At 35.3% G+C, this 70,800-nt stretch overlaps 6 protein-coding genes, 2 long non-coding RNA genes and 1 pseudogene across 10 annotated transcripts; 2 read left to right on the top strand and 7 right to left on the bottom strand.

Moving 5' to 3' along the window:
• Positions 1–5,632: 5,632 nt before the first annotated feature.
• LOC116134532 lies at positions 5,633–9,813 on the bottom strand (annotated as a pseudogene).
• A 5,936-nt stretch (positions 9,814–15,749) lies between these two features.
• Positions 15,750–18,830, bottom strand: LOC116134530 (peptidyl-tRNA hydrolase 2, mitochondrial-like). Its single transcript, XM_031420221.1, has 7 exons — positions 18,691–18,830; positions 18,553–18,633; positions 17,615–17,674; positions 17,437–17,506; positions 17,186–17,255; positions 16,434–16,460; positions 15,750–16,201 (listed from the first exon to the last, which is right to left on the bottom strand). The coding sequence occupies exons 1-7, from the start codon at positions 18,828–18,830 to the stop codon at positions 16,152–16,154; spliced, it is 498 nt and encodes a 165-aa protein (XP_031276081.1). The 3' UTR covers positions 15,750–16,151.
• A 1,553-nt stretch (positions 18,831–20,383) lies between these two features.
• Positions 20,384–23,352, bottom strand: LOC116134529 (receptor-like protein Cf-9). Its single transcript, XM_031420220.1, has 4 exons — positions 22,655–23,352; positions 21,174–21,802; positions 20,552–21,008; positions 20,384–20,465 (listed from the first exon to the last, which is right to left on the bottom strand). Exons 1-4 carry the CDS (start codon positions 23,350–23,352, stop codon positions 20,384–20,386), a joined length of 1,866 nt encoding a protein of 621 aa, XP_031276080.1.
• A 14,851-nt stretch (positions 23,353–38,203) lies between these two features.
• LOC116134528 (receptor-like protein 7) lies at positions 38,204–43,375 on the bottom strand. The gene is made up of 5 exons (XM_031420219.1): positions 41,686–43,375; positions 41,253–41,540; positions 40,431–40,712; positions 38,843–39,207; positions 38,204–38,749 (listed from the first exon to the last, which is right to left on the bottom strand). Exons 1-5 carry the CDS (start codon positions 43,373–43,375, stop codon positions 38,204–38,206), a joined length of 3,171 nt encoding a protein of 1,056 aa, XP_031276079.1.
• A 12,951-nt stretch (positions 43,376–56,326) lies between these two features.
• On the top strand, positions 56,327–57,200 carry LOC116134457. Of its 2 annotated transcripts, none has more exons than XM_031420133.1 (2): positions 56,327–56,436; positions 56,732–57,200. In XM_031420133.1, exon 2 carries the CDS (start codon positions 56,737–56,739, stop codon positions 57,004–57,006), a length of 270 nt encoding a protein of 89 aa, XP_031275993.1. In that variant the 5' UTR covers positions 56,327–56,436; positions 56,732–56,736; the 3' UTR covers positions 57,007–57,200. The 2 variants fall into 2 exon arrangements, with proteins under 2 accessions (XP_031275993.1, XP_031275992.1); XM_031420132.1 differs by having other exon boundaries at positions 56,728–57,200.
• A 769-nt stretch (positions 57,201–57,969) lies between these two features.
• LOC116134527 (receptor-like protein 9DC3) lies at positions 57,970–58,893 on the bottom strand. Its single transcript, XM_031420218.1, has one exon. It carries the CDS (start codon positions 58,891–58,893, stop codon positions 57,970–57,972), a length of 924 nt encoding a protein of 307 aa, XP_031276078.1.
• Positions 58,894–58,971: 78 nt separating this feature from the next.
• LOC116134526 (receptor-like protein Cf-9) lies at positions 58,972–60,999 on the bottom strand. The gene is made up of 2 exons (XM_031420216.1): positions 60,111–60,999; positions 58,972–59,267 (listed from the first exon to the last, which is right to left on the bottom strand). The coding sequence occupies exons 1-2, from the start codon at positions 60,997–60,999 to the stop codon at positions 58,972–58,974; spliced, it is 1,185 nt and encodes a 394-aa protein (XP_031276076.1).
• Positions 61,000–61,844: 845 nt separating this feature from the next.
• On the bottom strand, positions 61,845–64,130 carry LOC116134469. 2 transcript variants are annotated; one of them, XR_004128741.1, is made up of 3 exons: positions 63,981–64,130; positions 63,049–63,179; positions 61,845–62,265 (listed from the first exon to the last, which is right to left on the bottom strand). It is a non-coding gene; the product is annotated as an uncharacterized LOC116134469 (long non-coding RNA). The 2 variants fall into 2 exon arrangements; XR_004128742.1 differs by lacking the exon at positions 63,049–63,179.
• A 4,223-nt stretch (positions 64,131–68,353) lies between these two features.
• LOC116134468 lies at positions 68,354–69,483 on the top strand. Its single transcript, XR_004128740.1, has 3 exons — positions 68,354–68,363; positions 68,508–68,554; positions 69,389–69,483. It is a non-coding gene; the product is annotated as an uncharacterized LOC116134468 (long non-coding RNA).
• The last annotated feature ends 1,317 nt before the right edge of the window (positions 69,484–70,800 follow it).

Below are 70,800 nucleotides of genomic sequence, written 5' to 3'. Positions count from 1 at the left end.
TTTAATATAATTATTAAACACTTAATTATCAATTAATTTTTTAATTCTAAATAATATTTTTAACAATTTTATATTCCTACACTTTAATTATATTTATACCGAAACAACTTTTATTTATCACCTACAATCACTTCTCAAATCTCATTACTTTCGTACATTTGCTTTGTATGTATGTGTATTCAAATTAGTTTTGAATTATGTTGCCTCTAAAAAAAATTGTTTTTATTTGATTGTATATTAAATATATATTAATACTTATTATAACATTTAAGTGCATAACTATAATTCTTTTTATTAATAATTTTCCTTTTATTAATATCGTTTAGTAACTATACCAAAAAAATATGATGTTCTCTTTTACAAACATTGACTAGAATCAATAAAATTGAAAATAAATTAGATAAATTTATTTAATTATTTCTAAATAATAAAAAGTAATTTTGAATATTAAGGAACAAATATTTTTCCGCCCTAATAACAGCTTCTTGATCCCCTGCTGCGCGGCTACAAATCTTTTTCCTTACAGCATCTATCAATGTTGACCCACGTTTCTAATATATCCCGTGGCAACTTTCATAGTCACCTATGACTTTACGAGAATAATACCTGATTATTTCTTTTTAACGGCATGACGGTTATAAAAACCGCGAAAGCCCCTAGCATTTGAACTCTCTCTGTTCTTGAAATTTTCTGTCACATCATTTTCTGAAATTTTCCCGGAGAAACTCTCATTTTAGTCCCAGAAAGAAACTTTTCCACAGGTATTCAAGTCCTTTCCGTACCCTTTTCATGGTGTCTTTATTATTTCTTTCTATGTTTCCTTCTGGTTTACAAGGTTCATATACTGTCCAATTCTTTCTTTTCTTTTTTCATTTGTGATCAATATGTTCTCATTGCTGGTGTTAAATCTTGTGTTGCATTGTATTGTATAAAAGATTGTGTTTTTTTTTTTTTTTTTTTTTTTTTGAGCACACCTTTAAATAATCATCAATTTTATATTTTAATAATGGATTTACACAAATTATGCAACAGAAAAGGGCTGCAGTTTAAGGTTTTTGGGGATGGTAATAGAAGAAAAAAAGCCTTGGCCTAAAGGGAGAAATCGTAGCAATGGACGAATCGCCAAAGAAAAAGAAAAGGCATATAACTTCTGCTTGGATCATGTAAAATGGACAAACGAAATTGTATACTGTCCTGAATACCGTCCAACAAAGGAGGAGTTAATGGATCCACTACTTTATCTGCAAAAGATTGCTCCTGATGCTTCAAAATATGGTATGTTCGAAGACATTAATATAATTTTTAAAGGTGTTTTTTATTTTTGTATAATTGATGACATATTATGATGAAGTTTTTTTGGTGATGATTCTTCAGGAATCTGCAAAATTATATCACCTTGGTAGGTTTCTGCTCCTGCTGCTCATGTACTGACTAAGAAGATCAAGGACATTAAATTCGAAGCTTTAGTTCAAAATCTTCAGGTTGATACGAAGGGGGCGGTCTACAAAGAGAAGGACAGGTAAATTAGGAGTCATTCTTCTTCTTTTTGCTTACTTTTCGGTAGTTTGACATCAATCATCATTATGGTTACTTTTCAGGAAATATACCTACGGTACCTTTGAGCGTAAGGCAAATGAGGAGTTTTGTTGACGCTTGATTTTGGACGCCAACGACTCGCACGTGAGAAGTGTTAAGCGGACTTAGGAATCACACGTAATGGATCCATGAGATTTGAAGATGGAGTTGAGATTATATATGTTGCAGAAAACATAAATAAAAGATTGGCAAGAGGGGTTTTTATAGTGGTTCGGATGCAACAAACGACTCCTACATCCACTGTTATTTTATTGATCTCTGACTATTTCTATGATTTTGCCCGTAAGGCATACAAAGATGAAGAAATACAGTGTTTACAGAGAGAGAATGAAATGAAGCTCAAATCTCAGCCCCCTTTCCTTCTTCGGGAAGAGGAGTGCCCATTTATACACCTAAACACTCAATGTAATGAGTGTTTTGCAAGTTGCCTTGACACATGGAAGACTCTCGTCTATTCATTTCTTGAAATGAGATAGAGTTGGTGTGAATATTTTTGAGGAGATATGGGTTTGGCAGCACATTTATTAGACTGACATAAGCGTGACTTTGGAGGCATAACAAGTTTGTTCGTCGATTTCCTCATGTAGGTGGCCGTCCCCTATCATACACGGAAAAGAGATTTTGGCTTCAAATGGCTCATGATAAAGAAACAGTTGAGTATGCAGTAAATGTTGAAGGCAGCTCCTTTTCCTCGAATCCTAACGATGAGCTTGCAACAAGCAACTGCAATTTGAAGGTTTTAGTAATCCTGATGCTGTTTGTATTTACTTAAGCTGAATCATCATTCATTTTCCATCCTTAATTTTTTTATTTTTTTATTTATTTATTTATCACAGAATCTGAAGAAGCTCCCAAGCCCCTTGAGGGTAGGCCCAGACCTACCCGATACTTTTAAAAAAAATTTGAAAAGTTTTTTTAAAAGGTAAAAATTAAAAAGTTAGGTTCTGTCTTTTTTATATTCAAGTTTTTCTTCCCCAATCCCCAACTTCCCATTTACATGCGCTTTGGATTTGGAGTGATTGCAATCCATATTTTTGTAAACCTTTGTGTATTTTACTTTTTTTAGAGTTGTGATTGAGCTTTAAATTTGTGTAGAATATTTTTGGTAGATTTGTGGTTGTTGTAAATGATAATCCTATTTTTTCCTATGATTTTGCATTAAATTTCAATAGGATTTAGGATACTTCTTATACAATTTGGGCCATAATTACTATCTAATTCTATTAATTTGTCTTTGCAGGCCTAAACGATGATTTTGAGCATAAATAACAGTTTTGAGCGTAAATTGCATAACTTGAGCTTGGAAACTCAGAATGACCTGATTTTAGAAGCTTCGGAAAGCTAAGAAGCATAGCTACAACTTTTATGTTTTAGGTTTTTCTTAATTCTAACTGGACAAGGGTGAAAACTTGGCTTGAAATCGTGAACAGTATGTTGGAAACTGAAGAAAAACGTCTTTGGACGTGCTTCAGTATTTTTATCATAACTTGAGCTATAGATCTTGGATTGTGCTGATTCTTGAACAAGTAGAAAGATAATTTAAAGGGATACAATTCATATGTTTAAGACTTTTCCATATTTAGAGACTCTCATGCTCAAATTTGGCCCAAAATATTCTCACTGCGGCGAAACTGCGTCAGATGTGAAAAATAAAACGACGCGTTTTGGTTTGCTAGGGCTTGGTCCTTAACTGAAAGAGGTATAAATTAGCACAAAAATGAAAGAAAAATGGTCTTGGTTCGTTATTTGGAAGGCAGCTCTTGGAAGGAGAAGATTATTGAAGATTTGGGCTTCAAATTATAAAAGATTTCTCCATCTTTTGCTTGTTTTTCAATGATGAATCTTGATTCAGTTTGTTTTTGTTATTTTACTTTGTTTTTTAGTATGAACTGAGTTATTTAGCTAGGGTTTGATGTAACCTTAATACAATGATTCAAATTTATATGAATTGATTTACTTGAGTTTTAATTTCATGATTGAGTGTTTATCTCTTTGCTTAATAACTTTTGGATGCTTGATCATCATTTAAATGTGTTGTTCACAATGAGACTGATAAGTGATTTGTGATTGTGCCTCTTAGGATAAATGCTGTAGATTAAGCAAACGTTAAAGATAGGTTTAGCGATTTATGAAATCTAAATAGAATTCCATAAAGCTTAAAAGACTTTGAACTATTAATCTTAATTTTGTTGGGTGCGAAAGCTTAATAGGGATAAGTAGGAAAATGTAGCTGGAGAATGTATGTTTTACAACTTAGGGAATTCCATTTTCAATCAAGGAATTAGAACTTATCGTAACAAAATCTATGATTTGTGTTAGCGTATCTAGGTGAAATCAATACCCTAGCATTTTTTTTTAGCATTTTGTTTAATTAGTTAAGTTGTTGGGTTTTGCTTTAATTTCATTATCATTCATTTATATTTTCTTAAATTGTATTTAGTTCGTTAATTTTCCATCAATCCAATTTATTGTTGCTTCAATTACGACTTAAACTAGAGAAATCAGTGCTTAGTAACACTATCCTCGTGGGAACGATACTCTACTTATCACTTTATTACTTTTTACAACTAGTACACTTGCAACATTTGTATGTTTGTCAAAAATACACATCAGTAAACTTTTTTGATTATATTGGATTTAAGTGAATCGTTAGATTCTCGTGGTTTTTTTATCTCTTCACATTGAAAAGGTTTTTCCACGTAACAATTTTCTTGGCTGCGTTTGTTTCAGTTTTGGGAATACTACTTTTAGTATTCCCAAAAAAGTTAAACAGTAAAATACTCAAAAACTCAGATTTTTTGGAATACTACTCCCAATATTATTCAACTTTTTTTAAACCCCTTAAATTTGATAATTTAATTAAATACCCCTAAATATTTTTTTTAAAATTACAAAAACACCCCAATAATCCACATTTACCAGATTCCGGCCACCACCGACGAAATGGCCGGAATCTGTAGGATGGCGCACTACCGGCGGAATCTGGCCGGTAGTGCGCCGATCTAGCCTTTTCCGGCCAGATCCACGGTGACTGGCCGGAAAAGGCCAAATCTAAGGCCAAGATCTGGCCGTTGACGGCCAGATCTTGGCGGTAACAATCGGTCACGACGGCCCACAACGGTCGTCGTTGACCATCAACGACGACCATTGTTGGCCGTCGTTGGAGCAAATATGGCCAGATCTGGCGGTTGACGGCCAGATCTGACCGTAGATCGGGCCTTGCCGGTCAGATCCACCGTGGATCTGGCCGGAAAGGCCATATCGGCTCATGACCGGCAAGATCCAGCCGGTCATGCGCCCATAAGGTGACTTTGGCCACCTCCGTGGTGGTGGCCGACTGGGGGTGTTGAGGGTGGGTTAGGGGTATTTTTGTTAACTTTTAATGTTTATTATAAGGGGTATTTTGTAAAAATAAATATATTGGGTATTTTTATATTTATAAATCTTACATCGTAATACCCGCCCAATTCAACTTTTTTTAACTTTTTTCAAAAAACTTTTCCAAAACCCCCAAATTTTGAACCAAACAAAGCGCTTATGTTTCCTTGTTAATTGGATGTTATTTTCTTATGTTTTCATCAGTTGATTGGCAAATAGTGACGGAGCAAGGGGGCCTCCCTTGGACAAAATCTTGGGTCCGCCACTAGTTACAGCAATAGAAATAGATTCTTGTACAAGCCTGATTTTAGTGTTGGCGCTATCAGATTGTTTCCGTATAGCAATAAATGAATTGTGGTATATACATTGATCGGAAGATTTTGAAGTTTGTGCGGCAGTTTTTTAAAAACAAAATTTCTGTCGCACATTGTGGGGTAAAACAGCCCACTGCTTCTGCAATTGTCGTTGGTCAAGGCACAGTGGTGGTGTCACGGGCTGTTTTGAGCTGAAATTTGATACTTAAATTTGATCTAATTTTTTGCATGATAGTAAAGAAAAATGCAAAGATCTTAACTAAAAAAAAAAAAAAAAACCTGATTTGCCATTCTTATAGTTTAACTTTCATTTTGGATACATTTATTATCGTACATTTCATCAGTCAAAATTATACCCTCAAGGGTGAGATGTCTACAATAGTTTTAACTATTTTTTCTGAATAGAGTTGAACAATTCTAGTTTACTGTCAAAGTGCTGAAAAAGATACCTGCTTTTGGTGGTTATGAACTGTGTTTTCCTTATCAATTAATGCAATAAACTCAACTGCAACAATCAAAGCATTGACAGAAGCTAGTGACTGAGGCTGGATGACAACAGCTTTTCTCCCCCGCCTGCCAAATCCGAAACTCCACGAAACACAATAAGGGCACCCCATTTGACAGACTGTCTGCAAAACAACAATCAACCAAACATCAATCATTTGTAACAAATTTTCGGCTGAATTAGTAAGAACTATTTGATATGAATTTTTTATTTATTTACTCACCATGACAATGGCAGCACTCTCTTCATCAACAGTTGAGACATTCAACTCTTGAAAAGAAATTCTCTATATGCTGCATTGTCAAGGAATATATCAGCGGTGGAGCCCCGAGTCCAAAAACAATTTCTGCTCTGTTCGGTAGGCAATATGTGTGTCATTTATACATTGTTGAACTCTAAATCCACAACAGATCAAAAAGTTATATCAGATACAACAACAAAGAACAACATCAAGAAATCGATTCTCTTTCATTTCTATTGATGAAAATAGATCACATTAAGCATACAATGAAATAAAATAGATCAACATTAAGCTTAGAAATGAAGAGATGGCAAACCTGAAGCGGCCTGTAGAAACATTAAACCACTTTGAATCTACTTGAAGCCAAAAGATCTCTTCCATTGGTTTACCAGGGGAGTATAACTGGCTCGGCGTATACTCAACCTTTGCCAACAAATTCTCTCCCCTTTCAGGAAAATTGAAAGCTCCAAATATTAGTTCTGGCAATTTCCCTTTCTTCGATTCAAATTCCTGCACCAAATCAAATGCAGAAAAGCAACAATATGCCACAAACCAACCATAAATGTACTATAACTGGATAATTTTGTCCACTACAAGGGCAATTCAAAGGTAAGTTCAACTGCATACCTTCCAGTTCCAAGAACTGGTGAAGGCAACATATTTCATTACACTAACATCACCAAGAGACAAAGAATCATTAGAGCTTCCAGCTGTCCCATAATGAACCACCCCTTCAATATCAAATACATCCAGTAGAATTTACACAGTTATACCTGCATTTAGCTGATAAAATCCGCGATTAAAGCTCAATGAATGAGAAATAACTAATTAAAGGGTGCAGAAATTTAGAACAAATAAGCACTTAATTACTTTACTCTGTTGGAAAAATTTGATAAATAATGTGTTAATATCTAAAGCGCAAAGCCTCCGTTTTTTTACAGTTTCTGCAGAATTCACTTATCAAAACACTGCCGTTTCACTACAGATGAGAAAAGATCTTAGCCACTGAAATAAAGAAGATCCAACGGCCAGGATTAGCTCTTGAAGTCAAACTATATAAAGGTAGAGTCTTGTGCGCAAAAACTGAAAAAAATTTCTACTCCTCTTTGTGTTCACGACAGATCAGTTTTTTGCTCTCAGCTTTGTTGGTTTGTTGTCAATCTTTTAGGTTGAGAATATGTATAATCTTAGGGTGAAGATAGTGTTTTTCTTCAGGTTTAGAGAAGCTGGATCAGGTATTCTCTATAGATTTCAGATTTGAGTGAGTGGGTTAAAGATTGATAGTTGGGTGAATCTTGGAGAGTGTTTTGTAATTTGTAATAACAGTTGATTCCTAGTGCAGTGAGCCTCCAAAAATTCTTGGAGCTCAACATGGATGTAATCTTTCCATTGTGAAAGGTGAACCACGGTAAATTTGGTGTTCTTGTGATTGGTTTGATCTTGTTTCTTTTGTGTGTGTTATTTGTGGGTTTGTGCATGTGATTAGCAGTAAATTGGTTGAGAATTTACATAACAGTGGTATTAGAGCATGGTTAGTGTTGTCAATCCTAGGGTTTCTTGATTTTTTCAAAATCTAGGGTTTGGTCATAAATTGTGGATTTCTTGATTAAAGGCTTGGGGAGTCTAGGAATAGAAATCTTGTAAATTCGGGATATCAATTTGAGAAGGAGAGGCAAGTCTTGGTTTCTTTCTTGGGTTCTGTTTAGTAATCACCAAACACAAAAACAAACACATTCAGTCATGAGTACAACTAGGGTGGAGATCACCCAGTATGATGGAAAAATCGATTTTGGCAGTTGGAAGAAGAAGATGAAAGCTTTGTTGTCCCATAACAAAGTGTCAATCGCGCTAGAGAAGGATTCCACCAAGTGGCCGGAGGAGAAGCTGAAGAAGAAGGCCGAAGTGGATGAAGAGGCCTACAATTTAATCATCATGAACCTTGCCGACAGTGTGTTGCGCAAGGTCGATGGGTTTGAGACCCCAATCGACCTCTAGGGTAAGCTTGAAACTCTCTATGCTTTACAATCAGCTCCTAACCTAGCATACTTAAAAGGTGCCCTATTTTCTTTTAAAATGGATAGTAATAGGACTATTGAGGAGAACCTGGATGAGTTCCTGAAAATGACCCTGGTTCTCAAGGGTACTGATCAAGAACTTAGTGATTCCAGCCTTGCCATGATTCTTTTAAATTCTTTAAATGATGAATATCAGGTAGTAAAGAATGCTTTGCAGTACACTGGCACTGTACCTAGTGTAGATTTAATTGTTGCTGGGTTAAAAGCTAGGGAGTTAGAACTTAGGGTTCAGAAAAAGANTTGGGGGCGTTTGGTTGGGGATTATGTGAGATTATTAGGGTTAAATCATCTTATATTACTTGATTACCATGTTTGATTGTCAAGTAATATAAAATTCGGGTAACCTTCAAATATCAATAGTGGTTATTGTTGGTAATATTGGAAGTAATTTAATTACATCCATTTTCTTATGTATTGTAAGATTACTTGGGGAATCTTTTTTTTTTTTTTTTTACAGTTCTATCCCTTATTAATAAAATTTTAGGACAATAATGCCCTTATTTTTAAATTTATTTACAAGAATCTTGCTTTTACCATTTCACCCCAATTAATTAACTTTTTGGATAAAATTACCCTTGAAATCAAAACAAATTTCAGGTTACCTAAGCTGTTACACCCACCCACCTACTGCCGCCAAAAAGGGCCATATCGGGGCCTCCCGGTCATGTTGGACTGCTCACAACGACTTCCAACGGTGGTTTGTGTTGGCGGTAGAGTGGTAAGGGTGAGTTTGTTATAAATTAAAGTTCTATATAAAGGGGGGTGTTTTAGCTAAATTTGAAATATTGGAGTTTAAAAGAAATTATTTAAAAATTAATAATAAAAATAATATTATTTTAATATTTAAAAAGAGGACAATTTAGTAATTTATATAACATACCGACCAATTTATTCCTCCTAACCAAACATATTAATATAACATACTTGCCAATTTATTTCAATTAACCAAACACACTTTCTTAAATATTCTCAGTAATCTTCAAGGTAATATAAGATTCCAATAATCCAAAATTCCTAGTAATCTAACATTCTCTAAACCAAACACACCCTTATAGAAAATCCCCTATCACTTACAAAATTTTCAAAAAACCATTGATATAGGGTTTTTCTTCAATACTCTCTAAACGACGCTGATGATTTTAATACTGAGTGATATGAAATAAATAAAAACAAATCCTTTCCAATAAGATAAGAATGGTTCAAGAGCTCACCGTTTGTTCCCCAGTCATTACATAGATCACATCTACATTCTTAATCTTCCCAATGTTGAATCTTCTGCCTAAGAACCAAGAATACCAAGAGAATGTTAAAGAAAGAAACAAGTTCAAAATCAAACATGAAGAAGTTAAATGAAAGTGTTACCTGCCAATTCAACCCAGGGGATCTGTGAGTTGCGAACAAATAAACCAGAGGTTTGAAGGGCCATTTCTTCAGTTGGGTAAGCCATAACAAGCCCAATATAAGGCCCGCCACTCTCATTCACTCTATCCACAATCTCATGCATAGGGTGAGTCTTCCTCAGCTGCATACTACATTGAACCATAAGCAGCAGCCCAACAGCCACCAGCTCCAACTCCACCGCCCGCCGTCCGATCATCTGGTTTGTTCGTTGGTTAATGAATCAATGTTGGCCGGACGATAAGGGTCCTGTGGATGTGAACTGATTGTCCAGGAAATTAGGAGAGTATTGTATTGAGAGAAATGAAGTAGACAGAAAGAGGTTGCGGGCCCGGCAGTGTTTGCCCATGTGATAGTTTGTGTTAAATCATTAAAATTTCTATCTACCAAGAATTATTGGTGAAATGATAGGAAGATTTGATGGAAACGATTTGAGTTTGTTTTATCCACCTGATACAAGACATTAAATTATTGTGATTTACAAGTCATCAAATGCTGAAAGTTAGATAGAATGATACTACGTTACTACTTCAGTAAATTATTATCCCTATTAGATTGTTGTCAAAGTCTTTATCATTACTTTTTTGGAGTTAACGACTTTTTCCTTAAATGATACTTTTGCACTTGCACTTTCGTAATTTTAAAATATAATTTATTATTTAAATTTATATTTTATTGACCAATATAAAATAAACTTGGTCTTGACTATCGGAACTATTAAAAAGTTGAGATCGATGAGTCTTTTAGTGATAAAAAGTTAGATTTTGATAGTTTGGATCGATCAGAATTTAACTTAAGAGAGGCAATTGCAAAAACCTTAATCGCTTGATTGTCAGTGATTGATGAGGTTGGCAAGAGTAGAATTCAAGGGGTTTAGGCGTATGATGATTGGAGAAAAGAATGGTGATCGTGTAGGGTTGCAACGAAATCAGAATCAGAAACGGAACATAAATTTAGATAATAAATTAATATTTTAAAAGTCTATGAGTGAAAAAATGCTATATATTAAATCATTATTTGGGTGGCAAAAAGTCGTTTACTCTTAATTTTTTGGTCAAAATTCAATGGTAGACTGTACCAATAATAGTACTAAGTTTTGTTGGGTTTATTTCCTTTTTCCACCTGGGATCAACGTCCCCTCCATTTCAAAAAGCATTCATTAATACACTAATCATAGGATTTTTGATAATTTTGTGACTGATGAATTTTAGGAGGGTTTTTGATGCTTTCTAAATAAAAGAGATAAATTTTGTTTTAACCAATGTTACATAAGAAAATGAAATAAATTCATAATACGTTATAACTTAAAATAAAATAAAAAAATCACGAAGTAATATCTAAAATATTTATATTAAAAATCACGAAGTAATATCTAAAATATTTATATTATGTGTCTGTCAAATCAGATGCCTTTTCTGTGGTATGAATCAAGACATTCATGTTCTTTTGGATTTGTCGTTAGCTTATTGAATCTTAAACAACGAATTTGTATCATAATTATCTCTCTCTCTCTCTTTCTGTTAGGATCTCACATCTGAATCTCACACCCACCAAATGTGGTACTTAATCCTAGAGGTTCTCCCACCTATTAGACCGACTTTTGGTTGGGCTTTCCCATGAGCTTAAATTATAACATTGGTGCTCTTTTTGAGAGTTTGGTTGCGGAGAGGGCTACCTATAGGCTAAATTAAGGTACAGTGTGCTCTCCTTGGGAGGGCGTACAACATCAAATAACTAATAAATGAGTGAAGCTACCCAAAGGGGGAAATGGCTACCATCGGGTTAGTGTCAATAGAGTGAAAGTTGTCGTGGACATTGGTTCTTGAATGGGGGTGCAATGTTAAGATCCCACATCGAGATCTTACAACCACCAAGTGTGGTACTTAAACCTAAGGGCTCTCCCACCTATCAGGCCGGTCTTTTGGGTTGGGTTCTCCCTTGGGCTTGAGTTCCAACATTGTCAATGATTGGATAACATTTCTGCTTTATATGAGGAAACAGAACCTCCAAGAAGAATGAGAATTAAGAGTTTAAGGGAAAAGAACTTTATTGATTATTGCTTACCAAACCCTAATTGCTTTAGGCTTTATATAGCCTTACACATTATTCTAATTGTAAAAGGACTCTAATTGCTTAATTCAAAAGATATTCTAATCACCTAATTCTAATCTAATTGACTAATTCAAAAGATATTCTAATTGTTTTAATTAGATAATAGCATGAATATCCTAATTCTAAAAGAATCCTAACATTTCCTTCCCCTTCGGTTCAACCTTGTCCTCAAGGTTGCAAGGTACTGTACCACAAGAAATCATTTGGTGCAAATGAGGTCTAAAGCAATAAAGAGTTGGTGAAAGTTCCATTGCTGGGATAAAAAATTAGCACGGTAAAGAAGTTATTTGTTCCCTTATCGTGAGCCAACATGATGCCTGGCAGCGGCACCAAAGAGAGATCAGAATGCATGGTGGGAGGCTTGGTGAGGGCTGTCGGCAATGGTGGGGCATTGTTGTTATTATGATTGAGAGGAACCAAGGGAAGGTCAATGGTAGATTGGTGGCCAGCAACAACCATGACATAATCGACAGAATGGTCAATGGGGTCCACTTGAGAAATGACTTTCGACTTCGAGGAAAAGGCCATGAATTGTGGTTGACATAAGGCTTTATCCAACTTAGCTTCCAATACCGGGAGTTGTCGCACAATTTTGTTGAGAATACGCTCCATAGAATCATGCTTTGCGCCACGCGAAGATTGAATAGTTGTCAGCTTGGTTACCTGGTCTTCCAAATCTTCTACAGTACGAAGTCGAGGTCCATTTGGCTGTGCACTTTTTGCCAACTACCCCTGATAATCCACAATTTTGGAGGGTCCAAAACGAACCACCAAGGCTTGTAGAAAAGAATCTCAAGAATGAATTTGTCCATTGGAGGACATCCAACGATACTAGGAAAGAGTCAGGAAACAAAAAACAGATCGATCATTGTTCAGATGGTGCGTCAAGGTTATTGAAAAATTGTTCCGCCTTACATGTCCATCCCGCCAGATCTGAACCATCAAATCATGGCAAGGTGAATTAGAATGGGTTGAAAGACGTTGCTGCCGCTTTAAATTTAGTCACTTGATCATCTAAAGTAAGTGTTTCATCCACCATGGAAAAGGAACAAAAGCACTGATGATAGGATAGTATTTCTACTTTGTATGAGGAAACATAACCTCCAAGAAGAATGAGAATTAAGAGTTTAAGGGAAAAGAATTTTATTGATTATTTCTTACCTAACCTTAATTGTTTTAGGCTTTATATAGCCTTATACATTATTTTAATTCTAAAAGGACTCTAATTGCTTAATTCAAAAGATATTCTAATTACCTAATTCTAATCTAATTGACTAATTCAAAAGATATTCTAATTATTTTAATCAGATAATAGCATAAATATCTTAATTCTATCCTAATTCTAAAAGAATCCTAACACACTCTCTCTCTCTTTTTACTTGGCAGCGGTATAGAGGCTGCGTTGCTTCATTGTTTAGAACTTCAAATGGTTGAAATGTCCAAACTGTATATCTAAAGTCAAGGGATACTGACAATGGAAACTAAAGCTCATGGCCTCCAAAGAGAATAAATAACGTTAGAGCATCCACGTATATTTTCTTGCATTGAAGATGGACTAGGTCTAGGAAGAGTGGTAAGGAATATTGGAATTCAATTCTAAAGAATTCTTGGTGGTGTATATGTGAAGTCTTTGTTTTTAATCCATGACATTTGAATACCAAATTAGGACATGGTAGTGTGCGCTCATGTAGGAACTGAACTAGCTGCAGAGTGGGCAAGACTTAACTATTTCTGCCAGCAATTTTTATTAACCAGTGTGATTTGAGTTGTCGGCACCATCAGATTGTTTCCGTATAGCACAAAACGAGAACCAAGTTGTTCATTCTTGTTGATGGGTGATTTTGACACTAACGACTACGCACGTGAAAAGTGCTTTGAGACTTAGAAATTACACGTGAGGATGATTGTGGATGATTGTGAGAGTGTTTATAATGTTATGATTAAGTTGCTTGTTAGTGCGTAAATAGCAAGTTGACAAGATCAATTTTTAGAGAGGTCCGGATGCTATGAGCAGGTCTTACGTCCACTGTGATTGTATTATGCTTTGTTGTATGATTGCTAGTAAAGATTACAAAGACAGAGATCTCTCAAGGTTACAAGTGACTGGAATATCCTAAGAGAATGACAAGTCGGTCTCTTTCTAATAGTGTGTCTTTGTTGTTTTTGCTGTAGAATGGGTGTTTGAATTCCAGAATCGATCCTGCTGTGAAGACTAGAGTTGCCTATTTATAGCATTCCCAGCTCAAAGTAATAAGTGCTTTTGCAAGTTATCTTGATTTGGTGAAGATCTTCCTTCTGATTCATTGAGAGCTTTCATCTATATCCTTAAATTAAATGAAATTTCGGTAGATGGCTGCACAAAATATCCTAGGAGTTGGTTTAAGAATTATCCAGCTATCTCTTGTTTGTCCTTGTACACATGGTGAACCTTGAACGGTGGAGTTGAATGCTAAATCTTGATTGGAGGTGATGACGTCAGCATACACTTTAGGCATAACAATTCTTAAGTTTAACTTCCTGATTTTTGGATACAGTTACGGTTGTAAATTTCATCAGTCTGCTAGAAAACTGATGAAACCATTCACAAATGTTTTCCACATATCAATTCAAATTATACCCTCAAAGGGTGAGACTGTCTAGAATAGTTTTAACTATTTTTCTAAATAGAGTTAAACGATCCTAGTTTACAGTCAAAGTGTTGAAAAAGATAATGAAATGTAGGGAATCAAAGTTGGAAGAATAATACAATTTTAAATTTAAAATAAGCATAAATTGAATTGATATGTGTAAAAATTCTATTCAAATAATCAAACACTTATACAATTAAATCCATTTTTTCATAACACTTGTAAAATAATTATAGTTAACTCTCATTTGAATCAAACATTTTCTTATAACAAATATAAAAATAGGTACAACAATGTGGTCCCAAGAACCTATCTTGTCCATAAAAAAGGCCAATACATGTTAGTGGTCCCAATAACAACTCTAAAATAACTTTAAAAAGTATATCATCATAAATAAATAAATAAATAAAAATGGGTACAATTTATGGTCCCAATGGCAATTTTATCTTCTTGAATCTTAATTTATAATTTAACCTTAACCTTTTAAAATAAAAGAATACAAATATACATATATTAGTATTGCCTGACAAATTGAAGAAAAAATGGGCTTATTGACTTGATAGGTGGGAAAAAACTGTATTTGTGTAGATAAAGTATTAGAAATTTAGGAAAAAAAATTGAAACTTAGGTTATTGAATCAGTTTTGGACAATAGAGAAAGAATGGGTCTAGAAAGTAGAGAAAGAGGGATTTAGTTTTGAGAGCTCAAAAAGAAAAATAAGAGTTTAACTTAATTGATGGATTGGAGATTTTTGTAATTTACTTTTCATTTAGGGATAAATTTTGTAAAACTTGTCAATAAAATTTAAAATTTAAGTAGAGTCAACTGATCCTCCTTGACCCCCCATTGTCTGTCAAAAGGACAATAAGGGTCCTTTAGAGTAATTTTCTGAAATGTTTTTTCTTGGAATTTTTGTAAAAAGAAGTTTTCACATTTATTAAGGGTCTCCAAATGGGCCTAATTCAAAGAAACATTTAAATTTTAATAAGCCCTATTATTATGACCCACCAAATAGTGCTCCATTGAAGTGGCTTAAGTCCACCGGTCTCCGAAACGGGTTTAAGAGAAACTAACGTTTGAATCGAGCTGAGTCGGCTTTGCTAAAGCGTCAAGCGGCTTTAAAACTCCTTTTTTTTTAGTTGTTTCTTCGATTAGACCCATTTAGACTTATTGGGCTTCTTTGACAAAGTAGGAATCAATAATTTCATTCTTTTACTCATTCAAACAAAAATCTCTTCTTTTTCGTAGGATGATTTATGTTGTGAATTGGAAGTGCTCCTAGGATTTTTTTTTTTTTTTTTTTTTTTTTTAATGATTGTGCTGATGTTGAATTTGTGGGGAGTTGTGTGAGTTTACGGGAATGCAATCGGTTCTCAGATGACGAAAAATTAAAGTATATCCGGTGAGCAAAACAATCTTATAAGAAGACAGTTGATTTTCCGAAAAATAGAAGCACCTGGGTTGTATTATAACAAATACAAAAGAATAAGATTGTAACGATAATGATGAAAATAGCAGTTCTCTATGAGAAATTTCGAATAAGCGTGTCATATCTGAAAATTAGAATCCAGTAAAAGGTTTGGTTTGTAACAAAAACATCTCAAGAATTCTATCCCACCCTAGGAATATTCATTACACTATTGTGATCGAAATCACAGCAGAATTCAGTATCCAACAGGTCATGGAGAAGAATTTTCATCATCATCGTCGTAAATAGTAGAAGAAAGTTGATAACTCGCATGAATTTCTTACCAGACTGCATAGAATAAATTTACCATTAGATAAGTGGATGGACCAAATTTTCCCAGATTGTAGATTGTTGGCTGTGATTTTGTAACTGAGATTGCTTTTAGCACTCCACTATTTGAAGTTACGCATAAGCATCCACTTGGAATTGAGATTCTACTACAAAAGCTTCAGTCCACCTGTTACTTCGTCTACCACTTCAACAGGTCCTGCGGACAAGAGTCGATATAAATCAGCAAAACTAGGAAGTCGCAAGGGCAAAAAGATCAAACGTTATAGTGGTACCACCAAAGGTAGTCATTTATTCTGATTGATGCAGGCAAAAGGAATTTTGTACAATTAAAATTTAACAATTGAAATGACTTATAAAATTCCAAACAGGACTCAATGATTTCCATCAAACAAAATAAAGCTAGCAGGATCCATAGAGAATGGACTTACCAAGAATAGCCATCACCGTCCTCGAATCTGGAGAAAAAAAAAAAAAAAAAAAAAAAGGAAGAAAATTATTTCATTTTAAGATAACTTGAGTATGAAATTTTCAAAAAAGTTTATGGCACGAATGTGAAATCATTATTACATAATTTACATTAAAACTGAAATGTTCAAGCACATTCTGTAGACACCACTGTTGACTTATCTTTGATAATTCTTGAAACAATAATTTGAAGTAATAGCAATCAGATTAAAAATTATCAGATAGGCAAAACATCCATATAGGCAAAAACTTAACGTCACTTATGTATATGCTTCCTGCTCCCTACAACTGAGAAATTAGAAATGGCATGCATCTTTCTTGTTTCAAGTAGTCAAATTCTCATAGGGCTTCTTTAGTGCGAATACTTCCCATCCTTTAAAAACTTAACTTATCACTATGTCCAGCATACATATACCATTGAATCAACACAAATATTGAAAAGTTCTAGTTTTGGTGGGAGTATTAAGAATAAGCTACATTAATACACGTTAGCTTGGCACTTCTTGCACAACAATGAGACATTTTTTTAAGGCACTTAGCCAAGCTCTAGCCCCTTCTTTTCAGACAAACTTTTGAGACTATAATTGCAACCTCAGTAAATATAAAATTTTAAATTACAGGGCACCCATGAAAATCAATCATCAACCAATACCATTACCAATCTCAAGGAAAAACAAAAAAAAAAAAGAAATGGAAAGAAACCCTTGTAACTCACTTGGCGCAATCTGTGTTCTCCCCGCATCAATTGTAATATGAGTTGGTAATTCAAGTGACTTTGCCCTCTCCTGTTAAAATTGAAAGGAATTGTTCCAATAATTAAAGAAGTTTAAATATATATTATACAAAAAATAATAATAATAATAAATAAAGAACTAAAAAGGCTGATATCAAAATTCCCAAGAGATACTAGTAAAGCCAGTATTAATTAAAATCTGAGACACCAAAAGATTTTTATACTATACTAACTTGCAAAACTAGCATATCCTCCTCACTCTCAATTTTCAACACCACCTTTGGTTGAGCACACATCTCCCACCTGCATATTGGTAAGGGCTTCATGAGAAAAAGAAAAGAATGATATAACAAAATCAGAATGTTTACAGAGGTTGCACCAACATAAATCCAGATCAGTGTGAGGCTATACCTGTTTAGAGCATTAGGTGCCCGATGTAGGAGCTTTTTATAAAGACCCAAAGTTGCATGGCTATAGAAAAGGCAAATATTTGGATCATCAGTTATATAAAAAATTGCAGGTTAAATAGTAAAAACAATATAAACAATAATAAAGTTAACGATAGGTCACCAATGTCCATGTATAATCCAAAATATCATATATATAACCCGTAGTAACCCACGCTGCTTCCCTTTCTCCATAACAAACAAACAAGAAGTAAGCCTAAAATAATCACCCCTTAATATTGACTAATGGGTGAATGAAAGAAAAGCTATTACTATCAGCCACTAGATAGAATCCATTTGTCCAATATATGTCCACACTAACATGTAATCAGTTAGGAAGTGAATTTAAAAGCTTTAATATCTTTTACTACATAAGCATAGAATGGAAGAGCTAGGATCTTGAACAGGCATCAGTTCCCTCCAAATTCTATAGAGGGGACTGCTAGCCCGTAAGAAGGGTAATGTCTTTTCTTAACTGCTCTAACAACCAATTTCACAGACTCATTGGCACGTTTTCTATTAACACTACTGATGAAGATCACAATGAGAGAAAATGGAGAAATTACAGAAGAAATAGGAGAAAAACTGACAGAAATTGGGGAGAGAAAATTCACAGTTATAGTTACAATTACTCATATGCAAACTCTGAAAAATAATGACAACCAAGGCCCACACTTTTAGTGGCCTAAGTTCTAATAAGAAATTGAAAACAACTTCAACTAGGAAATAAATCTAACCAAAAAAGAAAGTCGAGTCTAACTCAAACAAGGAAGTTAAGATAAGGAAAAAAAATCCCGCATCCACATCTAATATAAGTGTATAACTCTTGATGATGTCCTACATCAACAACCCTGGCATTTCCAAGCTACAAAAAAGATTTATTTCATTGACTACAGAGCCAACCTTCCATGGCACTTCAGCTGCCCATTTGAAAATGATGAGTAGGGTTGACTAGCATTTGGTACAATTTCATGAACAGCCAATCAAATTGCTTCTCTAAGATCGGGAGCACCCATGTAATGCTGGCCAAGAGAAACAAACCGTGGGCGTGTTCTGTCCTTGTATCGGGAGATACTGAGAAGCCTCAATTCTCCCAAACTGGAACTGAGTTTAGCAGCAAGGTTTTCGAAGAAGGCGGAGGCTCGTGCCATTTTCATGTTGGGGTCTGAAGAGCGATCCATTCACAACATTGAAGACCTCATTGACACTGCTGAGAACGCGCTTTCTCACTTGAAAGAGGGTAAAATCCCCAAACATATTCGATGAATAACTTCTTAATTCTTTTGTTTGCAATAGTTCCTAACATGTTCTTGATTGTTGGGAGTTTGGATTGATCTGGATTGGAGTTTTGTTGTTTGTGTATTTGCCTGGACTGCCAGCTGTCGTCGTCTACTACCCCCATTTTTCCTCCCACTTTGCCCACCACCTGCTCGACATATTTCCCAAACCAATCCCGCCCAGCACACCCACGTCCAACCCACTGCGCGTGCCACCGATGGGTTTTGTTGTGGTGGATGGTGGTGTTTTGTGGTGGCTTGATGGTTGTTTGTCCGACATTGAGTTGATCTAAATCAGAGTGATGCTATGGGTACTAACGGATGGGTACTAATCTGTGTATTAACTAAAGTATAGTATAGATATCATACGCATAGTACAGATACTATGTGTGATTTTAATAAGGTTAGTACACTTGTTAGTAAAATCCGTTAATACGCAAAGTATTATTCTTAAAATCATGTAGTTGCGATTTGCTAGAATTCAAACCTTTGCCTTAAATAATGTATTTTTTTTAATAATCTATATATTACATTTAAAATTGATTTAATTAAAGTTTTTAATGTCTATAACCAAGATGTTAACTTAATCTCTTACAATTCTAAATTTACTTTTCACAATGAATCTAAATCTTTGTCAGCGCTATATCACTTGAATTCTAGCTGCTCAAGTTTATTCAAAACTTCTGGATAAAAACTTTCTAAAAATTGATTTTCAATTCAGTTGGTCTAAACTGTTTTGTTTTGTTTTTAAATGGAAGTTGCATCATTTAAGTTAGTTTAAACATACATGAAGAAAATATACACCCATATGCATCTATAAACAATTCAAAAAAAAATCAAAGAATTAGGCTCATTTGATTCATTATTGGATAGTTTTTAGAGTAATATTTTGAAAAAAATTAAATTTAATGGGTATTAAGATGTGAAATTTTGAAAATTAACAAAAATATATTCTATTTTTATTTATTTATTAAACACTTTTATAATAAAACATTCAAAATTAACAAAAATACATCTACCTCACTCATTAAATATAGACAATCAATCACTAGCGTCGGATGATAGTCGGAGTCAGTGTGCGACCCACTGGATCTTGCCGATATTCTTGTGAACTCAATTACCCAGTAGCAATAAAATTATATGTCACTTCTTATTATTTTAGTTTTAGAAATCGCTGCTGATTGTAGATAATTATTACTTTCAGGATTTTAGATATTGACTTGATACAAGTTGATAGAGTACTTCTGATACTATCATATATGTATATATTTTTTAATTTATCCTACTTTCTCTTTGGAATTAATTGTCATCTTGATTGCACAAGTTTTAAATGAAGGTGGTTGCAATTCCTATCACATCATTAGACATGGTACACCCTTTCACAAGGTTCCTGCTTTTAACGAAACCCTCAAGTAAAATATATATGGATACAACATTACTTAATGCTATATATTCGACTACAAACGATGAATCCAGAAATTTGGCAATCCTTTATCACGCTCATCATCACACCTTACACGGTCATTTACTGGCAAGTTCCTGCATTAAGATAAACCGGGTATATATATATTACATTCATAAAATAATAATAATTTTAACGGAACTAAACTTATCAAGAGAATCACTTTGGCTTAGTCTTTTCATTGCATCTTCGAATACCCTCACATCTTTTAATAGGTCCATCAATCATCCGTAGAAACCATTGTGGTTTTCCTGTTGAGAAAACTATATATCCTATAGATAAGCCGAGTGATAGTCCGCTTCCGTAACCCATCATAATAACTTTCCAATCTAACCAGGTTGAAATGTTGTGTTCTTCATCATGGTCTATTGATGATTCTGGTTGTGGTGCCCCATCAATATCACATTTGTTTGACAACATAAATCCACAAAGGCTCGAGTTTCCATTGTACGAGTCATTTTGGAAGGTCTTGAACTGGTTCCCCCGAGGAATCGATCTTATACGATGATTTTGTGATAAGTTTAACTTTGCAAGAAATGTCAAACCTACCAATTGCGATGGAATCTCTCCAACAAGCTTGTTTGAAGATAGATCTAAAGCTTCAAGTGAAGTCAAATTTCCTAAAGACAAAGGAATATGACCAATTAGGCTATTTTGAGAGAGATTGAGGAGTCGAAGTGAATGAAGTTCTCCAATTGAGTTTGGAATTTCTCCGTGAAAACAATTGTTTGAAAAATCAATAGTAGTAAAAGTAGTAACAATTTTCTCCAGTCAGATTTCAAAACCTTTAACTACCATCACCACTGAATCTTGATAATATGTTTCACCTATATAATCCAACTTCCTTTTGGCTTCATCAAGATTCATCATAGCTTTTAGATTCTCAAAGAACCTTGTTGGCAAACGACCACTAAAATTGTTGTGTGAGAGATCTAAGATCCTCAGCATAGTGAAAGAACTATTAAATTCAGAAGAACCCCACTCAAAACCATAAAAGTTGTTGAAGCGAAGAACAAGAACTTGCAACTTTGAAAGATCTCCCAACCAATACGGGAAACTATCAGTGATCTTGTTGTTTCCGAGATCTAGAACTTCAAGCATGGTACAATTAACCAAACTTTGTGGGATTGGCCCTTCAAGTCCATTGCCGTTGAAGTTAAGAGTCCTGAAATGATTGCCTCGTGCAAAAATTCCAGGATTGCTGCCATACAATCTAGTTTTTCGTAGATCCAACACATGAAGACTACTAAAGTTTGCCATGCATTTCAGAATTGTACTACTCAAATTATTATAAGAAAGATCTAGAATTGCTATGGCACTCATATTGCAAAAGCTGAGAGGTTTCTCTCCCGTGAAATTGTTGTTTGACAAAGAAAACAAACTCAAGTAAGGTGGTGGATTTGGACAGTGGCCCCTGAATCAAGTTGGAGTGAAGGTCTAGAAATTCAAGAGTTTTCCATGGAAGTCGTTCCATGCCTGTAAGAGAGTAGTGGGAAAGATTTAGCAAATGCAAAGTATCTTTTCCAGTGTCCCACACCCCCTTGGGAATTTTACCATGGATTTTATTGTTAGAAAGGTCTAGATTCTCTAATTGGTGTGAGCTACGTAAGAAATCCGGAAACTCACTTATGTTACAAGCTGATAATCTCAAGTACCGAAGTTTGGTAAAGGAAGAGTTAATGTTGAATGTGGTGCTCAATGATAGATTGATATTGGAAAGATAAATCACTTCAAGTTTTTTGAGCTTTGAAAACAAGTAAAGCTCAGTTCCACTTGAATTGTTTAAAGAAAGAAAGAGATGAGTCAGATTCACAAGTTCAAATATTGAACCTGGAACTGACCCGTGCAATCTATTATTATGCAAATAAATAAATTTCAATGATTTACTTTGAAATTCATCTATAGTGCTAGTTAATTGGTTATAACAAAGATCCACATACTGTAATAAAGGTAGAGTGAATAGCCAAGATGGTAGGGACCCATTGAAAGAGTTATTATGTAAATTAATAAAAACCAGAATTCCATGGGGACTTACTTGAGAAGGGATTGGACCAACTAGTTGATTAGACGCTAAGCTTAAACGAGAAAGTTGAGTTAAGTTGACAAGAAATTCTGGAAATCCACTGATGAAATTATTGTACCCAAGATAAAATGCATGGAGCTGATCAAAATTGGAAAGAAATGAAGGAATGTGACCTGCAAATTATTATATGAGAGCCTCAAATAATTAAGTTTTGTAAGGTTTCCAAGTGAAATGGGAACTGACCCATTGAGACCGCAGTGAGCGAAATCCAAATGCGTTAAGTGCGTGAGATTGCCGATGGAATTAGGTAAATCTCCAGGCAAAGTCATGTAAGAGACAACCAAAAACCTAAGGGGGCTACTCCAGTTAACCATTGGCAAAATACCTGTCAAATTGGAATTACCTCCTAAATTCAGGATTTCTAAATTGGGTAGGTGAAAGATGTTATCTGGAAAGTTCCCTTGCAAGTCACAATTCGAGAGACTCAAAGAAGACAGAGAAGAAGATAGATTCATGAAGGAACTTGGTACAACAGTAGACATGTTTACATGATCAAGAAGAAGTTCTGTTAAATCGGTCAAATTTTTAACTAACCCCTTTACAGTAGTTGTTTCAAGGGAATTTTCAGAAAGATCAAGCATGACCAATTTAGATAAGTGGGTGATTTCATATGGAATTTGACCAAAAAAGTTTGAGTTGGAAAGATTAAGGTGTGTCAAACTAGTGAATCGATTAAAATCAGGAGGAATTTGAGAGTGATTGAAATCATTGTGAGCTAAGTTCAGCTTTTGCAAATGATTGAGAAGAAAAATGCTGCTATTAGAAGAGATGTTTCCTTGAAGCCAGCCACAACTAAGATCGAGACCAATCACATGACCTGTTAAAGAATCACAAGTGACACCATCCCAAGAGCAGCAATCTTTATCCTCTTTCCAAGACATTGTTTTAGGATAAGAAGGACACCTTCCATCACAATATGGTGGAGTATCCCATTGATAAATAACTGAATATTCTGCATAATAATCACAATAAAAGGACGAACGATTCATGAAGGAAAAGAGTTGCTAAAATTGGAGCAATGCAGAACTTTGGTCATGAGAGCAGAGTGATGCAGAACTTTGAGAGCACAAATACAACAACTGAATGTATAAAAATTGATAAACCCACAAAAGAAAACCCATTTTTTCCGAATGATGAAATCACGAGGACATACAAGGTTATAAATAGAAAGAAATGAAGGGTCAATTAATATTGTCTTCCTTTTCATGAATCGGTTCTGTGGTGGGGACTAATCTGTGAAACTCGGAAACCAACATAGACTGGAGAACTAACGCGGAATGTACTAGGCCTGAACGGGAAATTGTCTTCTTTTTCATGAAAATCCACCACTACTAGTAGTTATGTTTATAGTCTTTGTCATTTGAGACTTCTGCAAATTCCAATTATCGTTTTCCAAGTGGTGCCAATGAAATTAATAGTGGAATTTTACTTTATTGAATAGACTGAATTGAGGTCTTAAGATATTTTTGTAGAAATTAAATTGTTGACCGTGATACTTAATATTATTATCATTATTATTATTTTACAGAAAAAACTTATAATCTCTAATATATTGCCGAACTTTTCAATTACTTGATCTTATTAAACGAAGTCATCATCAATTAATATTCATCTGCCAGGCTTATGCAAGCTTTAACAATATGATTGTTTGAAGTTTTATCTATATATATAACATAAAAGGTTAAATATATTGATGAAGACGTATCTTATGCTCTGCTAAGAAGAGTATAATTAGTTATTATTTAAAAATTCTAACAAAATTTGGACCTATTAAAAGGCATGTTTATCAGTCTTCGTCAATAAAAACAAACTTAATGTTCACGTTCTTGACAATAATAGCTTGTTCATGCCATGAGGAACGGGTTAGAGCTCTTCTCCAATAACTTATTTGGTGGGTATCAAGTCTTGCCGCATCAACTAGAAAACAATAATGTCTATACGATTGACACATTCTTATAGTTGATATAAAGCTCTACGTATATAAAGAAAAGAATTCAATCTTTTAAATAAAAAGAATATGTATAAACATGATAGAAAAAGAAAAGACTGTATGACATAGAAGATATATTGAAAAATAATAAATAAATAAAAGGAAAAAGAAGAAGACAAAGATGAAGTAGAAGAAAAAAGAAATTGATGATGTCCACTGAGATGAGAAAAATTAAAACAACAAAAAAATTATGATAATATTAAACATATATATATTTAAAAGTAATTAAAAGTGGAATCTAAATTATATTGAGGTTAATAAAGATATGTATTAAACATATTGATGAAAATTAAAACAATGAAATTAATATTTTATTTTGAATTTAATTCATTTTTGTTTTTCACCCAGGACCTTATAATGTTAAACATGTTCATGAGATATATACCTTAAGCTGAAGTCAAGTGGCTTTGAGTTTCTCGAGCATTAGCTTCCTCCTATGCGATAAGTTTCAAATTGTTATAACTTCTCCCATAATCACTTACTTCATAATTTATAATTAAAAAAAAAATGTTTTGTAAACTGATTTGAATGAGAATATTTTATTAAAATATTTCAAGAATAGGTTTTTGTAACTTACAGAATTCAAAAGCTGCTTTTACATTTTTAAATTACAAAAATACCCCTATATCAAACTTAAATATTACATTTCATTAAAAAATTTCTCTATTTAAAATAATAAAATACTGAAAAATTATCAGAAATAATATACTAAATGAGAAAGATGAATAAATAAAAATAAAAAGAAGAAAATACAAAAATTTATAATGACATGCTGTAATGGGAAACGAAGAAAATGATTGCAATGGAGTTATGTTTTCAGACGCTAAATACGACTTTATTGATTCCAAGTATCATTTTCGGGTGGGTGCCAAAGCAATTAAAAGTGGAATATTTACTTTATTGACTAGATTAAATTGAGGTCGATGGAGATGAATATCTCATAACAAAATTAATGTTATATTCTTGATTTTAATTCTTTTTTTTTTTTTTTTGTCACCAAGAAAGCGTATAATATCAAATATTATAAATGGATTCATCATGAATTAATACTTATTTGCTAGGCTTATGCATGCCAACAACAGTATAACCCCTTCTCCCGTCTAGGGACACTCTAAACCCAGTTTCAGTCATTGCCTCGGATTAACCTATGATTGAAACGATGGGACAGTGCTAAACCGTCGGTTTAACTGTCGGGTCAATGAATCGCCTCTACATTGTTGCTTGAAAGAGACGCCCCGCGTTTCTTCTTCGCGTCACATGCCTTGCGACTGCGACCCGCCACACCTCAGCCACTCCGCCACCTACAAACACGTGCATACCCCATCACCTCGACAATCCCACGTACCACCAATAACACCCTTACAACTTTCTCAACTGATCGAGCCGCCACACCCACTTACCTGCAATCGCAAACATGTTCTTGATTGTTGGGAGTTTATTTGGTTTTGTTTGATTGTAGGGAGATTGTTGTTTCGTTTTGTTTGATTGTTGGGAGTTTGGATTGGAGTTTTGTTTTTTGTGTGTTTGTTTGGACTGCCGACTGTCACTGTCGGCCACCCATATTTTTCCTCCCACTCGACCCACCACCTACTCGACATATTTCCTAAACCAATCCTGCCTAGCACAACCACGTCCAACCTATTGCGCATGCTGCTAGTGGGTTTTGTTGTGGCAGACGGTGGTGTTTTGCGGTGGATTAGGGTTTTCGTGGTGGATTGATGGTGGTTTGTCTGACGTTGGACTAATCTGGGGTGGATTGTAGTTGTGACGGCTGGGGTTCCCCAGCCAGATCATAGGGTTGTGTTTGCTAGAATTCAAACCTATAGGGACTAATGAAAATTTCTCAGGGGTATGTCTGCTAAGTTTCATACTAGGGTTTCATGCTAAAGTCATCAGTTCAACCCGCCAATCGGACCGCCCAACTCGAGTGTCGGCCTTTTGACTGGGTTAAGGATCGGGCAGGATTTAAAAACATTTGTGCCGTATGAGACTTTTTTTTTTTTTTTTTTTCAAATCTTGATTGAGTCAAAGAGTTTCAAATGTTTTATATATTATTAGATAGTACCTAGATTTCTTTGTAACTCAACAATAGTAATTGATTAATCATGAGATTGGGTTGTAATTGTCACTTGTATCTTAAATTGACACTCAGATGCTTAAGTTAGCGAGGCTGAGGGTATTTAGTGAGAGCTAAGGATAAGAAGGAATACCAGAATAATGCGACGGTTCTTGAAAGAGCTTAGGTGTTGCGGGTGATTTCTAAATGCCAAATAAAATGATTTGCCTCTGTTTATATAGTGAACCCAAGGGGTTAGACTCTTGGTAGGAGTTTGACTCCTACTTGGTAGAGGAGTTCAATTTGGGAAGGAGATATGATTTCTTGTCTTTATCAGATTAAGTCTTCCACTTTAAGTAAAATTCAGAATCTTTACAGAAGTGGAAATTAAATAGGATTCTGATTCCCATTATGGACTGCTATGGGCTAATGGGTTGAAACCCAATTTAGCTTAACTTGCAGAATAGCCTAACTCATATAGAGGGTAGTTCACAAGGTAAATTTAAGCTTAAACCCAACCAGAATTAGGCTAAGGCCTTAGGCCGTAATCTGTTCATTTCATTATTAGGCCTGAATGCGATATTTGGCCCATATATGTACAAAATTATCACATAGTATATTTTATAAAAGGATTGCAAAAGTTGAATTTGCTTTTAATAGTGTTACATACCAAATAATAATAATAATAAAGAATAAACTTAAAATTCGATCGAACTTTCTTAGCTTGTTATAGTTAAACGGCGTAGGCTTTGACTGCAACATCAATATCATTGCGTAAATCTTTTGCCAACAATTTCAAAGGTTTTTGTAATGTCCCTAAATGTGGCGTTGGCGACTCCAACAACAACAACAATTTCAAAAATTATGCAACAAACTAACACGCCACAAGATTTTGTGTTATGTGATTGTATGCTTTTTGGTCTAGAGAGAATTAATTTATACATACGTGTTATGGCAGTTTCAAAGTTGTTTGCTTTTTAAACTTGTTCTTTAGCTTATGTAACAGTCTTTCTATTATAATTTATGGTCGTCCATTAAAAGAAGCTTTTTAGTTTTATTATTAACAATTGGTTTCTTAAATAAGGTTCAATTTTGACATGAGAAATTGTTGATAAAGTTTGTTACGGGCTAAAGTCAAGCAAAAGTTCTTTGTTATGATAATAAGTTTGTTGAGAAGTATTAATGAATATTTATGTGTAAGTGTAGATGCAAAAATTCTACCGTCATAAAGTAGGGTCTGATCTCGTGAGGTTGAAGCCACTGACAATCCGCTAGATTTCCACACATGAAAGGGTAAGCGTGAAGCTTCCGGAAAACACCGGGGTGTTGTTTGCCGTAGGCACTCTAACGCTCAAGTCAGCAAGGCTAAAAGAGATTATTTGATAAGAATTAAAGAGATAAACAATTACCAGGAGTCTTGTCAGAGGCTAGGACTACGGTAGAGGCGTCGGGTTCTTGGGAGCAAGAACTTTAGGAGCAAATAAATGATTTTAAATAGTGTAGATTGACTGTGAGAGATTGCATACCTAATGAGAGGGCAAGCCTCTGTTCTTATAGTGAACCCAAGGCGTTGGAATCTTTGTAGGACATTGAGTCCTTTTTTTTGGGAGATAATCCCTATCAAGAAAGAAATATGATTTCTTAGCCTTATCAGATTAAGTTTAATAGTTTAAGTAAGATTTGAAATCTTAGTAGAAGAGGAAATATAATGGGATTCTGATTTCCTATTTATAAACTGTTGCAGGCTAATGGGCTGAAACACAATTTAGCTTAACTTATAGGATAGCCCAACTCATAGAGTGGGTAGGTCGCAAGCTGATTTTAAGCATAGGCCCAATTGGGATTGGGTTGAGGCCTTGGGCCGTGACGTGTTTATTTTGTTATTGGGTCTCGTCACGCCCAAGTGGATTTTTGGCCCTAACAGTTAGCCTCCCACTCTCTAAGTTAAAGAGTCTATAGCTTAGAGAGTAGATTTAATCGAATGAGTGTAGACTGAGCGGATTAGTGATAGCAGCTCGCTAGGTCGGATGGATCGTTGTGTGGATTGGGTCGATGACTTATCGATTTGAGGTGTAAGAACCCTTCAACCGGTCTGGCCGACTGAATGTGTAACTTTATGGACCGGGCAGGGCCGATCGAAGGTGTAAATCCGTGGATCGAGTAGGGTCAATCCAAAGGTGTAAATCCGTGGATCGGCAGGGCCGATCCAATGGTATAAATCCATGGATCGAGCAAGGTCGATCCGAAGTGCAAATCCGTGGATCGAGCAGGGCTGATCCGAAGGTGTAGATCCGTGGATTGAGCAGGGTTAATTTGAAGGTGTAATTCCATGGATCGAGCAGGGTTGATCCGAAGGTGGAAATCCGTGGATCGGGCAGGGCCGATCCGAAGGTGTAGATCCGTGGATTGAGCAGGGTTAATCCAGTTACTAAATGAGAAAGATGAATAAATAAAAATAAAAAGAAGAAAATACAAAAATTTATAATGACATGCTGTAATGGGAAACGAAGAAAATGATTGCAATGGAGTTATGTTTTCAGACGCTAAATACGACTTTATTGATTCCAAGTATCATTTTCGGGTGGGTGCCAAAGCAATTAAAAGTGGAATATTTACTTTATTGACTAGATTAAATTGAGGTCGATGGAGATGAATATCTCATAACAAAATTAATGTTATATTCTTGATTTTAATTCTTTTTTTTTTTTTTTTGTCACCAAGAAAGCGTATAATATCAAATATTATAAATGGATTCATCATGAATTAATACTTATTTGCTAGGCTTATGCATGCCAACAACAGTATAACCCCTTCTCCCGTCTAGGGACACTCTAAACCCAGTTTCAGTCATTGCCTCGGATTAACCTATGATTGAAACGATGGGACAGTGCTAAACCGTCGGTTTAACTGTCGGGTCAATGAATCGCCTCTACATTGTTGCTTGAAAGAGACGCCCCGCGTTTCTTCTTCGCGTCACATGCCTTGCGACTGCGACCCGCCACACCTCAGCCACTCCGCCACCTACAAACACGTGCATACCCCATCACCTCGACAATCCCACGTACCACCAATAACACCCTTACAACTTTCTCAACTGATCGAGCCGCCACACCCACTTACCTGCAATCGCAAACATGTTCTTGATTGTTGGGAGTTTATTTGGTTTTGTTTGATTGTAGGGAGATTGTTGTTTCGTTTTGTTTGATTGTTGGGAGTTTGGATTGGAGTTTTGTTTTTTGTGTGTTTGTTTGGACTGCCGACTGTCACTGTCGGCCACCCATATTTTTCCTCCCACTCGACCCACCACCTACTCGACATATTTCCTAAACCAATCCTGCCTAGCACAACCACGTCCAACCTATTGCGCATGCTGCTAGTGGGTTTTGTTGTGGCAGACGGTGGTGTTTTGCGGTGGATTAGGGTTTTCGTGGTGGATTGATGGTGGTTTGTCTGACGTTGGACTAATCTGGGGTGGATTGTAGTTGTGACGGCTGGGGTTCCCCAGCCAGATCATAGGGTTGTGTTTGCTAGAATTCAAACCTATAGGGACTAATGAAAATTTCTCAGGGGTATGTCTGCTAAGTTTCATACTAGGGTTTCATGCTAAAGTCATCAGTTCAACCCGCCAATCGGACCGCCCAACTCGAGTGTCGGCCTTTTGACTGGGTTAAGGATCGGGCAGGATTTAAAAACATTTGTGCCGTATGAGACTTTTTTTTTTTTTTTTTTTCAAATCTTGATTGAGTCAAAGAGTTTCAAATGTTTTATATATTATTAGATAGTACCTAGATTTCTTTGTAACTCAACAATAGTAATTGATTAATCATGAGATTGGGTTGTAATTGTCACTTGTATCTTAAATTGACACTCAGATGCTTAAGTTAGCGAGGCTGAGGGTATTTAGTGAGAGCTAAGGATAAGAAGGAATACCAGAATAATGCGACGGTTCTTGAAAGAGCTTAGGTGTTGCGGGTGATTTCTAAATGCCAAATAAAATGATTTGCCTCTGTTTATATAGTGAACCCAAGGGGTTAGACTCTTGGTAGGAGTTTGACTCCTACTTGGTAGAGGAGTTCAATTTGGGAAGGAGATATGATTTCTTGTCTTTATCAGATTAAGTCTTCCACTTTAAGTAAAATTCAGAATCTTTACAGAAGTGGAAATTAAATAGGATTCTGATTCCCATTATGGACTGCTATGGGCTAATGGGTTGAAACCCAATTTAGCTTAACTTGCAGAATAGCCTAACTCATATAGAGGGTAGTTCACAAGGTAAATTTAAGCTTAAACCCAACCAGAATTAGGCTAAGGCCTTAGGCCGTAATCTGTTCATTTCATTATTAGGCCTGAATGCGATATTTGGCCCATATATGTACAAAATTATCACATAGTATATTTTATAAAAGGATTGCAAAAGTTGAATTTGCTTTTAATAGTGTTACATACCAAATAATAATAATAATAAAGAATAAACTTAAAATTCGATCGAACCTTCTTAGCTTGTTACAGTTAAACGGCGTAGGCTTTGACTGCAACATCAATATCATTGCGTAAATCTTTGGCCAACAATTTCAAAGGTTTTTGCAATGTCCCTAAATGTGGCGTTGGCGACTTCAACAACAACAACAACAATTTCAAAAATTATGCAACAAACTAACACGCCACAAGATTTTGTGTTATGTGATTGTATGCTTTTTGGTCTAGAGAGAATTAAGTTATACATACGTGTTATAGCAGTTTCAAAGTTGTTTGCTTTTTAAACTTGTTCTTTAGCTTATGTAACAGTATTTCTATTATAATTTAAGATCGTCCATTAAAAGAAGCTTTTTAGTTTTATTATTAACAATTGGTTTCTTAAATAAGGTTCAATTTTGACATGAGAAATTGTTGATAAAGTTTGTTACGGGCTAAAGTCAAGCAAAAGTTCTTTGTTATGATAATAAGTTTGTTGAGAAGTATTAATGAATATTTATGTGTAAGTGTAGATGCAAAAATTCTACCGTCATAAAGTAGGGTCTGATCTCGTGAGGTTGAAGCCACTGACAATCCGCTAGATTTCCACACATGAAAGGGTAAGCGTGAAGCTTCCGGAAAACACCGGGGTGTTGTTTGCCGTAGGCACTCTAACGCTCAAGTCAGCAAGGCTAAAAGAGATTATTTGATAAGAATTAAAGAGATAAACAATTACCAGGAGTCTTGTCAGAGGCTAGGACTACGGTAGAGGCGTCGGGTTCTTGGGAGCAAGAACTTTAGGAGCAAATAAATGATTTTAAATAGTGTAGATTGACTGTGAGAGATTGCATACCTAATGAGAGGGCAAGCCTCTGTTCTTATAGTGAACCCAAGGCGTTGGAATCTTTGTAGGACATTGAGTCCTTTTTTTTGGGAGATAATCCCTATCAAGAAAGAAATATGATTTCTTAGCCTTATCAGATTAAGTTTAATAGTTTAAGTAAGATTTGAAATCTTAGTAGAAGAGGAAATATAATGGGATTCTGATTTCCTATTTATAAACTGTTGCAGGCTAATGGGCTGAAACACAATTTAGCTTAACTTATAGGATAGCCCAACTCATAGAGTGGGTAGGTCGCAAGCTGATTTTAAGCATAGGCCCAATTGGGATTGGGTTGAGGCCTTGGGCCGTGACGTGTTTATTTTGTTATTGGGTCTCGTCACGCCCAAGTGGATTTTTGGCCCTAACAGTTAGCCTCCCACTCTCTAAGTTAAAGAGTCTATAGCTTAGAGAGTAGATTTAATCGAATGAGTGTAGACTGAGCGGATTAGTGATAGCAGCTCGCTAGGTCGGATGGATCGTTGTGTGGATTGGGTCGATGACTTATCGATTTGAGGTGTAAGAACCCTTCAACCGGTCTGGCCGACTGAATGTGTAACTTTATGGACCGGGCAGGGCCGATCGAAGGTGTAAATCCGTGGATCGAGTAGGGTCAATCCAAAGGTGTAAATCCGTGGATCGGCAGGGCCGATCCAATGGTATAAATCCATGGATCGAGCAAGGTCGATCCGAAGTGCAAATCCGTGGATCGAGCAGGGCTGATCCGAAGGTGTAGATCCGTGGATTGAGCAGGGTTAATTTGAAGGTGTAATTCCATGGATCGAGCAGGGTTGATCCGAAGGTGGAAATCCGTGGATCGGGCAGGGCCGATCCGAAGGTGTAGATCCGTGGATTGAGCAGGGTTAATCCAAAGGTGTAAATCTGTGGATCGAGTAAGGTCGATCCGAAGGTGTATGCCAAGTGGAGCTTGTATGGAGCTTGCAGTCAAGTCGGTGTGATCGACTTGTAGTTGAAACCTTCCAGGGCTTATGTGGCCCAGCGGCGGCCGACTTTGTATAAAAAACATTCGTTGAAGCTGGAGCAATGACATGCATGCATGCATGTTCAATAAATGTCGAATGAGAGTTAATATGCATGAGTCCATGTGTTGGGACTAAAATAAGAGTGAGTTAAATGGAAACATGGCTGCATGTATTTAAGTAATATGTCGAATAGAGAAAGATTTAACCAAATGAGTGTGTAGTTAAAAGAGATAATGACACATAACTTTCCCCTTCAAGTGCTGCCACTCACGCTTGCTGGATCGGAGTGGTAGGATAAACTGAGGTGGAGTTTGTGGCTTTAATGCTTCTGTTGGTGCCTCGGTAGCTGTCTGTTTGCTTGTTGGTCCAACCGTTGTTGTTGTTTTAGTGGTTGCTCTGCTACATCTGGCGCTGTTCATTTGTTTGAGCTGTTCGGAGCTATATCATTTGTTGTTGCCCTGTTTTGTATGCTCGTGTTGTAACATAATAACATATCCAAATCGCATAACATTGGGGATGATCTTGTCCCAGATTGCTGAGAGACGCAACTACTAGGTTGTGGCGTTTTTGTTCCCCACTATCCTTTTGAAAATGAGTCGGATTGGAGTGAGGCTTGCTGACACTTGGCGTAAATGTTCAGACATTCTTCCCACTCAGTTGACCAAGCCGTGTTCGAGTGGGGACATCTTTTGACTAATGCTCATGAGATACGCCTTTGTGACTGACGTCTTGCACTTGGGTTGTGTGAAAGTTTGAAACCTTTGCAAGAATGATCTAGATTTTGAACATTGAGGTGAAAAAAGGGCATGTTTTTCCAATGTCCCTTGAATGCTGCCACTTGTTTAGTTTTAAAAAAGTTTGCATTTATTTTGGTGATTCCTTTTTGGGAGACTTTTCAAAGCTCTTTTTATTTTTTTCCCTCACGTTTTGCTCATTTTCTTTTCCTGCCCTTTCCCTTTATACTCAGTTGTAAAACTGGAGGTGTCTTGTTCAGGAAAATTCTTACCCCGTTTTCATTGGTTTCTTCTCACGCTTCGACAATAAAGCTCTTCTTTCCTTTTGATTTCTTGTTTGCCTCTCCATTCTCTCTGTTCTGCTCTATTTTGTAGAGAAATTTAGGCTAGTTTGAGTAAGGTTTCATGGGGCTTTTTGGTAAGAAGACTCGTTTTTTGTTTTTTATCCCTGAGTTTTTCGGATTTACTGAGTTCTGGAGAAGAGATCGATAGGTTGGGTTTTTTGCTCTAGTCTTTCGAAGTTTGAAAACAGTTTTTATTTGGGGGTTTCTATTGACTTTGATAGTGTAATCAAATGAGGATTTTTGGAATTTTGGAGTTGAGGGCAAGTCCAATACACTTAGCCTGGCTACTCAGTTTTACTAGGGCGACTGAATGGACTGCGAGGTTTTCTTATGCGAGCCATAAACTGACTGTTGTCATTATTGATTGAGAATTGGAGAGAGATGGTGCGAATGAGATCGTAGGTGGGAATGCAAGGGAGTTGACTAAAAACTGAGGGAAGAGAGTACGTGAAGGCGATGTCACTTGATTTTACAGTAGTCTAAGGATGGGTATATCAAGGCTATCTAGATTTCTGTCCATTCGCCTTGTGGAAAATTTGGTAGTGGGGGAATCTTTGGGATGATTTGTGTGGTCTAAGGAGTTGTTAGACTTCGTGGCTTCCCAAGGAGGTTTTTGATCGATACTTCGTGTTCAGTTTTTGGCGGATTTTGAGAAGAGAGGGAGGAGTAATGGTTTCGACGAATTCCCAGTGAGACTTTGAAATTCCTAGGTGGGTCGGCGATTTCTAATTTATTATTATATTTTTTTAGAGGTGGTTTTGTGTCTGTTTGGTGTGGTTTTTGGTGTGACGAAGCTAAACATGTTTTTGTGGTTCTTCCCATTTCTCTGGTAGGTTTCTTTTCATGTTTCGCGGATGACTTTAGGTTGTTTGAGAAGATTCGACTGTATTTTAGATTAAACTGGTGATTGGGAAGTTTTTGGGCGATTTTAAAGAGAATAGGTAGCGAGTTTTGGGTTTCAAAGTGTGGCAAATCTCGTGAGTGAATTGGTTTGGGATTAAGGTTGGGTTGAGTTTTAGTTACCTCCCAAAAAGAATTAAACATATACAAAAGTAAGCAGATTCCAACTAATGCATAAACAAATTATAACACAGGAGATTTGTTTGGTGCTTCTACTTATCACATATTCTGCTTAATAACATAAATTAATAGTAAATGATTCTAAATACTTTCATATGATTTAAAATGAAGAAAGAAATGAAAACTTTTTCCTATCGGATGAGATTTTCGGGTAATGATGCCATTGGGGTTTCGTGTCTCCTCTCATGTTACAAGTCTCATTGGTAAATGATTGTCAGGCCCTACAGTGGACGCTAAACTGTAGATGCAAAAATATACCGTCATAAATAGGGTATGATCCCGTGAGTTATGAGCATTGACAATTCGCTAGTACCTTGCACACATGGAAAGGGCAAGCGTGAAGCTTCCAGAAAACAATCGGTGATGGTTTTCCGTAGGCACTACTCGCGACGCTCAAGTCACAAGGCTGAAAGAGATTATTTGATAAGAATAAGAGAAAAATTACCAGATCATGTCGGCGGCTAGATAACGGCAAGACGTCGGGTTCTTGGAGCAAGAACTTTAGGACAAATAGATGGTTTGGAATAGTGTAGATTAACCTGTGAGAGATTGCATGTCTAATGATATGGCAAGCCTCTGTTTTTATATGCACCCAGGGGCTAACAATCCTTGTAGGACATTGAGTCCTTTTTTTTCGGAGATAATCCCTATCAAGAAATCATATGATTTCTTGCCTTATCATTAGTTTAATATTTTAAGTAAGATTTGAAATTTTAGTAGAAAAGAAATCAGATGAGATTCTGATTTCCTATTTATAGACTGTTGTAGGCTAATAGGTTTAAAACCAATTTAGCTTAACTTATTAGTGATAACCGATTCATACAATGGTAGGTCGCAAGGTGATTTTAGCGCGTAGCCCACTCAATTGGGTTGAGTCCTTAGGTTATGACATGTTTATTTCGTTATTAGGCCTCACCAAGCTTAAGATTTTTTGACCCTAACAGTAAGTTAAGGGCTAAAGTAAAGAAAATAGGTTCCCGCGAGGATGTAGTGTGTAAGTCAATGAGAGTTTTAGGTTTTAGGCTAATGCTTGTATCAGTTATATATATCTATTTTTCTTAATATTCTCTTTCTTAGAGGAGACTTGTTTTGCTAAACACATTAATTTAATTAGATAAGTATACTATAATAACTATTTCTCATTTCATCACTTATCTCAACTATTATGTAATTTCCGTTTATAGAATTCATTTTTTTTTTTGAAGAGAAGACACCTTAAGAAATTTTAATGTAAAATAATGAGTATAAAATTTTATACCATAACACAATAATTAAAATTAGTATAGAAAGTAATGTTTATTTTCTTAAAATTGCTTGAATATTTTTTATAGTAATCATTACACTTTTGTGGGATCATTAATCTGTCTATTCAAAGTTTTCAAAAATTATTAAAAACCCCTTTATAATTGGAATAATTTAAAGTTTCCAAAGATTTTAAAAATTTAAAAGGGTATTTATAATTATGAAGGATTTTTTTTTTTTTTTTTTTTTATGATTTTCGAAAATTTAGGATAATATATTAACATCCATATGTGAAATAATTAATAAACCCCAAATAAGAATAAACGTAATTAATTCGATATTCCAGCTTAGTTTCTTTCTTTTCCAATACTTAAAGCAGACACATGTCTGCATGGTCTTCCTCCGATTACACTCGTGTGGGCTTTTCTCGCCGCCGGTAAGCCCCTCCAATCTCTTACGCTCTTTTCCAGTACTCAATTGCTCTCTTTACATAATTTTTACAGTATTTTCTATGATGTAGTCGTTGTTATATATATAATATAATATATTAGTTATATCTAGCCATATATGTTCTGGGTCACTCATTTCTTACAGAAAATAATATTATTGTTTACAGTTAATGTGCCCATTGAGAGGTGTTCGATGAAATGCGTCAAGATGTTTTTTTTATTCACATATGAAATGAAATTTAAGGCAGAAATGAAGGGTTTTATATGGGCTCGGCAGAAGACATGGCAAAACCGTGGGCGTGTTCTGTCCTTGTATCGGGAGTACTGCGAAGCCTCAACTCTCCCCAAATTGGAACTGAGTTTAGCACAAGGCTTTCGAAGAAGCGAGGCTCGTGCCATTTTCATGTTGGGGTCTGAAGAGCGATCCATTCACAACATTGAAGACCTCATTGACACTGCTGAGTACGCGCTTTCTCACTTGAAAGAGGTTAAAATCCCCAAACATATTCAATGAATAACTTCTTAATTCTTTTGTATTCATAATGTACTGACTGTCTTGTATGAAATAATGAATCTAAATCTGTCAGCGCTATATCACTTGAATTCTAGCTGCCCGAGTTTATTCAAAACTTCTGATTGTAGATAATTATTACTTCAGGATTTTAGATATTGACTTGATACAAGTTGATAGAGTACTTCTGATACTATATATATATATATATATATTTTAATTACTTCCTTTGGAATTAATTATCAGTAGTGATTATTTTATCATCTTGATTGCACAAGTTTTAAATGAAATAGTTGCAATTCTTATCACATCATTAGACATAGTACATCCTTTCACAAGGTTCCTACTTTAACGAAATCCTCAAGTAAAATTGTAACCATGTGTTGAAAAAAGTAGAAGGAAAATTTTAAATTTATTCAAGTTGTTAGATACAACATTACTTAATGCTATATGTTCGACTACAAACGAGGAATCCAGAAATTTGGCAATCCTTTATCACACTCATCTTCACACCTTACACGGTCACCCAATGGCAAGTTCCTGCATTAAGATAAAGCGGCTGAGTTATATATATATATAAAATAATTATATTATTTCAGAAAACATTGATCCATAACATTTGCACAAATTTCAAATGGATGTTAATTAATGGAGATCCTAAATCTGGAGGAAAAAAGTGGATGTATAATTTAATCGAACTAACCTTGTCAAGAGAATCACTTTTGCTTAGTCTTTCTATTGCATCTTCGAATAAGTCCATCAATCATCCGTAGAAACCATCGTGGTTTTACTGTTGAGAAAACTATATATCCTATAGATAAGCCGAGTGATAGTCCGCTTCCATAACCCATTATAATGACTTTCCAATCTAACCAGGTTAAATGTTGTGTTCTTCATCATGGTCTATTGATGATTCTGGTTGTGGTGCCTCATCAATATCACATTGTTCGACAACATAAATCCACAAAGTCCTAAGTTTCCACTGTACGAGTCATTTTGGAAGGTCTCGAACTAGTTCCACGGGGGAATCGGCCCCACAAAATGGTTTTGTGATAAGTTTAACTTTGCAAGAAAGGTCAAACCTACCAATTGCGATGGAATCACTCCAACAAGCTTGTTTGAAGATAGGTCTAAAGCTTCAAGTGCAATCAAATTTACTAAAGACAAAGGAATATGACTGGTTAGGCTATTTTGAGAGAGATTGAGGAGTCGAAGTGAATGAAGTTTTCCAATTGAGTTTGGAATTTCTCCGTGAAAACAATTGTTTGAAAAATCAATGGTAGTAAAAGTAGTAACAATTTTCTCCAGTCTGATTTCAAAACCTTTAACTACCATCGCCACTGAATCTTGATAATATGTTTCACCCATATAATCCAACTTCCTTTTGGCTTCATCAAGATTCATCATAGCTTTTAGATTCTTAAGGAACCTTGTTGGCAAACGACCACTAAAATTGTTGTGTGAGAGATCTAAGATTCTCAGCATAGGGAAAGAACTATTAAATTTAGAAGAACCCCACTCAAAACCGTAAAACTTGTAGAAGCGAAGAACAAGAACCTGCAACTTCGGAAGTTCTCTCAATCAATATGGGAAACTATCAATTATCTTGTTGTTTCCAAGATCTAGAACTTCAAGCATGATACAATTAACCAAACTTCCTGGGATTGGCCCTTCAAGTCCATTGCCATTGAGATTGAGAGTCCTAAAATGATTGCCTTGTGCAAATATTCCAGGAATGCTGCCATACAATCTATTTTTTCGTTGATCCAACACATGAAGACTACTAAAGTTTGCCATGCATTTTGGAATTATACCACTCAAATTATTATACGAAAGATCTAGAATTGCTATGTCACTCATATTGCAAAAGCTGAGAGGTATCTCACCCGTGAAATTGTTGTTTGACAACGAAAACAATATCAAGTAAGGTGGTGGATTTGGAAGTGGTCCCTGAATCAAGTTGGAGTGAAGGTCTAGAAATTCAAGATTTTTCCATAGAAGTTGTTGTTCCATGCCTGTAAGAAAGTTATGGGAAAGATTTAACCATTATAAACTTTCCTTTCGTGTCCCACACCCCCTTGGGAATTTGACCGTGGATTTTATTGTTAGAAAGGTCTAGCTCCATAAATTGGTGTGAGCTACATAAGAAATCTGGAAATTCACTTATTTACAACCCGATAATGTCAATGTCTCAAGTTTGGTAAAGGAAGAGTTAATGTTGAATGTGGTGCTCAATGATACATTGGTATTGGAAAGATAAAGCTCTTCAAGTTTTTTGAGCTTTGAAAACAAGTAAAGCTCAGTTCCACTTAAATTGTTTAAAGAAAGAGAGAGACTAGTCAGATTCACAAGTTCAAATATTGAACCTGGAACTGACCCTTGCAATCTATTATTTTGCAAATAAATAAATTTCAATGATTTACTTTGAAATTCATCTATTGTGCCAGTTAATTGGTTATAACCGAGGCCCACATACTGTAATAAAGGTAGAGTGAATAGCCAAGATGGTAGGGACCCATTGAAAGAGTTATCATATAAATTAATTAAAACCAAAATTCCATGGGGACTTACTTGAGAAGGGATTAGACGAGCTAGTTGATTAGACGCTAAGCTTAAATGAGAAAGTTGAGTTAAGTTTAAGTTATTGCTCTCAAGATATAATGTATGGAGCTTATCAAAATTGGAAAGAAATGAAGGGATTTGACCTGCAAAATTATTAGCTGAGAGGCTCAAATAATTAAGCTTTAAATAGGAACTGACCCATTGAGACCGCAACCAAGGAAATCCAAACGCGTCAAGTGCATGAGATTACCGATGGAATTAGGTAATTCTCCAGACAAAGTCATTTCAGAGACATCTAAAAATTTGAGGGGCCTACTCCAATTAACCTTTGGCAAAATACCTGTCAAATTGAAATTTCTTCCTAAATTTAGGATTTTTAAGCTGGGTAGGTGAAAGATGTTATTTGGAAACTTCCCTTGCAATTCACAATCCCAAAGACTCAAAGAAGACAAAGAAGAAGAATCTAAGTACTTCCTTGAACCATGTTGTCATCTGTGCAAATGTATTAGTTCTTCTTCAAGACAATTTAGCCAGTTTAAAACTTGATTGGGGAAATTAGTAGTTGTTTCAAGGGAATTTTCAGAAAGATCAAGCATGACCAATTTAGATAAGTGGGTGATTTTAGATGGAATTTGACCAGAAAAGTATGAGTTGGAAAGGTTAAGATGTGTCAAACTAGTGAATTGATTAAAATCAGGAGGAATTTGAGAGAAATTGAAATCATTGTAAGCTAAGTTTAGCTTTTGCAAATGATTAAGAAGAAAAAGGCTACTATTGGAAGGGATGTTTCCTTGAAGCCAGCCACAACTAAGATCGAGACCAATCACATGACCCGTTAAAGAATCACAAGTGACACCATCCCAAGAGCAGCAATCTTTATCCTCTTTCCAAGACATTGTTTTAGGATAAGAAGGACACCTTCCATCACAATATGGTGGAGTATTAGAAGCTGAATTTTCTGCATAAAAATCACAATAAAAGGATAAACAATTCATGAAGGAAAAGAGTTGTTGAAATTGGAGCAATGCAGAACCCTGGTCATGAGAGCAGAGTGATGCAAAACTTTGAGAGCACAACTACAACAACTGAATGTATAAATTTTGATAAACCCACAATAGAAAACCCATTTTTTCCAAATGATGAAATCACGAGGACATACAAGGTTATAAATAGAAAGAAATGAAGGGTCAATTAATATTGTCTTCCTCTTCATGAATCTCCCCAACAAGCTTGTTTGAAGATAGGTCTAAAGCTTCAAGCGTAGTCAAATTTCCTAAAGACAAAGGAATATGACCGGTTAGGCTATTTTGAGAGAGATTGAGGAGTTGAAGTGAATGAAGTTTTCCAATTGAGTTTGGAATTTCTCCATGAAAGTAATTGTTTGAAAAATCAATGGTTGTAAAAGTAGTAACAATTTTTTGCAGTTGGATTTCAAAACCTTTAACTACCATCGCCAGTGAATCTTGATAATATGTTTCACCCATATAATCCAACTCACTTTTGGCTTCATCAAGATTCATCATAACTTTTAGATTCTCAAAGAACCTTGTTGGCAAACAACCACTAAAATTGTTGTGTGAGAGATCTAAGATCCTCAGCATAAGGAAAGAACTATTAAATTCAGAAGAACCCCACTCAAAATTGTAAAAGTTGTTGAAGCGAAGAACAAGAACTTGCAACTTCAGAAGATCTCCCAACCAATATGGGAAACTATCAGTTATCTTGTTGTTTCCGAGATCTAGAACCTCAAGCATGGTACAATTAACCAAACTTCGTGGGGCTGACCCTTCAAGTGCATTACCGTTGAAGTTAATAGTCCTGAAATGATTACCCCGTGCAAATATTCCAGGAATGCTGCCATACAATCTATTTTTTTTGTAGATCCAACACATGAAGACTACTAAGGTTTGCCATGCATTTCGAAATTGTACCACTCAAATTATTATAAGAAAGATCTAGAATTGCTATGGCACTCATATTGCAAAAGCTGAGAGGTATCTCTCCTATGAAATTGTTGTTTGACAAAGAAAACAAACCCAAGTAAGGTGGTGGATTTGGAAGTGGTCCTTGAATCAAGTTGGAGTGAAGGTCTAGATAAACAAGATTTTTCCATGGAAGTTGTTGTTCCATGCCTGTAAAAAAGTTGTGGGAAAGATTTAACTTGTAAAAACTTTCCTTTCCTATGTCCCCCATCCACTTGGGAATTTGACCTTGGATTTTGTTGTCAGAAAGGTCTAGCTCCGCCAATTGGTGTGAGTTACGTAAGAAATCCAGAAACTCACTTATGTTACAAGCTGATAATCTCAAGTACCAAAGTTTGGTCAAGGAAGAGTTAATGTTGAATGCGGTGCTCAATGATAGATTAATATTGGAAAGATCAAGCACTTCAAGTTTTTTGAGCTTTGAAAACAAGTAAAGCTCAATTCCACTTGAATTGCTTAAAGAAAGAAAGAGATCAGTCAGATTCACAAGTTCAAGTATTGAACCTGGAACTGACCCGTGCAACTTATTATTATCTAAGTAAAAAACTTTCAACGATATACTTTGAAATTCATCTATAGTGCCAGTTAATTGGTTATAACTGAGGTCCACATGCTGTAATAAAGGTAGAGTGAATAGCCAAGATGGTAGGGACCCATTGAAAGAGTTACTATTTAAATTAATAAGAACCAAACTTCCATGGGGACTTACTTGAGAAAGGATTGGACTAGCTAGTTGATTAGACGCGAAGCTTAAATAAGAAAGTTGAGTAAAATTGACAAAAAAATCTGGAAATCCACTGATGAAATTGTTGCCTGTAAGATCTAATGTATGGAACTGATCAAAATTGGAAAGAAATGAAGGGATTTGACCTTCAAAATTATTACCTGAGAGGTGCAAATAATTAAGTTTTGTAAGGTTTCCAAGTGAAATAGGAACCGACCCATTGAGACCGCAGTCAAGGAAATCCAAATGCATCATCTGCATGAGATTGGCGAAGGAATTAGGTAATTCTCCAGACAAAGTCATGTAAGAGACATCCAAAAACTTGAGGGGGCTACTCCAGTTAACCTTTGGCAAAATACCTGTCAAATTAGAATTACTTCCTAAATTCAGGATTTTTAAGTTGGGTAGGTGAAAGATGCTATCTGGAAAGTTCCCTTGCAAGTCACAATTCGACAGACTCAAAGAAGACAGAGAAGAAGATAGATTCATGAAGGAACTTGGTACAACAGTAGACATGTTTACATCATCAAGAAGAAGTTCTATTAAATCGGTCAAATTTTGAACTAACCCCTTTACAGTAGTTGTTTCAAGGGAATTTTCAGAAAGATCAAGCACGACCAATTTAGATAAGTGGGTGATTTCGGATGGAATTTGACTAAAAAAGTTTGAGTTGGAGAGGTTAAGGTGTGTCAAACTAGTGAATCGATTAAAATCAAAAGTAATTTGAGAGAGACTGAAATCATTGTAAGCTAAGTTCAGCTTTTGCAAATGATTGAGAAGAAAAAGGCTGCTATTAGAAGAGATGTTTCCTTGAAGCCAGCCACAACTAAGATCGAGACCAATCACATGACCTGTTGAAGAATCACAAGTGACACCATCCCAAGAGCAGCAATCTTTATCCTCTTTCCAAGACATTGTTTTAGGATAAGAAGGACACCTTCCAATTCAGTGGCGGATCCAGCCACTTTTTGGATGGGCCATGGCCCACCCTCAAATTTTTTTTTTTTTAATATTAATATGTAAATTTATATATTTTGGCCCACTCTAAAAAAAATATTAATGGACAAAAATAGTAATGTATAATAAATTTCTATTTTGGCCCACCCTAAAAGAAATTTCTGGATCCGCTACTGCCTTCCATCACAATATGGTGGAGTATCCAATTGATAAATAACTGAATGTTCTGCAAGATAATCACAATCAAAGAAAGAACGATTGAAAAAGGAAAATCGTTGCTTAAATTGGAGCAATGCAGAACTCTGGTCATGAGAGCAAAGTGATGCAGAACTTTGAGAGCACAAATACAACAGCTGAATGTATAAAATTTGATAAACCCACAATAGAAAACCCATTTTTTCCGAATGATGAAATCACGAGGACATACAAGGTTATAAATAGAAAGAAACGAAGGGTCAATTAATATTGTCTTCCTTTTCATGAATCAGTTCTGTGGTGGGGACTAATCTGTGAAACGCAGTAACCAACATGGACTGGAGTAATTACGCGGAATCTGCTTTTTTTTCATGAAAATCCACCATTACTAGTAGTTATGTCTAAAGTCTTTGTCATTTGAGACTTCTGCAAATTCCAAGTATCGTTTTCCAAGTGGTGCCAATGAAATTAATAGTGGAATTTTACTTTATTGAATAGACTGAATTGAGGTCTTGAGATATTTTTGTAGAAATTAGATTGTTAACCGTGATACTTAATATTATTATCATTATTATTATTTTACAGAAAAAACTTGTAATCTCTAATATATTGCCCAACTTTTCAATTACTTGATCTTATTAAACGAAGTCATCATCAATTAATATTCATCTGCCAGGCTTATGCAAGCCTATAACAATATGATTGTTTGAAATTTTATCCGTATTTATAACATAAAAGTTTAAATATATTGGTGAAGACATATATCTTATGCCTGCAAAGGAGAGTATAATTTGTTATTATTTAAAGATTCTGACAAAATTTGGACCTATTAAAAGGTAAATCAATAATATTCAACTTTTCCTGTACATGGTTATCAGTCTTCGTCAACAAAAACAAACTTAATGTTCACGTTCTTGACAATAATAGCTTCTTCATGCCATGAGGAGCAGGTTAGAGAACTTCTCCAATAACTTATTTGGTGGGTATCAAGTCTTGCCGCATCAACTCGAAAACAATAATGTCTATGTGATTGACACATTCTTATAGTTGGTATAAAGCTCTACGTATATAAAGAAAAGAATTCAATCTTTTAAATAAATGGATTCATCGTGAATTAATATTTATTTGCTAGGCTTATGCATGCCAACAACAATATAATTAACTATTACTTGAAAATTATAACAAAATTCAGATCTCTTAGAATGTAAATAATTAATATTCAACTTCTCCTATTATTGGTTTTAGTCTTAATAACGACAAACTTAATGTTCACGATTCTTGACAATAATTGCTTGTTATTATGTTCATGCAGTGAGGATTACGTTAGAAGACTTATCCAATAACTTATTTAGTGGGTATCAAAGTCTAAGTCTTAGTCTTTGTCTACATTATCAATATAAATGGCCATGTATTAAAATTAAATTAAAGAAAAACATTTTAAATAAAATAAAATAAAAAAATTAAGGACCAGAGTATTATAAAATAAAACTTGATATGAGAACTTTTTTTTTTTTTAGTTATGTTTTCGAAGGTAAGGGCTTTTATTTTAAATCTCTAATTTTTGTGGTGAAAATATTTTTAATTGTTTATAAATTCTATTCATTTTATTTATATTTTAATTTTACGATATTAATCTCCAAAGTACTAATTTTTTATTCTATATTAGGAAACAAATGGAGGTATAAGATATATTCCAGTTTCAAAGTATTAGCACAGTCTATAATTATTTCCTTATTACAAACCCTCTACTGTAGAGTTTGCAGATGGTATCGGATTATGAAAAATATTGAAGACGACTTGAGGTTATTATGACCAGATAAAGGGAGATAGTTAACAGAAAAGAGAAGAAAGATTCAAACTAACTACAGAGAAAATGAAATGAAAGGCTACGAAGGTTTCTGGGAAGGTGCTGAGAAATGAGAGATAAAAACAGGAGTCATGAAAAACGAGTTAAAGACTCTNTCCATGGATCGAGCAGGGTTGATCCGAAGGTGGAAATCCGTGGATCGGGCAGGGCCGATCCGAAGGTGTAGATCCGTGGATTGAGCAGGGTTAATCCAAAGGTGTAAATCTGTGGATCGAGTAAGGTCGATCCGAAGGTGTATGCCAAGTGGAGCTTGTATGGAGCTTGCAGTCAAGTCGGTGTGATCGACTTGTAGTTGAAACCTTCCAGGGCTATGTGGCCCAGTCGGCGTGACCGACTTTGTAGTAAAAAACATTCGATTGAAGCTGGAGCAATGACATGCATGCATGCATGTTTCAAGTAAATAGTCGAATTGAGAGTTAATATGCATGATGTCCATGTGTTATGGACTGAATAAAGAGTGAGTTAAATGGAAAAATGGGCTGCATGTATTTAAGTAATATGTCGAATAGAGAAAGATTTAACCAAATAGAGTGGTAGTTAAAAAGAGATAATGACACATAACTTTCCCCTTCAAGTGCTGCCACTCACGCTTGCTGGATCGAGTAGGGTAGGATAAACTGAGGTTGGAGTTTGTGGCTTTTAATGCTTCTGTGTGTGCCTCGGTAGCTGCTGCTTTGCTTGTTGGTCCAACCGTTGTTGTTGTTTTATTAGTGGTTGCTTCTGCTACATCTGGCGCTGTTGCATTTGTTTGAGCTGTTCGGAGCTATATCATTTGTTGTTGCTCCTGTTTTGTATGCTCGTGTTGTAACATAATAACATATCCAAAAATCGCATAACATATGGGGATGATCTTGTACCAGATTGCTGAGGAGACTGCAACTACTTAGGTTGTGGCGTGTTTGTTCCCCACTATCCTTTTGAAAATGAGTCGGATTGGAGGTGAGGCTTGCTGACACTTGGCGTAAATGATTCGACATTCTTCCCACTCAGTTTGACCAAGCCGTGTCGAGTGGGGACATCTTTTGACTAATGCTCATGAGAGTACGCCTTTGTGACTGACGTCTTGCACTTGGGGTTGTGTGAAAGTTTGAAACCTTTGCAAAGAGATGATCTAGATTTTGAGAACAATTGAGTGGGAAAAAAGGGTCATGTTTTCCAATGTCCCTTGAATGGCTGCCACTTGTTTAGTTTTAAAAAAGTTTGCATTTATTTTGGTGATTGCCTTTTTGGGAGACTTTTCAAAGCTCTTTTTATTTTTTTCCCTCATCGTTTTGCTCATTTTCTTTTTCCTGCACCTTTCCCTTTATACTCTAGTTGATAAAACATTGGAAGGTGTCTTTGTTCAGGAAAATTCTTACCCGTTTTTCATTGGTTTCTTCTCACGGCTTCGACAATAAAGCTCTTCTTTCCTTTTGATTTCTTGTTTGCCTCTCCATTCTCTTCTGTTCTGCTCTAGTTTGTAGAGAAATTTAGGCTAGTTTGAGTAAGGTTTCATGGGGCTTTTTGGTAAGAAGACTCGGTTTTTGGTTTTTTCCCTGAGTTTTTCGGATTTACTGAGTTCNAAGATATGTATTAAACATATTGATGAAAATTAAAACAATGAAATTAATGTTTTATTTTGAATTTAATTCTTTTTGGTTTTTCACCCAGAACCTTATAATGGTAAACATGTTGATGAAGATATATATCTTATGCCAGCAAACGAGAGTATAATTAGTTATTACTTGAAAAGTTTAACAAAATTTGGACCTATTGTAATGTAAATCGATAATATTCAGCTTCTTCTATACATAGTTATTGGTCTTCGTCAATAAAGACAGACTTAGTGTTCAAGATTCTTGAAAATAATAGCTTGTCTTATGTTCATGCCGGGTTAGAGAACCTCACTAGTACCTTATTTGGTGAGTATCTCTTGTTATGGTTCATATTAAGCTAATCTAGGTGAAGGACAACTCATAGGCGAAAGCAAAAGTACGTGCGATTTAATATTATTCCTAGCAACCATTATGGTTCATGTTGAGAAGAAAAGAAAATGTAGCAAGGCAATGAATTCACACACATTTGGTGCTCTTAACAGAAACTGATATGTAGTTTAATTAACTTGTATAGCCCTTAACTGATTTACCGAATTTAACAGAATTATCTAACTTTGCTGCTAATTGCTTCAACAGCTGACACTTGACTTCTAAGCTTGAACCTTAACACTCTCCCCCTTAAGCTAAAGTCAAGTAGATTTGAGTTTCTTGAGTATTAACATCCTCCGATGCGATAAGTTTCAAATACATTATAGTGGGATATTTACTTCATTGACTAGACTGAATTGTGAGGAGATTTTAATTCTTTTCTTTTTTTTTTTTTTTTTTTTTTTTTTTTTTTTTTAACAGAGAAGCTAATTACAATAACACCTAGCTATTAATCCTTACCTTAAATATGTATAGAATCATCATAAGCTAATATTAATTTGTGAGCCTTAGTTAATTAAGTTATTACTTGAAAATTTTACCAAAATTTAGACTGATTGCAATGTAAATCGATAATATTCAGTTGTCCTATTTTATAAAAATTTATGTTACCATTTTAAGTCAAAAAATTAAGTTGAGATACACAAATTTGAACCGTCGATTCCTATCTAATTTGATATTATTTATGTTCTACTTTACATGGTTGATTTATTAGTGTTCGTCAACAAAGAAAAAAATTAACTTAATGTTTCCATAATCTTCACAATTTTGTATTGGTTCTTTTTATATTCATGTAGTTAGTGCATATTAAGTCTTGGTTTAACAACTCTAAAACAATAAATAAGTTCAACAGTAATTTCCACTCGCACATTGTAATTGATATAAATTGTTGACTATGATACTTAATATTATTATCATTATTTTTATTTTACAGAAAAACTTATAATCTCTAAGCTAAAGTCAAGTAGATTTGAGTTTCTTGAGTATTAACATCCTCCTATGCATAAGTTTCAAATTGTTATAACTTCTCCCATTTCATAATTTATAATTTAAAAAAAATGTTTTGTAAACTAATTTGGATGAGAATATTTTATTAAAATATTTCAAGAATAGGTTTTTGTAACTTATAGAATTCAAAAGCTGCTTTTACATTATTAAATTACAAAAAGACCCAAAAATCAAACTTAAATATTAGATTTCATTAAAAAATTTCTCTATTTAAAATAATAAAATACTGAAAAATTATTAGAAATAATTTACTAAATGAGAAAAGATAAATAAATTAAAATAAAAAGAAGAAAATACAAAAATTTATAATGACATGCTGTAATGGGAAACGAAGAAAATGATTGCAATGGAGTTATGTTTTCAGACGCTAAATACGACTTTATTGATCCAGTATCATTTTGGGTGGGTGCCAAGCAATTAAAAGTGGAATATTACTTTATTGACTAGATTAATTGAGGTCGATGGAGTGAATATCTCATAACAAAATAAGTTATATCTTGATTTAATTCTTTTTTTTTTTTTTTTGTCACCAAGAAAGCGTATAATATCAAATATTATAAATGGATTCATCATGAATTAATACTATTTGCTAGGCTATGCATGCCAACAACAGTATAACCCTTCTCCCGTTAGGGACACTCTAAACCCAGTTTCAGTCATTGCCTCGGATTAACTATGATTGAAACGATGGGGACAGTGCTAAACCGTCGGTTTAACTGTCGGGTCAATGAATCCGCCTTACATTGTTGCTTGAAAGAGACGCCCCGCGTTCTTCTTCGCGTCACATGCCTGCGACTGCGACCCGCCACCACCTCAGCCACTCCGCACCTACAAACACGGCATACCCCTCACCTCGACAATCCAACGTACCACCAATAACACCCTTACAACTTTCTCAACTGATCGAGCCGCCACACCACTTACCTGCAATCGCAAACATGTTCTTGATTGTTGGGAGTTTATTTGGTTGTTGATTGTAGGGAGATTGTTGTTCGTTTTGTTTGATTGTTGGGAGTTTGGATTGGAGTTTTGTTTTTTGTGTGTTTGTTTGGACTGCCGACTGTCACGTGTCGGCCACCCATATTTTCCTCCCACTCGGACCACCACCTACTCGACATATTTCCTAAACCAATCCTGCTAGCAACACACCAGTCCAACTATATGCGCAGATGCTAGTGGGTTTTGTTGTGGCAGACGGTGGGTGTTTTGCGGTGGATTAGGGTTTTCGTGGTGGATTGATGGTGGTTTGTCTGACGTTGGACTAATCTGGGGTGGATTGTAGTTGTGACGGCTGGGGTTCCCCAGCCAGATCATGGGTTGGTTTGCTAGAATTCAAACTATAGGACTAATGAAATTTCTCAGGGGTATGTCTGCTAAGTTTCATACTAGGGTTTCATGCTAAAGTCATCAGTTCAACCCGAATGGACCGCCCAACTCGAGTGTCGGCCTTTGACGGGTTAAGGACTGGGCAGGATTTAAAACATTTGTGCCGTATGAGATTTTTTTTTTTTTTTTTCATCTTGATTGAGTCAAGAGTTTCAAATGTTTTATATATTATTAGATAGTACTAGATTCTTTGTAATCTCAACCAAGTAATTGATTAATCATGAGATTGGGTGTTAATTGTCACTTGTATCTTAAATTGACACTCAGATGTTAAGTTAGCGGGCGAGGGTATTAGTGAGAGCAAGGATAAGAAGGAATACCAGAATAATGCGACGGTCTGAAAGAGCTTAGGTGTTGCGGGTGATTCTAAATGCCAAATAAAATGATTTGCCTCTGTTTATTATAGTGACACCACAGGGGTTAGACTCTTGGTAGGAGTTTGACTCCTACTTGGTAGAGGAGTTCAATTTGGGAGGAGATTTGATTCGTCGTCTTTATCAGAGTCTAAGCTTTCACTTAAGTAAAATTCAGAATCTTTACAGAAGTGGAAATAAATAGGATTCTGATTCCCATTATGGAATGCTATGGGCTAAGGGTGTGAAACCCAATTTAGCTTAACTTGCAGAATAGCCTAACTCATATAGAGGGTAGTTCACAGGTAAATTTAAGCTTAAACCCAACCAGAATTAGGCTAAGGCTTAGGCGTAATCTGTTCATTTCATTATTAGGCCTGAATGCGATATTTGGCCCATATATGTACAAAATTATCACATAGTATATTTTATAAAAGGATTGCAAAAGTTGAATTTGCTTTAATAGTGTTACATACCAAAATAATAATAAATAAAGAATAAACTTAAAATTCGATCGAACTTTCTTAGCTTGTTATAGTTAAATGGTGTAGCCTTCGACTGCAACATCAATATCATTGCGTAAATCTTTTGCCAACAATTTCAAAGGTTTTGTAATGTCCCAAATGTGGCGGTGGCGACTCCAACAACAACAACAATTTCAAAAATTATGCAACAAACTAACACGCCACAAGATTTGTGTTATGTGATTGTATGCTTTTGGTCTAGAGAGAATTAATTTATACATACGTGTTATGGCAGTTTCAAAGTTGTTTGCTTTTTAAACTTGTTCTTTAGCTTAGTAGCAGTCTTTCTATTATAATTTATGGTCGTCCATTAAAAGAAGCTTTTTTTATTATATTAACAATTGGTTTCTTAAATAAGGTTCAATTTTGACATGAGCAATGTTGATAAAGTTTGTTACGGGCTAAAGTCAAGCAAAAGTTCTTGTTATGATAATAAGTTTGTTGAGAAGTATTAATGAATATTTATGTGTAAGTGTAGATGCAAAAATTCACCGTATAAGTAGGGTCTGATCTCGTGAGGTTGAAGCACAGACAATCCGCTAGATTTCCACACATGAAAGGGTAAGCGTGAAGCTTCCGGAAAACACCGGGGTGTTGTTGCCGTAGGCACTTAACGCTCAAGTCAGCAAGGTAAAAGAGATTATTTGATAAGAATTAAGAAGATAAACAATTACCAGGAGTCTTGTCAGAGGCTAGGACTACGGTAGAGGCGTCGGGTTCTTGGGAGCAAGAACTTTAGGAGCAAATAAATGATTTTAAATAGTGTAGATTGACTGTGAGAGATTGCATACCTAATGAGAGGGCAAGCCTCTGTTCTTATAGTGAACCCAAGGCGTTGGAATCTTTGTAGGACATTGAGTCCTTTTTTTTGGGAGATAATCCCTATCAAGAAAGAAATATGTTTCTTAGCCTATCAGATTAAGTTTAATAGTGTTAAGTAAGATTTGAAATCTAGTAGAAGAGGAAATATAATGGGATTCTGATTTCCATTTATAAACTGTTGCAGGCTAATGGGCTGAACACAATTTAGCTTAACTTATAGGATAGCCCACTCATAGAGTGGGTAGGTCGCAAGCGTGATTTTAAGCATAGGCCCATTGGGATTGGGTTGAGGCCTTGGGCCGTACGTGTTTATTTGTTATTGGGTCTCGTCACGCCCAAGTGGATTTTTGCCTAACAGTTAGCTCCCACTCTCTAAGTTAAAGAGTCTATAGCTTAGAGAGAGTAGATTAATCGAATGAGTGTAGACTGAGCGGATTAGTGATAGCAGCTCGCTAGGTCGGATGGATCGTTGTGGGGGATTGGTCGATGACTTATCGATTTGAGGTGTAAGAACCCTTCAACCGGTTGGCGATGAATGTGTAACTTTATGGACCGGGCAGGGCGCGATCGAAGGTGTAAATCGTGGATCGAGTAGGGTCAATCCAAAGGTGTAAATCCGGGATCGGCAGGGCCGATCCAATGGTATAAATCCATGGATCGAGCAAGGTCGATCCGAAGTGCAAATGTGGATCGAGCAGGGCTGATCCGAAGGTGTAGATCCGTGGATTGAGCAGGGTAATTGAAGGGGTAATTCCATGGATCGAGCAGGGTTGATCCGAAGGTGGAAACTCGTGATGGGCAGGGCGATCGAAGGTTAGATCCGTGGATTGAGCAGGGTTAATCCAAAGGTGTAAATCTGTGGATCGAGTAAGGTCGATCCGAAGGTGTATGCCAAGTGGAGCTTGTATGGAGCTTGCAGTCAAGTCGGTGTGATCGACTTGTAGTTGAAACCTTCAGGGCTATGTGGCCAGTCGGCGTACCGACTTTGTAGTAAAAACATTCGATTGAACAGTGGAGCAATGACATGCATGCATGCATGTTTCAAGTAAATAGTCGAATGAGAGTTAATATGCATGATGTCCATGTGTTATGGATGAATAAAGAGTGAGTTAAATGGAAAAATGGGCTGCATGTATTTAAGTAATAGTCGAATAGAGAAAGATTTAACCAAATAGAGTGGTAGTTAAAAAGAGATAATGACACATAACTTTCCCCTTCAAGTGCTGCCATCACGCTTGCTGGATCGAGTAGGGTAGGATAAATGAGGTTGGAGTTGGGTTTTAATGCTTCTGTGTGTGCCTCGGTGAGCTGCTGCTTTGCTTGTTGGTCCAACCGTGTTGTTGTTTTATTAGTGGTTGCTTTTGCTACATCTGGCGCTGTTGCATTTGTTGAGCTGTTCGGAGCTATATCATTTGTTGTGGTCCTGTTTTGTATGCTCTGTGTTGTAACATAATAACATATCCAAAAATCGCATAACATATGGGATGATCTTGTACCAGATTGCTGAGGAGACTGCAAAATTAGGTGTGGCGTGTTTGTTCCCCACTATCCTTTGAAAATGAGTCGGATTGGAGGTGAGGCTTGCTGACACTTGGCGTAAATGATTCGACATTCTTCCCACTCAGTTTGACCAAGCCGTGTCGAGGGACATCTTTGACTAATGCTCAAGAGGAGTACGCCTTTGTGACTGACGTCTTGCACTTGGGGTTGTGTGAAAGTTTGAAACCTTTGCAAAGAGATGATCTAGATTTGAGAACAATTGAGTGGGAAAAAAGGGTCATGTTTTCCAATGTCCCTTGAATGGCTGCCACTTGTTTAGTTTTAAAAAGTTTGCATTTATTTGGTGATTGCCTTTTGGGAGACTTTTCAAAGTCTTTTTATTTTTTCCCTCATCGTTTTGCTCATTTTCTTTTCCTGCACCTTCCCTTTACTCTAGTTGATAAAACATTGGAAGGTGTCTTTGTCAGGAAAATTCTACCCGTTTTTCGGTTTCTTCTCACGGCTTCGACAATAAAGCTCTTCTTCCTTTTGATTTCTGTTTGCCTCTCCATTCTCTTCTGTTTGCTTAGTTTGTAGAGAAATTTAGGCTAGTTGAGTAAGGTTTCATGGGGTTTTGGTAAGAAGACTCGGTTTTTGGTTTTTCCCTGAGTTTTTCGGATTACTGAGTTCTGGAGAAGGATCGATGAGGTTTGGGGTTTTTATTCTCTAGTCTTTCGAAGTTTGAAAAACAGTTTATTTGGGGGGTTTCTAGTGACTTTGATAGTGTAATCAATGAGGAGTTTTGGAATTTGGAGTTGAGGGCAAGTCCAATACACTTAGCTGGCTACTCAGTTTTAATAGGGCGACTGAATGGACTGCGAGGTTTTGCTTATGGCGAGCCATAAGGACTGACGTGTTGTCATTATTGATTTGAGATTGAGAGAGAGATGGTGCGAATGAGATCGTAGGTGGGAATGCAAGAGGAGGTTGAAATAAATAACTGAGGGAGAAGAGAGTCGTGAATGGCGAGGCCCTTGATTTTACAGTAGTCTAAGGAATGGGTATAATCAAGGCTATCTAGATTTCTGTCCATTCGACTTGGTGGAAAATTTGGGTAGTGGGGGAAATCTTTGGGAGTGATTTGGTGTGGTCTAAGGAGGTTGTTAAGACTTCGGTGGCTTCCCAAGGAGGTTTTTGATCGATACTTCGTTCAGTTTTGGCGGATTTTGAGAAGAAGGGGGACGGAGTAATGGTTTCGACGAATTCCCAGTGAGGGACTTGAAATTCCTAGGTGGGTCGCGATTTCTAATTTATTATTATTATTTTTTTAGAGGTGGTTTTGTGTCTGTTTGGTGGGTTTTTGTGTGACGAAGGCTAAACATGTTTTGTGGGTTCTTCCCATTTCTCTGGTAAGGTTTCTTTTCATGTTTCGCGGATGACTTTAGGTGTTTTGAGAAGATTACGACTGTATTTTAGGATTAAAACTGTGTGATTGGAGAAGTTGTTGGGGCGATTTTAAGAGAATAGGTAGACGAGTTTTGGGTTTCAAAGTGGTGGCAAATCTCTGTGAAGTTGAATTGGTATTGGGATTAAGGTTGGTTGAGTTTTAGTTACCTCCCAAAAAGAAATTAAACATATACAAAAGTAAGCAGTATTCCAACTAATGCATAAACAAATTATGAACACAGGAGATGTGTTTTGATGCTTCTACTTATCACATTTCATGCTTAATAGACATAATATGATATGTAAATGATTCCTAAATACTTTCAATGGATTTAAAATGAAGAAAAGAAATGAAAATTTTTCCTATCGGGATGAGATTTTCGGGTTAATGATGCCAGTTGGGGGGAGTTTCGTGTCTCCTCTCATGTTACAAGTCGTCATTGGTAGATGATTGTCAGGGCCCTACAGTGGACGCTAAACTGTAGATGCAAAAAATATACCGTCATAAAATAGGGTATGATCCCGTGAGGTTGAGACCATTGACAATTCGCTAGACCTGCACACATGAAAGGGCAAGCGTGAAGCTTCCAGAAAACATCGGGATGGTGTTTGCCGTAGGCACTCCGACGCTCAAGTCAGCAAGGCTGAAAGAGATTATTTGATAAGAATTAAGGAGATGAAAAATTACCAGGAGTCATGTCGGAGGCTAGGATTACGGCAGAGACGTCGGGTTCTTGGGAGCAAGAACTTTAGGAGCAAATAGATGGTTTTGAATAGTGTAGATTAACTGTGAGAGATTGCATGTCTAATGAGAGGGCAAGCCTCTGTTTTTATAGTGAACCCAAGGGGCTAAAATCCTTGTAGGACATTGAGTCCTTTTTTTTCGGAGATAATCCCTATCAAGAAATCATATGATTTCTTGGCCTTATCAGATTAAGTTTAATAGTTTAAGTAAGATTTGAAATTTTAGTAGAAAAGAAAATAGAATGAGATTCTGATTTCCTATTTATAGACTGTTGTAGGCTAATAGGTTAAAACCCAATTTAGCTTAACTTATAGGATAGCCCGATTCATAGAATGGGTAGGTCGCAAGGTGATTTTAAGCGTAGGCCCAATCAGGATTGGGTTGAGTCCTTAGGTTATGACATGTTTATTTCGTTATTAGGCCTCATCAAGCTTAAGAGGATTTTTGACCCTAACAGTAAGTTAAGGGCTAAAGTAAAGAAAAATAGAGTTCCCCGCGATGATGTAGTGTGTAAGTCAATGAATAATGGTTTTAGGTTTTAGGCTATATGCGTGTATCAGTTATATATATCTATTTTTCTTAATAATTCTCTTTCTTAGAGGAGACTTGTTTTGCTAAAACACATTAATTTAATTAGATAAGTATACTATATAACTATTTCTCATTTCATCACTTATCTCAACTATTATGTAATTCCGGTTTATTAGTGATCTCATGTTTTTTTTTTTTTTTTGTAAGAGAAGACACCTTAAGAAATTTAATGTTAAAATAATAGTATAAAATTTATACCATAGACACAATAATTAAAAATTAGTATAAGCAAAGTAATGTTTATTTTTCTTAAAATTTGCTTGAATATTTTTATATAGTAATCATTACATCTCTTGTGGGATCATTTAATCTCAGTCTATTCAAAGTTTTCAAAAATTATTAAAAACCCCTTTATAATTGCGAATAATTTAAAGTTTCCAAAGATTTTAAACAATTTAAAAGGGATATTTAATAATTATAGAAGGATTTTTTTTTTTTTAATGATTTTCGAAAAATTTAGGAATAATAATATTAAACAATCCATATGTGAAATAATTAAATAAACCCCAAAATAAGAATAAAAGTAATGTAATTCGATATTCCAGCTTTAGTTTCTTTCTTTATCCAATAACCTTAAAGCAGACACATAGTCTGCATGGTCTTCCTCCGATTACACTCGTTGTGGGTCTTTTCTCGCCGCCGGTAAGCCCCTCCAAGTCTCTTTTACGCTGATACTTGAGTTGCCAGTAATCGGTCAGATTAAGTGACTGAAAAGCTCTCTTTTACATAAATTTTTTACAGTAATTTTCTATGATTGTACTCGTTGGTTATATATATAACTTAGTTATATGTGGTCAATATATGTTCTGGGTCAGCTCATTTCTTACAGAAAAGTAGATGTTATTGTTTACAGTTAATGTGCCCATTGAGAGGTGTTCGATGAAATGCGTCAATGATGTTTTTTTTATTCACATATGAAATGAAAATTTATAGGCAGAAATAATGAAGGGTTTGATATGGGCTGCGGCAGAAGACATGGCAAACAACCGTGGGCGTGTTCTGTCCTTGTATCGGGAGATACTGCGAAGCCTCAACTCTCCCAAATTGGATCTGAGTTTAGCAGCAAGGCTTTCGAAGAAGGCGGAGGCTCGTGCCATTTTCATGTTGGGGTCTGAAGAGCGATCCATTCACAACATTGAAGACCTCATTGACACTGCTGAGTACGCGCTTGCTCACTTGAAAGAGGGTAAAATCCCCAAACATATTCAATGAATAACTTCTTAATTCTTTTGTATTCATAATGTACTGATTGTCTTGTATGAAATAGTGAATCTAAATCTTTGTCAGCGCTATATCACTTGAATTCTAGCTGCTCGAGTTTATTCAAAACTTCTGGATAAAAAATTTCTGAAAATTGATTTTCAATTCAATTGGTCCAAACTGTTTTGTTTTGTTTTTAAATGAAAGGTGCATCATTTAAGTTAGTAAAAGAATCCGATATTCTTGTGGAACTCAATTACCCAGGAGCAATAAACACGACTTATAATTTTGAAAATTATATGTCACTTCTTATTATTTTAGTTTTAGAAATCGGTGCTGATTGTAGATAATTATTACTTCAGGATTTTAGATATTGACTTGATTCAAGTAGATAAGAGTACTTCTGATACTATCATATATATATTTTTTTAATTTATCCTACTTTCTCTTTAGAATTAATTATCAGTAGTGATCATTTTATCATCTTGATTGCACAAGTTTTAAATGAAAGTAGTTGCAATTCTTATCACATCATTACAAATAGTACATCATGTGTTGAAAAAAGGTTCCTACTTCAACGAAATCCTCAAGTAAAATTGTAACCATGTGTTGAAAAAAGTAGAAGGAAAATTTGAAATTTATTCAAGTTAGATACAACATTACTTAATGCTATATGTTCGACTACAAACGATGAATCCAGAAATTTGGCAATCCTTTATCACACTCATCTTCACACCTTACACGGTCACGCACTGGCAAGTTCCTGCATTAAGATAAAGCGGCTGGGTCATATATATATATATATATATATATATATGGATGTTCCATGTATAAAAAAAAATAATTATATCATTTCAGAAAACATTGATCCATAACATTTGCTCAAATTTCAAATGGATGTTAATTAATGGAGATCCTAAATCTGGAGGAAAAAAGTGGATGTATAATTTAATCGAACTAACCTTGTCAAGAGAATCACTTTTGCTTAGTCTTTCTATTGTATCTTTGAATAAGTCCATCAATCATCCGTAAAAACCATCGTGGTTTTCCTGTTGAGAAAACTATATATCCTATAGATAAGCCGAGTGATAGTCTGCTTCTGTAACCCATCATAATGACTTTCCAATCTAACCAGGTTGAAATGTTGTGTTCTTCATCATGGTCTATTGACGATTCTGGTTGTGGTGCCTCATTAATATCACATTTGTTCGACAACATAAATCCACAAAGTCCTGGGTTTCCACTGTACGAGTCATTTTGGAAGGTCTCGAACTGGTTCCCTCGGGGAATCGGTCCCACAAGATGGTTTTGTGATAAGTTTAACTTTGCAAGAAAGGTCAAACCTACCAATTGCGATGGAATCACTCCAACAAGCTTGTTTGAAGATAGGTCTAAAGCTTCAAGTGCAGTCAAATTTCCTAAAGACAAAGGAATATGACTATTTAGGCTATTTTGAGAGAGATTGAGGAGTCGAAGTGAATGAAGTTTTCCAATTGAGTTTGGAATTTCTCTGTGAAAACAATTGTTTGAAAAATCAATGGTAGTAAAATTAGTAACAATTTTCTGCAGTTGGATTTCAAAACCTTTAACTACCATCGCCAGTGAATCTTGATAATATGTTTCACCCATATAATTCAACTTCCTTTTGGCTTCATCAAGATTCATCATAGCTTTTAGATTCTCAAAGAACCTTGTTGGAAAATGACCACTGAAATTGTTGTGTAAGAGATCTAAAATCGTCAACATAGGGAAAGAACTATTAAATTCAGAAGAACCCCACTCAAAACCGTAAAAGTTGTTGAAGCGAAGAACAAGAACCTGCAACTTCCGAAGTTCTCCCAACCAATACGGGAAACTATCAATGATCTTGTTGTTTCCGAGATCTAGAACTTCAAGCATGATACAATTAAACAAACTTCGTGGGATCGGCCCTTCAAGTCCATTGCCGTTGAAGTTAAGAGTCCTGAAATGATTGCCTCATGCAAAAATTCCAGGAATGCTGCCATACAATCTAGTTTTTCGTAGATCCAACACATGAAGACTACTAAAGTTTGCCATGCATTTCGGAATTGTACCACTCAAATTATTATAGGAAAGATTTAGAATTTCTATCCCACTCATATTGTAAAAGCTGAGAGGTATCTCTCCCGTGAAATTGTTGTTTGACAAAGAAAACAATGTCAAGGAAGGTGGTGGATTTGGAAGTGGTCCCTGAATCAAGTTGGAATGAAGGTCTAGATAAACAAGATTTTTCCATGGAAGTCGATCTATGCCTGTAAGAAAGTTGTGAGAAAGATTTAACCAGAACAAACTTTCCTTACCCATGTCCCACATCCACTTGGGAATTTGACCGTGGATTTTGTTGTCAGAAAGGTCTAGATGCTCTAATTGGTGTGAGCTACGTAAGAAATCCGAAAACTCACTTATGTTACAAGCTGATAAACTCAATGTCTCAAGTTTGGTAAAGGAAGAGTTAATGTTGAATGTGGTGCTCAATGATGGATTGATATTGGAAAGAACAAGCGTTTCAAGTTTTTTGAGCTCTGAAAACAAGTAAAGCTCAGTTCCACTTGAATTGTTTAAAGAAAGAGAGAGAGAAGTCAGATTCACAAGTTCAAATATTGAACCTGGAACTGACCCGTGCAACCTATTATCATCTAAATAAGTAAATTCAACGATTTACTTTGAAATTCATCTATAGTGCCAGTTAATTGGTTATAACTGAGGTCCACATACTGTAATAAAGGTAAGAGTGAATAGCCAAGATGGTAAGGACCCATTGAAAGAGTTATCATATAAATCAATAAAAACTAGAATTTCATGGGGACTTACTTGAGAAGGGATTGGACCAGCTAGTTGGTTACTTGCTAAATTCAAAAAAGAAAGTTGAGTTAAATTGACAAAAAAATCTGAAAATACACCGATGAAATTATTTCTCTCAAGATCTAATGTATGGAGCTGATCAAAATTGGAAAGAAATGAAGGGATTTGACCTGCAAAATTATTATAAGAGAGGCTCAAATAATTAAGTTTTGTAAGGTTTCCAAGTGAAATAGGAATTGACCCATTGAGACAGCAGCCAGAGAAATCCAAATGCGTTAAGTGCATGAGATTACCGATGGAATTAGGTAATTCTCTAGACAAAGTCATTTCAGAGACATCTAAAAATTTGAGGGGGCTACTACAGTTAACCTTTGGCAAAATACCTGTCAAATTGGAATTACGTGCTAAATTCAGGATTTTTAAATTGGGTAGGTGAAAGATGTTATCTGGAAAGTTCCCTTGCAATTCACAGTGCGAGAGACTCAAAGAAGACAGAGAAGTAGATAGATTCATGAAGGAACTTGGTACGACAGTAGACATGCTTACATAATCAAGAAGAAGTTCTATTAAATCGGTCAAAATTTGAACTAACCCCTTTACCGTAGTTGTTTCAAGGGAATTTTCAGAAAGATCAAGCACGACCAATTTAGATAAGTGGGTGATTTCAGATGGAATTTGACCAGAAAAGTATGAGTTGGAAAGGTTAAGGTGTGTCAAACTAGAGAATCGATTAAAATCAGAAGGAATTTGAGAGAGATTGAAATCATTGTAAGCTAAGTTCAACTTTTGCAAATGATTGAGAAGAAAAAGGCTGCTGCTATTAGAAGAGATATTTCCTTGAAGCCAGCCACAACTAAGATCAAGACCAATCACATGACCTGTTAAAGAATCACAAGTGACACCATCCCAAGGGCAGCAATCTTTATCCTCTTTCCAAGACATTGTTTTAGGATAAGAAGGAAACCTTCCATCACAATATGGTGGGGTATCCAATTGAAGAACAGCTGAATTGTCATCATAATAATCACAATCAAAGAAAGAACGATTGACAAAGGAAAAGAGTTGCTGAAATTGGAGCAATGCAGAACTCTGGTCAGGAGAGCAGAGTGATGCAGAACTTTGAGAGCACAAATACAACAACTGAATGTATAAAACGTGATAAACCCGCAATAGAAAACCCATTTTTTCCGACCGATGAAATCACGAGGAGATACAAGACTATAAATAGAAAGAATTGAAGGGTCAATTAATATTGTCTTCCTTTTCATGAATCAGTTCTGTGGTGGGGACTAATCTGTCAAACGCGGAAACCAACATGGACTAGAGTACTAGCGCGGAATCTGCTAGGCCTGAACGGGAAATTGTCTTCTTTTTCATGAAAATCCACCACTACTAGTAGTTATGTTTAAAGTCTTTGTCATTTGATACTTCTGCAAATTCCAAGTATCGTTTTCCAAGTGGTGCCAATGAAATTAATAGTGGAATTTTATTTTATTGAATAGACTGAATTGAGGTCTTGAGATATTTTTGTAGAAATTAAATTGTTGACCATGATACTTAATATTATTAACAATATGATTGTTTGAAGTTTTATCTATATATATATANTATAAACAACGTATACAAATACACCCAGAATGACCTGACCTAGTCACTCAATCAACAAGTTACAAGATTCACTCAACCCAAATTGAAATCCTAAAAGACCCAAAATGGTGTTTGACGAAGAAGAGAGAGATTTGCCAAAAAGAATACTGTGTACAAAATGCCAAAAAAACTCTGCTTTTATATGGTTGACGTTAGGGTTTAATTCCAACCGTTGGATCTTCTCTTCATCAACGCTCATGATTGTTTTCTCAGTTTGGATCAAAACAACGTCGTCCTATTTAAGTTCTAATATGACAATGTTTCAAGCCATCATCCAACATTAACCATAGCCATCACTACTTTCACCTGACTGTCCTCCACTACGCCGGCCATCTTGGATTAACTAGAACAACCTGCTGATGACATTTTAGGTAATAATCTGATTGCAAATTGACATCATATTCATTTATAAATGAATGTATCAACTTTCAAGTTTAGAAAACAAATTTATAGGAGCTATACGTGTCTTCCCGTGGCGTACTTACATTACAAAACACCCGGTCCCACACCCCTCTATAAATATAATTAATTTTCCAGACTAATTAGACCTTTGTAGTAATGGAGATGTCAATGATGATGTCCTCTAACTTACTAAGTAAGACAGACATTGATGGCAGATTGGTAATGGAAACTTGCATTCTCAACCATCTTCCTAATTTTCCTTCAGGCCAGAATCATCAAACTCTCTTTTTAGAAGATGAAGAAGGCCAGATAAGAAGGTTTACTTTAACCATCCGCAATGGAAGACATAAGAAGCCACTACTTTCTGCAGGCTGGCGCCCATTCGTTCATGAAAAGAATCTGCAACAGGGATACAAAGTAGAGTTTTTCAAGATACCAGATGAAGTTTCTGGAGAGTCCAGGTACAAGATCAAACTCAAAAAACCCGTTGTTGTGTTCAACACAGTACTCGGTTATGTGCCACTCTCATGATTTTGGTCAATCATGAAGTACTTTTCTGTTTGTAAGGTCATTGTTTCACTTTTCAGTATGCTATATTTGTTAAATATTTGTTTGCAGTTTTATGATCTCTACAAGCTTTATCTTTGTCGTTTTCAATTTAGATTCTGGGGTCAGCCAAAGAAGTTTTCAGACTTTTGGTGTATGATCATTTTTTCTCATTTCTGTTGCGAGCTTTAATGAAGTGAAGAATTAAATCTAGAGATTAGGGTTAGAGGTTTACCCTATAATGGCCTAAAAGTGATTGTTTATATATACATAAATATGAAGCTTTTATCAATGATTCTCACTCAGTACGTAGTTCAATTAATTGTTGAGCTCAACCCCAGTAGGTCTATACGAGCCACTCATACTATTTCTCCATTAATTGTGATCTTTCTATGCTTCTATTCAAGTATAAGTAAGACTGGTATTTGAGTAAGACTAAGATTTGGTTGGGATACCTCAACTCTTCTAATACGTTGACATGTCATTTAGTACCTCAACTCTTTATTTACACATCAAAACCACATAAGAGAACACATCACTTGGGATAGGAAATTTGGGATATCATTTGAGAGCATAGTATTATTCATTCTCTAAACCCTCAACCACAATCATAACATGTACAGATTATGTACTGACCTTTTCAATGGTGATCCTTAATTGCTTCAATTCAGGTTCAATGTAGATGAATGACTTCATCCCGCACACTACATACAATTCTGATATGCATTCTCTCTCTCTCTCTCTCTCTCTCTCTCTCTCGGATAAACCTACAATCAACGATGGATGGAATAGTTATAAATTGTTGCTTCACTGAAATTGTCAGCCTACAATCAACGATGGATGGAGTTTATATATTAACTAGTTATACTATATATGAATAAAATAATAAATGAGAACTTCATCCGGGGTCACAGCTACATGGCTACCTGATGTTTTTTAACTCAAATCTATTGAAGATGAAGCTGAACAAACACTGAATCACATGGCCACCCGTGCAGTACCTATTTTTAGCTGGGGATAAGATCATTGGGTACTGAGTACTGACTAAAGAAATCGTTCATATTGTCACATCTCTACGAGGGTTGTGGATTCATTTCTTGCGGTAAGGGAGGCTCCTCCTAGCTAGGGATGTATGAACTAGTAATAGAAGTATGAGTAGGAGCACCTGGACTTTCCATTAAATATGATGCAAATTTACTTATAAAATATTATTGGTTAGTTAGGTATTTAACAAAACTCCTTAATTCTAAACTAGATGATCACTAATATTAATTTTTATAAACTCATCAATTCTTAGTTTGTAAGTCACTAATCAAACTCCTTAAATATATGATCTTGACTATTTTGATGAGTGAAAAAAATGTATTCTGTGAGTATTTATTCAATATATCTATTAATTAAAACTATGCTACAAATTCAACCATATATTTATATCTAAAGAATAAATGTGAATATTTATATCTAAATAAGAAGCAAAACCAAGCCAGATAATGCTAATAATATCCATAAAATTGGGAAAAAAAAATATAAATATATAAGCAAATTAAAAGAAATGAAAAGCAGCTGACCTGAAAAGCATGCATGCTTGAGAAGGGTGGAACAAATATTCATCAGTGAGAATATCGAAGATGAAGCAAAAGAAGAGTGATGGAGTTGGAATTGAAATAAATAAATGCAATGCCATTATGCCAAAGCCTGGAAGTAGAGAGTTCTATCGGGAGAAGACGAAGACTTCTAAGTCAATGAAGTCAACTGGCAGGACAAAACTAAACGCATGGAAGTTAACTCAGGGCCAGCCCAACCCCCAAAAAAAAGCCCAAAAAGGGGCCAAAATTATTTAAAGATTTTTTGGAATACATTTACGGAACTGCTATTGGACTTAAAAAAGTTTATAATTTTTTATCCAAATCAGTGAAAGGGCCTCAAAAAAGCTAAAAAGACCCAAATTCATTATAATTTTTTTTTACATAAATTTACAAAAAAAACCATGTTTCTTATTTTTCATTCACAACCCTAAATTAACTAAACTAGCTATTTAAATATCTAAAATTTCAAAACACCCATTCAATCCCTAAAATGATGAAAATATTACATCTCCACCCCTCTACACCACCATAGTGTTGCTGTCGGTGTTAAAGTGATGATTCCGGTCAATTTTCTCACCAAAATTGATCGGATTCATCACTTAATCATTTCCGAAATGTTTTCCCAGCCTTGACAACCCCCAATTTGGCTGATTTTTGCAACCCATTTTCATTCTTCATCGCGTGCGACAACTATGTCTGGCACGTATCCGTTGTCGTTGACCTTCCCTGACACCACCATCTTTGTCTTCTCAACCCCCTCCCCAAAACACCTCACTTACCTAATCTCGATAGCCCACCGTCCACCTCTCGCCCTCACAAGAAAGATTAGATAATTTAACTATATTATCAATTGAAAAATATTTGGTTTTTAAACTTAAATATAAAAATTTAATTAGTGATTTTGCATCTCAAAAGATAAGAAAAATAAATTTGAAATAATTTTTTTAATATATGTTTATATTATTAAAAGGACTCTAAAATAACTCTTATCTAGAATCTCAAATGTTTTTGAGGTGGCCTGAAGTTAACTGTGGTGCACGTCCAGCACTAATTAATTATACTGTAATTTTCAGCCACGCACACGGTTTCAATATTCGAATTCGACCAAACCCCAACCAGTCTGGAAGAAAATTCAGTTTATCAATAAATAAGGCAGCTGCTATTTGGTCTGGTTAATGTAACCAATGTTGAATGTTGAAATGGTTCTAAGGTCATCTTCAAATAAAAAGTTTGAATCTATAACTCAAATTGCAGTATTGATTTAAATTCTCTTTGATTTTTGAGAATATCCCGAATAAATGATGAGGATGTTTTAATTTTTTATTGACTTTAAGAACACTAAAAATATTTAATTAAACTAATCTTCTTTGGTTCCATGAATAACTAATATTTAATAGTTTCAAAACATCACAATATATTCCTTACTAATATTTTATAAAGCCCTGTTACCTTGAAATACTTACATTATTAACCTGAAGTTTTGAAGTTTCTGAATAAATAACATTCAATATACCTAAGAAAAATGTAAAACAACTTTTTAGTATTAATTTGCCAAAAATGATCATAATATATAAGAATTGATCAAGTCAATTTTATATAATATAAGAATATTTTTAAAATTACAAGTTAAAAAGAATTTCAAAATGCTGGTTTTAAATTTTTTTTTTTTTAACAACAGAGATGAACTCAACCAAACAGGTTCTTGTTGATCAAATGGAGCAACTAAAAAAAAAATTCCTTTACATAAATTTTGATTACTGAAATTTATTAAAAGTTTTACAAATCATGAAATTTGTTTTAAAATCCCCCCTTAAAATTTATTTTCCTTGGAAGAGAAAGAAAAATAAAACATTAATTCAAAATAACTAGCTTTCAAGACATAACAATCAACAGAGTTTCGATGCATTATTTGTTAAGTTTGAATGGTTTTCAATGAAAGTAAGACCTCTTAAACTCAGCCATACTTCTTACTTGAATTCTAACAAATTGACCATAAACAGATTCAAAATTTTAGTTTAAAGCTCATTATTTAAGAGGAAATTGAGAACCCACAAAAATTACCTAAAATTATTGAGAGTTATAAAAATTGTGTAATTTCTTTGTACTGTTCCTGGTTAAAAAACTTTTACTGATAAATGCAAATTACATATAGCTATCAAGTGCTTCAAGATACTTCTACTTCCTAACTTTTTTTTTTTTTTTTTTTTTGGTAAGCACGTTAGCACGGTAATTAAATTAAATATCTTCATAGAATAGTGTTATCATCAACTTTTGTTAATCCTGACAAGCATTCATCAACTTCATTTCATTCTTCGGCTTGAACTTTCTCATCCAATACTTCATGTTGAAATAAACCTTGATTCTTTTGATTGACCCGTCCACTCAACCAAAACTAACACTACACAGATTTTGCCAACTTCTAAAATTAAATAGAAAAATGTTATCCTTACAAAGATTCATAAAAGGAGGGTTACAAAGTGACATTAGCAAGTAGAAAAAAACAAAAAAAAAAGGAAAAAAGAGAGAGAGAGAGAGAGATCATGAAAATGAAAGATATGGATTGTCTTTGTATACCCCTTTTGTATGTGTTTTTGTAAAACTAGCATTGCTTAATTAAATAACATCTTCTTTTAATACGAGAAAGGCCATATAACATGACAGGCATGCTTGCTATCTACGTATAAACTAATTAATAAAGAATAAGCCGTTTTAGAAAATAAATCTGATAATTATTTAATACATTCCTTCAATTCTACGTTGTTGATTAATTGAGTTCAAGCTTTTAACATGGATAAAAACATTCTATATTTTATCTATGCAATTTTGGGCTTCCTGTGCAAATCTGAATCCTTTTATTTAGGATCAGGCTTCAGCACATGAATGTGCACCCCAAGTTCAAACATCAAAGGTCCACTATCTTTATCTTAATGTTTATCTTTATATTTAATCTCTCGTTGCATTTGAAGTAGATAATTCCAGTTCTTTTGGAACAAAGCTAACTAGTCTTTGTCATTTCTGTCAGTCCACTACCTCGCACAATCCACATAGCTGATTAAAAATAATACACATAGTCCACTTTATATTTATTAAAAACTTCAGAATCTCTAATTTTCTATGAATTTCATAATTGCATGCTATCATCCCTAGATGATCTGATTCATAGTTCAAAGCTGCTACTGATTACTATTATATAAGTACCAACAATCGTGACTTATGGCCCTGTCTCAGACATCAGAATCAGTGTGTTGTGATAGCATGCCTAGAGCCATACCTGCCTGCAATATCAAAATCAAAGCATAAATGAGTAGTTAGTGAAAACTGAACCAAAACATTAATGAAATAAATAAGAATAGTAGTGAAAACAGGAACAGAGCACTACCTCAAAGGCTTCACGATGTAACATAGAAAGGCTTCGATTACGCAGACGGTTTAAAGTTGTCACTAACAAGTTTTCTTGCTCTGCAGCCTGTTCGGATGTTTGAACCTCCATGTTCATTGCTCTCTTCAAGTCGTTGAGAATCTCATGGATCTCTTCGGGAGTTAGCTGGGTTGCCATTTTCGAGTGGTTTTCTGTTCAACAAAGGCTTCTAGTGAATTTGTGTCATTCATCACTTTTTTCTCTCTTCTATATCTTTAAATTAATTGTGATGGATAATTATTAAATATAATGCATGGTCTTATAGTATCACGTTAATCATACCTATATGATACCATAGAGTTTCTCTCGCCATTTATGTCAAATGATAGAGAATTTACAGTCCATTTGAGGAGAAAAACAAATGCCCATTGAGCTTGAAAATCTTAGGACCATTTTGAGCCCATTTGATAATGAGAAGAAAGAACTGATTCGACATGAAAATCTTAGGCCCATTTGACGATGAGAAAAAGAAGAACCCAATTGACATGAAAATCTTAGGCCCATTTAGAGCCCATTTGATGATGAGAAAAAAAAGAATCCAATTGACATGAAAATCTTAAGCCCATTAAGGGCCCATTTGAAGATGAGAAAGAGAAGAAGATAGTGACAGATGTGAGCAAAAATGAAGAGCAGCCAAAAATTGAGGCGTTGAAATGTCAACAAGAGTTTAAATTTGATATTGTTTATAGATACAATATTTGATACGGAGCAATACGCAGTTGAATCTCCTTCACTCTAGCGTGCGTGGCATGTGACTCGGAACCCTAAACCTAACTCCAAATCCCATTGCACCAGGTGTCCTTCATTCCAACATTCGACCCTCCACGTGCCTTCGCTCCCAAGCTTCTTTAACGTACCCTGTCACTTTCATTTCACCTAAGAGAAGATGTTCCTGGAATGAAAGATCGCTTTTTCTTCTTTCTCATTAAGAGAACCATAAATCTTTGGTAAGATGTGTTTAAATTTTGGTGTTGATTTTGTTTCGATTTTTCTTCCAAAAATTTTGCTTTTATAACTGTCTTTTAAGTTATTTTATATCTCAAGAAGAGATGTGATCTTTGACTTTAAGGGGTCTTGTTGCCGTTATAAAGTTTTCAGGTAGGTTGAATTGAAAGCAAAGCAAGTTCTAGACTCCCTGGTAATCTGATTTATTGGAAATGTAAAGTCATTTCAACCCATTTTTACGCTCTTGTTACGTGAATTTGTTATGGTCTTTGACTGTGTAGTGAGTTATGATTAGTTTAGCTTAAGTATATCTGGGTAGCTGAGGCAGTAAATTCTGATCCATTTTGTTGGTTTGGTGAGAAAGAAGAAGTATGAAGAGGGTTATCTTTCTTAGAGTGGTTTCTGATGCCTTGTTATTATTCAACTTTGATTTCGTGTAACTGTATAAGGTGTTTGATTGTATGCGTCAAAGAAACTTGTTTAAGTTGGTTTTTATCTGGGTAAATTTGGAACTATGAATTTTCGTGCATTAATGTGTAATTTGAACAATTTTGTGGTTGGGTGGGAGAAGAAGTAATGAGAGGGTTTATCTTATTAGAGTGGTTTCTGAGCCTAATGTGTGTTTTCATGCACTAATTTGTTGTTTGATTCATTTTTAGATGTCTGTGGAAGTAGTAGATTACTAGTACTTTATTAGGTCCAGTCAGTGCGGCTGTTTAGATGCTCTGTACAGTGATTAATTATAAAGGAATATTACAATGGCAATATAAGGAAAACTCAGCTTTAGAGTTTAGTAATCCGTTGTATTTGGTGAAATGCTATGAGTTTTTGGAGTTTAAGCTTTGGCGGGGTTTGAGTTTGAATTTGACAAGACTGAGGAGTTTGGGGTATATCTGGGTTATCAGAAGGAGGGGAAAAAAGTTAAAACAGTTGTTTCGCTTTGTCTATGATGAAGATTGTATCTTGGGCTGTTTTTTCTGATTGATCTAATTGATATCTCAGGTTAGTTTGTTGTGTGGGAGTGTAGCTTGCTGGCGCTTTTTGAGTGAGTTGTGGCAGTTTGATGGCATCCTCGGCAATAAAATCTGGGGCATTGGTTACTTTACCAGGTTAAACCCATCTCAATTCTTTGAGGAGGAGCTTCGCTAAGAGTTACTGGGAAGTAAGACTTCTCCCCTCAAAAGATTAGTACCCTCTATTATAAATTATCTGTTATTTTTACCTGTGCTTCTTTTGTTTCATAATTACGTTTTGAATAACACTAGCAGTACTGAATAGTTCCTCCTAACACCAAGGGGTGGACATTGTGGTAAAAGCCCTTGGTTCAACTGATAGTCAAGGGTGCAAATCCCCTTGAATGCCTGATTGGGATGTTATAGTGTCCAAATTTCTAACTATTAAGGTTGTTGAGTCTGTTAGAAACCCAGATAAGAACTGGTGGACATGCAGGGAAAGGTTGAGGGATTTCTAGTATCAGAAAAAAAAAAAATGAATAGATCCTCTTATGTCTAGATTGCTCATTAGGATTCTGAGTTGTTGTGATTTAGAGTTCTATTGTATTTTACATATTTTTCTGTTTTGGATTTTGAGTTGTGGTAATGTAATTGAGCTAAAAAGCAAGTGTGCACTGGACCAGGATGATGGAGCAAGTGTAGTGTGGTCATGTTTTGGGGGATGAAATGAGGTGTGAGTAAGGGTGGAGATGAGTTGGTGGCCTCAGTCTGGTATAAATAACAGCAATAGTGTAGTGGGGTTGATTGTTTAAAGACGGGCATACAAGGGCCTTTGGTGGAAAGTTTGTTGATTTGGCACAGAGTAAGAATTTATGTCAGTCATATCAGAAATTTTGATTGTTTATCTTGTCGCATTACTGAAGAGCGGTGCAAACACCTGGTACATTTTCAGAGTGCTGATCGTCCCTGATGTTTGTGTTTGGATAATAATTTTCTTGGATGTCATTAGTTGTTTTGACGTTTCAACATGTCAAAAAGCAATTTGTTGAAATGCAATTTTCATCTAGATATTAGAACTTTTTAATGTGGATGTAACAAAGCCATTATTATCCAATCAGACTTCCTTTTGTCAGGAAAATATCTTTATTCGGTTCCTGTAAATGATATTTAGACGATCTCTCAATGGTAATCCTTTCAGTTGTACATGATCAGATTTAAGCAAGATTAGTTGTTGAACGGTAGTTTACAGTTCATTGTTCAACATGGATGCCAACAAAACCTTATTTTCCAATCAAGTTCCTTTTGACAAGGGAACCGTTCCTCAGTGCCAACAAATGATATTTATACCTTCCTCTATGGTCATCGTTTCTATTATGGTGATTAAGATTGCATGATTAAGACGTTAAGTGAGATTATTGTTGAAGACAAAACCATAGTAACATGTCAACATGGATGTCAACAAAACCAGTATGACCCAATCAGGTTT

Source organism: Pistacia vera, unplaced genomic scaffold, assembly GCF_008641045.1.
Source record: "Pistacia vera cultivar Batoury unplaced genomic scaffold, PisVer_v2 Contig289, whole genome shotgun sequence".
Lineage (NCBI taxonomy): Eukaryota > Viridiplantae > Streptophyta > Magnoliopsida > Sapindales > Anacardiaceae > Pistacia > Pistacia vera.
The sequence above is the reverse complement of the archived record's forward strand: the minus strand, read 5'-3'. Positions and strand labels throughout refer to the sequence as shown.

What these genes read in the sequence shown, in the direction of transcription:
- LOC116134527 (XM_031420218.1), bottom strand. Translation starts at nt 58,893, where the DNA reads ATGCTTGAAGTTCTAGATCTCGGAAACAACAAGATCATTGATAGTTTC.
- LOC116134530 (XM_031420221.1), bottom strand. Translation starts at nt 18,830, where the DNA reads ATGGATCGCTCTTCAGACCCCAACATGAAAATGGCACGAGCCTCCGCC. An exon ending in AAGGACAGAACACGCCCACG is followed by an intron (nt 18,634 to 18,690) that starts GTTTGTTTCTCT and finishes AGAAGCAATTTG; the next exon opens with ATTGGCTGTTCATGAAATTG. An exon ending in GACGGTGATGGCTATTCTTG is followed by an intron (nt 16,202 to 16,433) that starts GTAAGTCCATTC and finishes TCTTGTCCGCAG; the next exon opens with GACCTGTTGAAGTGGTAGAC.
- LOC116134526 (XM_031420216.1), bottom strand. Translation starts at nt 60,999, where the DNA reads ATGGGTTTTCTATTGCGGGTTTATCACGTTTTATACATTCAGTTGTTG. An exon ending in AGAATTACCTAATTCCATCG is followed by an intron (nt 59,268 to 60,110) that starts GTAATCTCATGC and finishes ACTTTCTTACAG; the next exon opens with GCATAGATCGACTTCCATGG.
- LOC116134528 (XM_031420219.1), bottom strand. Translation starts at nt 43,375, where the DNA reads ATGTCTTGGAAAGAGGATAAAGATTGCTGCTCTTGGGATGGTGTCACT. An exon ending in GAATCTTGATGAAGCCAAAA is followed by an intron (nt 40,713 to 41,252) that starts GTGAGTTGGATT and finishes ATTTTTATGCAG; the next exon opens with AAAATTCAGCTTCTAATACT. An exon ending in GGCCAATCCCAGGAAGTTTG is followed by an intron (nt 38,750 to 38,842) that starts GTTAATTGTATC and finishes CCGAAGTTGCAG; the next exon opens with GTTCTTGTTCTTCGCTTCTA.
- LOC116134457 (XM_031420133.1), top strand. Translation starts at nt 56,737, where the DNA reads ATGAAGGGTTTGATATGGGCTGCGGCAGAAGACATGGCAAACAACCGT.
- LOC116134529 (XM_031420220.1), bottom strand. Translation starts at nt 23,352, where the DNA reads ATGTCTTGGAAAGAGGATAAAGATTGCTGCTCTTGGGATGGTGTCACT. An exon ending in AGTGGTGATGGTAGTTAAAG is followed by an intron (nt 21,009 to 21,173) that starts GTTTTGAAATCT and finishes CTTTGTCTTTAG; the next exon opens with GAAATTTGACTTCACTTGAA. An exon ending in AATGAAAAGACTAAGCCAAA is followed by an intron (nt 20,466 to 20,551) that starts GTGATTCTCTTG and finishes ATCTTAATGCAG; the next exon opens with GAACTTGCCAGTAAATGACC.